Raw genomic sequence first — 72,089 nt, forward strand, 5'->3', positions numbered from 1 at the left:
GTTAAGAGAAAAAATGTATCGGATAATTATTAATAAAATGTTCTGATACAATTACTAAATAAATTTTGGTAAATAGATTGTCAAATTAATCTTTTGAGTCTTGTTCTACATATTTGTTCTAATTAGATAATTATAAATATGAATTAATTAAATTATTAATTTATTTTTAAAAAAACTTACACAAAAATAAAATGGCATTTCGTGATTTTATAATTTGATGGTCCAGACAATAAAAATTATGTGAATTAAGTTCACAATTAAGTGTTATATTAGTTGAAACCTAATAATATTTAGCTTATTATATTAATAATATTAATAAAATATATTGTTATATTATTTCAGGACGGGTCGGGAATCCCGTCGGGATAAGATTTTATTTCCGATCCCGCTTCCGATATTAATCGGGATGGGAAAAATCCCGAAAGTTCGGGTCGGAAAAATTTCGGATTGAGATTTTTTCGGGACAGAAATGGGATGGGATTCGGGAAGGGTCGGGATTTCGGAAATTTTTGTCACCCCTATTTTTTAATAGATAACTCATATAAGAGACTCGTCTCATAAAAATGTCCCTTGAGACTGTCTCATACGAGTGTTTGTCTTAATAAAGTACTTAAATAATCAAGTTTTTAAAAGTGTTTTATTAAAAAAAAACAAAAATGGTTTTAGCATTGGAATAAATGTTGAAAAATTGGTTGTTTTAAATAAAAACAGAAGCAGAAGTCAAAAAGTCAAAATTTCTGATTTCTAAAAAAGCATTTATTTGTACTTAAATAAGTATTTTTAAAAAAATTGTTTTCGTAAACAAACGGCTAAGTTTTTTAAAAAAGTATTTTTTTTAAAAAAAAAATTAAGTGTTTTTCTTTGATTGACTTCTATAAACAAACACACTCAAATTAGTTTATAAGTTTGTATACCCACCCTCACTTTAAGTATAATGAACCATATATTAAAGTATTAATAATTAATTTTCGTATGTAAGAAAACGAAATTATTGACTTGATGTATGAAACAATACGTTCGCTCAAAACCAGCTAATGATCCAACATTAATTGTGTGAGTGTTTATACATTCAAAATTAACATACGTAAGAGATCATGTAATAAAATTTTTTTATTTAATTTTGTAAGTATTTTTGTGATTTTAGGTCATTTGTGTGTCGAATTTCAATATTAGTCTTCTATATTTATTTTTTTTTAGTAATTTTTGTCTTTCCTCAACGTGATGTACTAATATGACATTGACGTGTGTGTCTATATATATATATATATATATATATATATATATATATATATATATATTACGCTCCGTATGAATGTAGATTACCAAAATCATAACAAAACAAACATACATTAATAAAATACAGTTTTTTGATCATGTGTGTCTGTACATATATATATATTGTATTTTCATGAATTTTTTTTTTATCATAATTTGACATTCTGATATATGAATGCCAAAAAAATCATATATTTACATATTATAATTAGTTTGTCTGCGAAAGTCAACTCAATTGCCTGACTTTAGAAATGATCAGCTGTCTAGATTTATAGTTTGACCCTTCAAATTGATTTTATATGTGTATGTATATATGTGTATGTATGTGCTATATGCCTATATATTATATGCATACAGACGCACACAGAGTGACAGATATATGGTACAGCATTATAACACCTCAATCATACATTTAATTTCAAATTCGATTGATATATTTTATGAGTTGTTATATCTGTATGACTCATCCATTACTCTGTATTTTATTTATACTAATTATATATCAAATTAATTAATTATTATAAAAAGTCGATTGTTTTGCGGAATGGGAGAGATAAAATAAAAAGTTGAAAGATGGGGAAAAATTAATAATAATAGATGGACCAGTCATGGATTGAGAACGTGATACACTTTGAGGGCATCGGAATTGTGGTAACAACTTGTTCAAAGTATCATCATTTCTTAGCTAGCTACTTCTTTAAAACGCATAAAATTTTCAGATAATTTTATTTGAATGAAGGTAAAACTGATGAATGAAATGTATATATGTTGGATCTATCGTTAATTGTTTTACCAAAATATAAATGGCACAACTTAAATCTTAGAAATTGTACAGTCGTCAAACTTCATGTTTCTATCGTCTCCTAGTTAAAACAAAATATAAGTACTCTGCAATAATCGCTCTCCCGATAATTGCATTCATTGTGTAATCCATAAGAATCGAATGATTGATCTTGAATATGATATCAATTTTAGGATAGAGTGTCTGATTGTTGTTTTTTCGAAAAATTATTTTTTTTATCCTATATGTTTATCATTTTACGATTTCGATCATCTATATTTTTAAATTTCATTTTTAGTCCGTTATCTTTATTTTTTTGGTAATTTTAGTTTTTTTTCGATGTGGCACTGATGTGACACAAATGCAGTACGTGTACAGTGTCACGTAAGTATTTTCGAAAAAAAAGACTGAAATTGCCAAAAATTAGAACATGCATACATGACTAAAACTGAAATATGAAAATATAAAAGACCGAAATCGCAAAGTGACAAACATACATGGCCAAAATTACATTTTTTTCTCTTTTTTTCCCAAAATTTATAGTTGATTCTAATTATGGAACTCAAATATTTTATAATATAACAGTTCACGTATCACATTTCAATTGTTCTTCGATAAAATGTGTGTGTGTTTGTGCACGCCAAAATAGGAAGGATGTTATTTATACTATTTAATTCCAAAAATGATCATATGATTTGTTAAAAATCTTAAACAATAATTATTTGTGTTAAAAATATATGCACGTGAATTGTCACATACATGGGTCACTAGTACTTATAAGTTATATGGATCAATACACTACATCAAATAGACTTTTAAAAACAGGAAAAATTATAATTTTGACCATGTAAATTTGATTGTGATCGTGATTTAGTCTTTCACATTATCAAATTTTAATATTAATCATTTTTTTGCAATTTTTTTTTCAGAGTACTAATATAACACCACATGCGTCATTTTCATGCCAGAAAAACATGGCTAAAAAATTCTTTTCATAAAAAATAACGGACTAAAGCTAAAATTTGATAACATAAAATACAATAACAGAATAAAAATTATACAATATATACAGTCAGTGACGGATCTACATGATCCAGAAAAAATGCGACCGCTCTCCCTGAATTTTTTTAAAAAATAGTATTATATATAATCTCTCTTTTAAAAGCAAATCTAATTGTGAGATCGCCTCCATGAAATCTTTTTAAAACTAATTTAGTACTATTTATATAATATATCTATAAAATATTAATTTAATTATACATTGATTAAGATGATCTTTGATGAATAAGATAAGAATAAATTTATTTTAGGTTATAATAAATTTGGCATTAATACAGTATGCTTTGTATTGTTTCATATTTTTTTTTAAAAAGAAAACAAAAAGCCTTTTGGCTTGATATATTTGATAAAGGAAAATTATTTCAGTTTGCTCAGTTTTATCCATCTGATTTCTTTCTGATGTAGTTAATAAATCTTAGAACTGATTCGATAACTTTATTTTTGAAATGCAAAATGCCAATCAGTTATAAAGAGATTAGCGAGCTTGCTTATAAAAAAAGATTTAATCAAATAAAAATCAATTATATCCTTAATTTGGTATATAGATTTAATATTAACTTTAGCATTATTAACATCCTTTATAACCGTAAAGATAGGGTTCATTTCAACCTACCTATACAGGCATTACCCCATGATAGATCTAAGGGTCCTTATTTATCAATATACGCGGGGTCCACTAAAAAATAATGGATCCCACATTTATTGATAAATGTCCACCGTTAGATCTACCTCAAGGCAGTATCTGTATAGGTAGGATCTAACTTACCGCAAAGATAGTACGTTTTCACCAATGAAAATCATAAAAAAATATCAATTCGTAATAGGTTGGGTCGTTGGGAGATGATATATTATTAAATGATTGTTTGATATCAAATATTGAACGATGTGTATTTGGGACAGTTGATAATGAGCTATTATTCAGCATTTTCAAATTATGAAATCTCGATAATGTACGTGTTTGTAAAAACATATGATACATGACATTTATTTTACGTTGTGTTTTACTATTTTTTTAAATTTGTTGAATTCGCCTCTCCTGATTGAAAATTTTGGGTGCGCTACTGTATACAGTTTTTCAAAAAATATAGTGATCGAAATTTTTTTACTGCAGTATAAATAATAGGGAAAATTGTAAATTTATTATTCACTCAGTTTTAATAGCAAACTGAAAATGCTGAAAATCCAAGGGATGGAGTCAAGAGGATTCGGTGGTTGCACTCGTTTTCTTAACTTTTTCTAATTTCTAATATATTAATTTCCAAATCTGGAATATATATTTTTTTTTTTCCAAAACGATTTGCACACACTGTGCCCCACATGATCCGATAAAAAATATCATTTTTATCCTGCTTAATTGAATTTTGTAAAAATGATTTTTTTGCTCTGTCCAAGAACATATTCATATATAATTTTCTTCCCTACCACGATAAATTTATTTATTTCCTTTAGATTTTTTTTGGTTGTGTTAATAGATTGAATTGTTTACTAGTAAATCAATCTGATGACACATATTTATTATTTATCTTATCTCAATTAAATCATAAAAATAATATATATATATATATATATATATATCAAATCAAAAAATTACAATTTCATCCTTTTTATCTTACTTTTATTTATGTTCAGTAATTATTGATAGGGGTGAAATTCTAATAAATTCATCATGTTATTTAAAATTTAATCAATTAAATCAAACGTATATTCATGTATTAAACAATATTTTCCGTACAAGCACAATATAATTACCATATAATCTCGTGTATCAACATTGATTCAACTAAACGGACCCTAACTCGATTATATATGGGAAATGTTCTATAGTAGCTAATGAGTGTTATAATATATATATATATATATATATATATATATAAACTAATATTTACCACGATATATATATGAAAAACTGCAATTTTAGTCATTTATTTTTTTCACTTTGCGATTTTGGTCATTTATGTTTTCATATTTCAGTTTTAGTCCTGCATGTTTTGATTTTTGAAAATTTCAGTTATTTTTATTCGAAAATGCTTACGTGGCATTATACACGTCATATCCACATCAGCACTGCATTGGTGACACATCAGTGTCACATCAGAAAAAAGACTAAAATTGCCAAAAAAATAAAGATAGCGGACTAAAACTAAAATCTAAAAATATAAAAGATCAAAATCGCAAAGTGACAAACATATGATATTAAACAAACAATTTTTCCATACATATATATATATATATATATATATATAAACATATATATATATATATATATATATTATAGAGTTATGTGCACCAAATACCCGGGTGAAATTTTAATAGGCATTTTTAACCCCGATCTTTTATAAAATTAGCACACTCGCTTCTTCAGATGAGTGCTTATTGCGCACTCGCCCCTCATGCGACTGTGCAAATATTTTGATATTTTTTTCCACCAAATACCTATGTGAAATATTAAAAATTTATATTTGACCCCCTGAGAATATAATATTTAAATATATTCAACCCATAATACACAATTTTTATTAACATCAAATTATAAAATATTTAGCAAACACTTTTTGTTTTATTAATTTTTATTTTTATTTTTATTTTAAATTTAAATTTAAATTTAAATTTATTATGATTAATTAATTTTTTTAAAAAAATATTATTATTTTATTTAACTCATTTCGTGTTTTCAATTTTTTCATTAAACATGCATTCATAAACAAGATTTAAAAATCTAAAAGTACCAAAATATTAAACCAAAATAATAAGTTCATGCAAATTAATTTTCAATTTAGGACTATATATTTTTGAACCAAAATCTAAATTTTTTAAAATGCATTGCAGAATTTGCATTAAATAATAATACACAATATTTATTAAGATCCAATTATAAAATAATTTTCAAACATTTTTAATTTTATTAATTTTTTATTTTAAATTTATAATTCTTAATTAATTTGTTTCTAAAAAAATATTATTATTTTATCTCGTTATCATTATTTTATCAAATCACTTCGTGTTTTCAACTTCTTCATTAAACATGATTCATAAATAAAGATTTAAATATCTAAAAGTACCAAAATATTGAACCAAAATGATAAGTTCATAAATATTAATTTTTTGATTTAGAATTATATAACCATGTTATTTTGTTTATTATTTATTACAAATTGTGCAATGCATCTTCTCAAAAAATTTAAATTGTGGTTCAATAATATATAGTCCTAAATCGAAAAAGCAATATGTTTGAACTTATCAGTTTAGTTCAATATTTTGGTACTTGAAATTATTTAAATCCTTATTTTTGAATGAATGTTTAATGGAGAAGTTGGAAATACAAAGTGAGTTTGTAAAATAATGATAGCAAGATAAAATAATAATATTTTTTTAAAAAATAATTAATCAATGATAATACATTTAAAATAAAAAATAAAAATTAATAAAACAAAAAATGTTTGCTAAATATTTATAATTGGATTTTAATAAAAATGGTGTATTATGGGTTGAATAGATTTAAAAATTATATTCTAAAGGGTTCAAATATGTATTTTTAATATTTCACATGGGTATTTGGTGAAAAAAACATCAAAATATTTTTCCAGTAGCATGAGGGGCTCGGACGCAACAATCACTCATCTGAAGGGGCGAGTGTACTAATTTTATAAAAAACCAGGGTTAAAGTGTCTATTAAATTTCACATGAAAGAATTGTGCATTTTCAATATTTCACAGGAGTGTTTGATGCAAATAACTCTATATTATAAAGCACTGATTGGTTTGATGTATGATATAAGTAATATATAGATAAGTAGTATAATGTAATAAAAAATAAATAATAAATGATAGTTAAAATAGTGTTGGATTTGATTGATAGATTATGGTTGATTTGATTTGATTGATTAAATTTTATATAAAAATATTAAATGACTACTTTGTACTTTTAAAAATAAATAAAATAAAAATTATATTATTTATTAGGGGTAATATAATAATTTGAATTCAATGATTTGATTGATGTGAGATAAATAATTAATGATTTGATTGGTGTAAAATAAATAGTTAATATATAAATAAATAATATGATGAGAAGAACATGAGATGAGATGAGATGAGTTATACATATATTAGTAATATGGTGAACATAATGGTGCTTAAACTATTGTTTATATTATGTCTAGGCTATATCTCATTTACTCTATGATGTGATATTTGTTAGGTCAATGGAATCCGAATATCTCCAAAATGATATGATATTGTCCACTTTTGGGCACAAGCCCTCATGGTTTTGATTTTGAGAACACACCCAAAAGGCCTCATACCAATGGAGATATCATTCCATATATTAATCCATGATCTTTCTCTTAAATTTCCAATGTGGGACTTTGGTTGATTATTCCTAACAATCCTCCCCTCAAATGAAGTCCCACCAGGCCTCCCCTCAATCCGTCCCTCCAATCGAGCCTACTCACCTTCAATGCGTTGCAGCACACACCTTACATGAATTTTCAGGAGCGTCCCTCGAGAGCTTTTTCACGGATCTTTAATCGGGGCCTCAAACTTCTTCTCCTTGAGTCTCCGAGGATCCCACCCATATTGGTTCAATCAGACCATGGCTTTGACACCACTTGTTAGGTCAATGGAATCCGGATATCTCCACAATGATATAATATTGTCCACTTTGGTTTTGATTTTGGAAACACACCCAAAAAGTCTCATACCAATGGAGATATCATTCCATATATTAATCCATGATCTTAAATTTTCTATGTGGGACTTTGGTTGATTATTTCTAACAATATTTTGTTGGGTCTAGTTTAAAAATTCCTTGCAAATTCAAAATTTTCATTTTAAAAAAAGAAAAAACTAAAACTAAAAGGCAAACAAAATGGGTCCTCGTGTCCAGCTTTTTGTACCCCTCGAGTACACACTATGGTCCATATACAACATATCCCCTGCCAAACAATCTTGGCCGTTGATCTGGGTCCATTCTTTTGCTGGGACTCTCTTTTCTTTAATTTCTCATCTTTTCAATTCTTTTGTCCCCCCCTATAAATTGTATATATTCTTCTCTCCAGTGCCGTTTGTCCAATCTTATACAGTTTCATTTGCACTTACACATTTCCTTTATATAGGTTGTATCAAAATGAGTAAATTATAAAGGTTGGTATGTTTTTTTCAGCAAAGATATATCGAAGCAAAATGTGAAATATATACTTCTATACAGTACTTATATGCTTACTAGAATACCTGAGATGCATGTACGATTACAAAAATATTCGATCTTCATTTATTTAATTAAAAAACAGGATAAAGTCTATTTTAGCAAATGTATAGTTTATCTATAACTACATATTTCATAATATATTTTTATCTGTATTTTGATTTTTATTTATTTTTTTAAAAAAACATATCATCACTAACATAAAAAGTTATTGTAAAAAATATTTAAAATTTTTAACATAATCTCTAAATATTTCATAAAATCGTTATTTTACAGTAAAAAAATATTTAATATGTATTAACACGCATCACATGCGAAAGACGACGGTGTAAATTTTTATGGATTATCCCAAATCACGTGGTAACTGGATCGAACCACAATTTCAGGAAAGTTCCTTGTAAATTGGGGGATAGCGCTTGGGTCTGAGAATTTGATTTAGATTAAGGAATTTATATGAAAAGTGATTTGAATAGTGGATTTGAAGTGACAAAATCTTGATTGTATTTCAAATTCATTATCATAATCACCATTGTATTTATACAAATTAAGAAATATGCGGATTTCAATCAAAGCGAACAAATGAATTCAAAATTCATGGCCTCGAATCCTTCCGCGAAATTTGACATATTAAATGAGATATGGTTTTTAATATCATATTTTAAACTGTCCATTCTTGTCAAAATTTATTAACTTTGATTTTCATTTATTTTTATCTCGGGTGCAAGTAGAGCCGTCAATTTGCGTTAGGCCCGCCGGATCGGCCCGGCCCGCCACACAATTTAAGTGGGTTGGGTTGACATTTTTTCAACCCAACAAAAGGTGGGCCTAGATGGGCCAACCCGCCAAGGCCCGCGACCCGCGCGGGTTGGCCCGTCGAGGGCCTGGGTTGGCCCGCGGGCCTTGAGAATTAATAATTTATTTTTATTTTTATTATGATATATGTATTTTTTTAATAAAAATTATGAATTTTTTTTGTATTAATTACTTTATATAAAATTTACACACATGAAATCAATAATTTAAATTTTTATTAATATATTTCTATTAATATTTATTTATGAAATGATATTTATAATTAATTATAATTTTTTTATTTATTTTTATTTGTCGTGAGCCAACTCGCGGGTTGGCCCGCCTAACCCACAATTCACCTTGAGTTAGGTTGAGTTGAGGATTTTCGGCCCGCCATCGACCCGCCAAAAGGTGGGTTTTTGGTGGGCTGGCCTGCCCCGCCATGGGTTGGCTCGTTTGACAGCTCTAAGTGCAAGCACCTGATATGTGTGTGTGTTTTGTTTTTGGTTTAGTTTTTTGTTTTTGCATTGATATTAGGAAACTATGCCTCGCATTATTAAATAGTAGAGTAACACTTTTGTGAGACGGTTTTACAAATGATACGGGTCAATTCTACCCATATTTATAATAATAAGTAATACTTTTGATATAAAATATAATATTTTTAAATAGATAACCTATATAAGAGACCCGTCTCAAGAAAATAACCCTTGAGATCGTCTCATATGAGTGTTTGCCTAAATAGTAAATACACATGTTTAATGTTTTGCATCAAATTATCTAATTTTCCTTTATAATTTATATGCTTCGATTTCATCTCCTCATATTTTAATAGTATAATTTCCTATCCATACAAATATATATGAGCAACATTTTAACTTTTCAAGATTACGCAACTTGTCCTTTTGTTGAAATACATTATCTATCCAATTTAAATACTATTGATATTGGATATGTACTGTAAAATTGATTCATATAATATATATAATGTAGTTATGCTAACTGATAATAATACATAGTGTACCTAGTTATGCTAACTGATAATAATACATAGTGTACCGTGGCGGAGCCAGGACTTTTGATCTTTTCGGGCTAAAATTTTGAGCTCTCAAATTTTTTAATATTTTCAATTGAGCTACCCGGACTCATACCAAATTAATCCAAAATTTTTCAAAATTTATATATATAAAAATTTGAAAAAATTTCGGGCCATCCGGGCTGTAAGTGTGGCTCCGCCCTTGATAGTGTACCGTTTGGTTTGAGTGATGAGATAAGTAATACATAGATAAGTAATATAATGTAATTAAAAATAAATAAAAAATAATAGTTAATATGTTATTTGATTTGATGGATATATTATTGTTTATTTGATTTGATTCATGTAAAATTAATAATTAATAAATGGATAAATAATATGACGAGAATAACACGAGATTGGATGATATAAATTATACATATATTAATAATACACCAAGCCAAACAAATTATACATATATTAATAATACACCAAACCAAACAATGACACGATTGAACACCCAGATTTTTGACCATTTTAGGGGACTCAATTTATATCCTCTCATCTAGTCATTTTCGATTTTTTTTTTCCAAAAAAATATCCATAACAATAACATTAAATTAAATTTCACTGTTAGTCGGACAAATCCATAAGAATGTGAACACGAGAAACCAAACTTTTGAATTTGAGATATTAAGTTTCTGTTGCATGTACTAGAAAATTAAGATGAATTAAATTAAAGTGGATAAATTTTTTTATAATTGAAAAATATCAAAAAATTCGAATAGTTTGTTAGATGTTTTTTTATGTTCAGTTATAGTTATTGTTTGCAATGAAACAATTGATTAATTTTAAATCTACACATTACTTATTTATATAGTAGTCATACAGTAGAATGAATTTCAAAATATAACACGATCATTGAATAAACTTGAAATACATCATGATTAACATAAAAAAATACTAAATAAATATATAAGAGGTGAATTTAAAGTTAATGATTTTGCTTCTTTAACCAACAAAAATTCATTTGAAATTAATCAATATTTCAACACAATTGTAAATGAAACGATTCGTTTTTTATTCATTTTTAATTAGTTTTATTTAGTAAAAAATAAAATAAAATAACTCGAACTCATGACAAATGTCACAAAAATCCATATATATGTATGTATAAGAATCATAGAAATTTGTTCAGTGTAGGGGCTGTGATTCGGAACTTTCGGGGATCTATTCTTTGTGCCAATGCAGGGATTTTTCAGTAGCAATCAGATTTGAAATGCACTTTTGTTTGAATCAAAATTTCACAAATGTTTGTATTTTCTCTGATTTCCTTAAAGCGGTTCAAGCTGTAACCGAACCGGGAGATGATTTTGATCCAACTGAAGTTTTGGTAGGGGAAATTAAATCGATGCTTCTTGACTTTGCATTCCTCTGTATTCATCATATGAAGAGAAAGGCCAATGGTGCTACTCACCTTCTTGCTCGCAAAGCTCTTTCTTTGCCTTCTAATTTCAAATGGTTTTCGGGAGATTTTCTTTCTTGGTTATTTTCTATTGTAAACAAGAATTTACTGTCGTCTTCGTAATGAAGGTTTCGTTTTCCTTAAAAAAAAATCGAGTTGAAAAAAAAAATCACATTGATTTTAGAATTAATAGAACCCACCTAATTTGATATAAAGGCGGGAAAAACAAAGTCCTCTGTCGTTTTTAATTTTACAGCAAATAACATTCTAATTGAAAATACATTAAATAGATATACATAAAATTTAATCCTAACCTGGTCTATTATTCATACCCAAATGATTTTTCAAAATAATCAGCATCAAATCATTTCCGTTATTTTGATGTAGATTATCCCATGCAGCATACGTATCCACCATTTAGGCATTTACACTTATTTTTTAATTTTTTTTTTTTTTTAGAGATAATGTATTATGTATCAACCACCGTTTTGAAATTGAGAGAACGGAAATAGATAATTTATTTCTTAATCCAACGACTCCAAATCCGCACCTTAACCCTTTTTTAAGCTGCAACCGTACGATCAAAAATTTCAATCTCGTCCGTACGACCAAATCCGATACTCATCTGACCGTCAATTTTCGAAAATTGAATTTCAAAAGAGTTGGGGAGGGAGTATATATATATACACACGACTCTGAATTTTGCGAAAAACTCTCTCTCTAAAACCCCCCAAAGGCTCATCAGCAAAACCTTGACCCATTTTTTGATTTTTGAATCTCTCGAGATTTCAGGGCAATTGAAGTAATTTAAATTTTTTGCGTGGAAGAAGAAAGGAATTTGATTTTTCTTGAGCGCGAGATCATCTCAAACTCTGTAAACCGGAAGATTTTCCATTTTATTTACTCCGGAAACTGCTAACTCGTTTGCATTTTCGCTTTACCGCATGCAATTAAGTACGCAATTCTTTGTTTTGGAGAAAAAATTTTGTGGAAACTTGGGTCATGGAGCAGAGTGAAACGGCGGCAGTGGCCAGGCAGTTGGATTTTGCGGCTACTTGCAAAGCTTCTGCAATTACAAATGCTAATGGCAAGGGGAAGCCGATACTGCCAGAGCATCCGCAGGCTCATTTACAGTCCAAGTTGCTGCCTTTGGCGCATTCGCTGCAATTTCATGCAGGTTCTCGATTGCCGCAGCAAATGGTGGCACAAACAAAAATGCCACATCCGGGACCGATGGGGCAGGCACCGCCTCGCAAACTTGCTACTACCGGGGGACAAAACAAATCGCTGCCGGTTTTGTTACCTCGGGCTCACCCTATGAAGCTATTTTCTTTGCCAAAGTCTGCCCTGCGGCCATTGCAGTGAGTCCTTGTAACTAATTTTGGATGCCAATCGCCAATTGTCTTTACCGTTTATTTATAATTTCGTCCAGGATAAACGACGCATATCATATTTTATTAATTTGGAAGATGGTGAATACACTTGTGAGTTTTTTGACAAAAAAAATATTAAAAATTCGAAATACAGCACAACCAATCGACTACTCTATTTTAAAGCTCAAGAGTTTTCATAATCGAGCTTAGAAAAAAATATTTATGGATATCAGAAACTCACTTATCTTACCATGTCAATCTCTTGGTGTGTTAAAAAGTCAAAAGTAAATCCCAAGTTTCTTTTGTGTGTTGACATTTTTAATCCACCACAACATATCTATCATGGCAGCAAATAATGGATACATGGTTTTGCCAGTTTTGACTTTCCATTTCATCAATGCATTGGCCTTCATTGATGGGATTATATTATTACCCCGACGGTAGCTCATAAATCAGGTTCAAGTGGGTAATGCTTAATTTCTCAGTTCTCTACGACGAGAGTATTATCCACCATACTCTCCTTTCTATGGCACACACCACATTAATTGAGTGATGAAAGAAATCACTGTGATAAACACTGATTTTGGAACTCCTCTACCTTCTCCAAACTTCAAAAAAAGAATCTTTCTCACGTAGAAGATGACTAGATGAGACGGAGCTGCAATCCAAGTGCGTACCTATAGTTTCTAAAGGACCTCAGCTCTGACACGGCTGTTGGTTAATGGTCCAGGATATATGTTGTACCTTGTAAGTTATTTCACTGTTGTAAACGATTGTGAATGCACATTAATAATCAAAATATTCAAATTCTCTAATTCAACACACCGAATTAAGATCCCAAAGCCGTAGTCTTAAACTCACAAGACTTTCTTTTTGATTGAGCTGGTTGCTTTGATGGTTTACAATGAAGAAAGGTTTCTCTATTTATGGTGGAATGATTCCAAAGACATTGTATGTGAACACATGGGCAAGCTTCCACCAGCCATTATTTAATCATTAATTTAGTCCACAAAAGCAACTCAACTGCTGGCCAGTTTATACCTTTAACGGTTTGTGTATACTGTTTTACTTTTGTGTGTGAGCCATACGGTTCAAATCTTCATTAGGTTGAAATATATATGGATAGAGGCGGTGATGTGAAATGGCGGCTTAAAAGTATCGAGTAATGGGTTTAGAGTTCAAATATGGAAAGGGACAGCGACGGTTGATAGCCCACAGACATTTTCACTTCAAATTCGCTTTATCCTGTGTTCCTGATTGTGTTACGTTTTTTGTCACTTCATCGTGCTCGAGAAAGTTATTTAAAGAGACTTAGAAATAACAAGCCTTTATATCTTAGTTGTACAAAATGATGATTACTAACCCTGGGGATCTTCAGGAATGCAGAGTCCCCGAAAACTCTAAAGTTGTGTAATCTAGATATGAAGGATTGCGCTCCGAAGAAGCGGAAACATTGCAATTGTAAGAACTCTCGATGCTTGAAGATGTAAGTGCATTTCTCTAATTGACCGACGTCTCCTTAACAACGGCGACTTGGTAATTTTTTTGCTGTTTGGTACAACCATTTCAATGAATTCCAAATTACGCACCACATGAATCCCTTGTTAGGAAAAGATAAAAACATCGAATATTTGATTGTGATAAACAGATAACGTAACTCTCTCATTTTTGGCATGTTACTGTCTGCAGCTGGGTAATTGGAAGATGAGCTGCAGTTTTTTGCACAAAGTTTTTGGAAAAATTGTTTTTCTGATTTCTTGCATTCTTTTATACAATGTTGAAATTAGAATACCATTCGCTATGGTGTTATACTGTTTGATATCAGTGATGAACCTTCTTCTTGTAAATTTACTAAATTATATATCTTTTGCACCTGGAGAAGTAATCAACTGGTCTAACTAGCTTTTCTTGCTCTGCCTCTTACTCAATGATGTTCTTTTGTGCAAATCCTTTACATGTGCGGTGTATTGATCTTGGTTAAGCTGGTTGTAATGACCACAGGTACTGCGAGTGCTTTACCTCAGGGATCTACTGTGATGGATGTAGCTGTATGAGCTGTCAAAATAAAATAGAATGTGATGCCAATAGGAAGGCATCAATTGAGGCCATACTAGAGCGAAATCCCAATGCCTTCATGCCGAAGATTGCTATCAGTCCGCATGGAGCCTCAGATGTAGGGGCACTTGACATGATTTTTTGATAATTTCTAGCTACTTTTTAGACCACATTTTAATTCTTTGATTTTCCTTATGCTTTGGCATCCATATTACCAAATTTTAGATCCTACTGAAGTAATTATTCTCTTATCCCATTTCCCAAAAGCATGTCAGAAAAAAGAAAGGTGTGTTCTTCTGGGAAGTGAAACTTGTATTTTAATTAAATTTGATGTACAGTGATGTTTTGCACTTGCATACTTTTAACCGACTCAAGGAAAATCCAGGTTGAACACTACAAAGGATGCAATTGTAAGAAAACTGGGTGCCTGAAGAAGTACTGTGAGTGCTTCCAGGCCAATATTCTGTGCTCTGACAAATGCAAATGCATGGACTGCAAAAATTTTGAAGGGAGTGAAGAAAGGAATGCTCTTTTCCATGGAATTCCAGCAAACTCTTTGGCAGTGATCCAACAGGGGACCAATGCAGCCATTAATGGAGCCATTGGAACTCCACCATCCAAGAAAAGTAAAAATCAGAGAATGCTCTTTCGGAGCACACCTAATGATCCGAGTAGTAGGCTTAGACAATTTTCTCAGGTGCCTATGAAATTTTTAATGGAACTTCATATTTCGTTGGAAATTATATAGTTTTTTGGGCAGTTCTATTTCTTCTTTTGTGTTCTTAAATTAAATTGGTGAAGCACTTGTTCTAATTTCCAATGTTGCAGCACCTCAGTTCATTCTGCTAATAATTAAAAAATTGTTCAACACTTGTTTAAAGTTTTCATAAAATCCTGTTTCTTCTGCAAATAGGAAACTCGCTTGGCATCTGATGCATCTTATTACCCGTTATCATCTATTCACCTGTCTAAACCTGACTCTGCAAAACCTTTAGGACCCACCTTTTATAGGTATGCTTTTCGTATTTTGTGTATTTGCTTGCAGTTCTTAATAATTTATGATGTGCAGCTATCCGCATATGTTAGCTTAGCTTAAAAACACTTATCCCTCTTACTGAAGGTCTTCTTTGGCTGGCATGATCCAATCATATCATGTGAAAGACCTCTGCGCACTCTTAATTAAAGATTCAGCAGAAGCAGCAAGGACATTTACAGGTAGATAGCAGGCCATGGACTACATCCATTATTTTTATGAATTCAAGATTAAAAAATAATTGTATTTGCTTATTCAGAAGAAAAGACGATGATTACAAATGATGAGGGTGTGAATGAGGCCAAAATCTCTGTTGTTTCATCGCTGGTCTACCATAAGGATAACGGGAACTCAGGCAGAAATCAAGAAGTTGGAGTTAGAACTTCATTGGGTGAGTCGGCTGGTTCTGCTATTGAAAACCGAAGACCATTTTCTCCGACTACACTTTAATGTGTGATGAACAATATACATCTTTTATGACAGATGACTTTCCACATATCTCCTTAAATCCTAACACGATAATGCCAGTGGAGTCATCATCCACGAAGGGACTCAGCCCATTATACGCGGAACAAGAAAAGCTTGTATTAACCAACCTGAATTGCTTTTTCAAAGAACTCATCTCCAGGCACAGGTTCGAAGGTGACCTCTGTCTTTTTTATTTTCGTAAACCTTTACTTCAAACAAGCGCATGCACATTGATATCTTTGTTTCACCTTAAAAACTGTAAGACTGTGATTCCACTAAAATGCAGTGTTTTGAATATCTCGAGTACTTGTATATCACAGAAACTAAAGAAGAACGCTAAGTGGACAATTGTGCACCAACAAATCTACGGATGGATGACGGTCAGAAACACGGTCGCCAAGTCCGTAAAACCTCTTGTTCCACAAGTCTCTAAGGTTCAAAGATTGCTGCTGTAATGTATGTCTTGGAGATGCACGTTACGTAGTGGAATTTGTAAATGTGTAGCGCTGAATAAGGTCTGCCAAGGGAAAGTCGTTTATTATTATTAACAAAGGGACGGAGAAACTTTTACAACACACTTTCATTGTCAAGTTGTTAAAAAATAAGTTGAGAATAGATCAATTTACTGCAAATTAATTATATTCGTGTTATTTTAGTAAATAGTAAATTCAACGTAATATAATATAATATGTATAATATATAATAAAATGTGTGCAATTGATATTTGTTAAAAAAAATTTATGTGTTGCAAATCTAAATGAATTTATAATTGTTGAAAAAATATTAATAATCAATTTTATAATTTCATATAAAATAGACACTGAAAAAATATAATACATAACTGATATCATGATAATGCTATTAAAATAAATTTAAGAGGAGAAAAAAGTATAATTCATAGTGTCAAATTACTTATTTTACTAGTATTGATTTATGAAAAAATAAACATATAATATAAATAATAAGTTCTAAATCTTAAATTAAATTGTTGCGTCAAATGTTGACTTCATTTATATTTTGAACTTTTATATCTTTCATGATTTTTTATTTTGTCATTCATTTTTTCTTCTTTGTAAAAAAAATAATATTTTTGACATCTTCAATAGCAATTCTCGGTATTTTGTCATTACCAATCATTTGTCTTTTCATATCTTTATTCTCTAATTCTTTTGTTGAATGACATGTTTAAAAATTTTTAATTATGAAAATATTTCTTTGTAATAGTAGCGATAATTTCAGTATATCATCAATTTTTATTCTTGTGTTGTTATCGTTTTTTATTACTTATATGTCTATATCTTAATGATTGATACATTTGTTGGACGTTGTCTTTTTGTCCATCTCAATCTCTCATAAAGATACTCATTCGTTAAATGCTAGATTATCCTCATAAAATAATTGTTATAATTTATATTCTTTACGAAGTAGAAAAAATAGTAAAAAAATATGTATACAATAATATATTATTAAATTTTAATAATAAATTAAGTCGTTGAAAAATAATTTTTGACTTTTTTTTTTAAAAAAACAAAGAAGCATAGATAAAATAAACATTGATGAAGTATTTATAAGAATTGTCTCTTTTCTATATCCGATATTAATGCACGTATCACTTTAGTGAAATATAATTAATTGTTGAACCTTCTTCTTTAACACGATTTAATTATTTTGACTTTGTTATTTTAATTCGTTATTTAAAAGAATTAATCTTAATTTATGTCAAATAAATGATATTAACATCATGTCCTTAAACAAATTAAGTTTTGTGGGAAAATATCCTCACTATATATACAAACAATAAGATAAAAGAATGACGGTATTTCAATCTTATACAAATCAAGTTTTTTGTGAAAAAATAATTTAACTTCATCTACAAGCAAATGAAGTAACGAATTTTGGAATTTCAATAGTCTCAAATTAAGATTTTCGTGGAAAAAACCGTTCAATTAATCTATTTACAAACAAATAAAAATCAAAGAATTTTTAGAATTTCAATCTTCTTGGAAATTGGATCCTTATCTAGTATACATATAGTTATACAATTTTGACCACATCGTAATTTTACAAAAACATCCTCGCAAATTATTACAAGTATATATGAATAAAGGGAAAATTGCTTTTTTGGTCCTGTATGTTTGTCACTTTGCGATTTCAGTCCTTTATATTTTCAGATTTCAGTTTTAGTCCGTTATCTTTATTTTTTTGGCAATTTTAGTCCTTTTTTCCGACGTGGCGTTGATGTGGCACCAATTCAGTGCTGATGTGGAGCTGACGTGTGCAATGTCACGTAAGTATTTTTGAATAAAAATGACCAAAATTGCCAAAAATCAAAACGTGCAGGACTAAAACTGAAATGTGAAAACATAGAGGACCAAAATCGCAAAGTTACAAACATATATGACTAAATTTGCAATTTTTCCTATGAATAAATGATAAAGTTTACAATACACAATATAAAATTTAATCTTGGTTCACACTTTTATAATCGATGTATATATATATATATAATTTTGTATTAAAATGTTTTTGCTTGTGATTGACATGCAGATGGAAATGTGATATTGCGGTAATCACTCTAATATTAGGCGATATTATATGATATATTGCTATATAGGTTGAGATACACATTATTGCTTGGTTACCATGTTAGATTGTAAAATGTATGAAACGATTGTTATTTAATAATGCAAAAGAGTGGTTGGGTGGGTTTGAGCATTGTGGATGGTCACTCTAACCTATCCTTTTAGCGCAAAGAAAGCTTTTGGTGCTGATACATAAACAGCAACACTATGATGGTACTATGGCGCGTGCCAAACGCCCTCACACACGTGCGAGGCAATACACCCTCCATTTCCATTTCCAACTATAAATTCAACTCAAACGCCAACTCCAATCACTCTCAAACAACTCAACGGTACTCAGGTGCTCCGGGAATGGAATACTCCGACGACGCGTCGAAGCTTCGCGCCGAACTTCTGCTAGTGCTCCGCAGCCGTCGAACTCCTCAAGGTATTTTCGCGAGCTCTACACGCACTATCTCTCTCTCTCTCTGTTTGCCGCATTTGGCTTGTTCTGTTTGGAGATTCTTCTGTTGATATATTTTTTTCTGTTACCTGTGGTACGTGATGAATCAGGTTTGAATTTCTGATTCCTGTGGCTAGATTTGTGTTTTTGAGTTGGCGTTGACTCTGCTTAGCAAAGCATCGAGTGCTATATGACGTTGATGGCTGCTGATTGTGATTCGATAATGATACATTGATGTCCGATGATTGTGTTTCAATAATGATGCTAATGTGTTTCATTCTGATATGTTGCTACGCAAATATTCCTTTAGATGTTGTCTTCGTAGATTAGAGAGCAGATCACTGCGAAAGGGGGGTAAATTATGAATGGAAAGCTATTTACTGGCGATAGTTTATTGCATTTTATGAATGGATCTTAAGAATAATTCGTGTGTGTTCTTGGTGAAATATAAAGGCACTTCTGGTTTGTCTGTCAGTGGAAAGATTACCCTGCGATCTGGTTCGTTTATTCCTTTTATTTTGGGAGGCCCGATTTAGAAGCTGATGGTGGATGTTGGAGAATGAAAATTTTAAGAGAAATAAATGACTTTAAAGGCAAAATTTAAAAATTCACTCCCCATTTCTTCCCACATCCTCCCGATAAATATATTTTTCGATTTACTGCAGTTCCTTGGACTGTCGAGCCAACTCAACCTGTACGAGATCCGTTGTATCAGGACACCCCAAAGCCAACCTTCAGTGAGGTTTAAATGTGCTTCAAGATGTTTTTATATCAGGCTTCTGTAAAATACGGTTTCTCTGCATCATCCTTCTGTGGTAAATCAGGCAATGGAATCTTGTCCGAAAAAAGACATTCCCAATTTTAAGGAACTGCTTGAAGAGGAGAATTTTTACCTGATAACGGAGGTTGTTACTAATAGCAGCTCTTGATTTTTTCTCTGTTTTCTCTTCTCGTGTTCCGTATGTGTTGAACATTAGAACTGTTATTGAATCTCTTTGCATTCAAAATGAATTTGCTATTATATTTCCAACCAGGATGGGGACCAAGGAAGACTGCCTGTTCTAATATTGAAACTGAAAGATACTGGTGAGAAGAGAAGGCCAGCAATTGTCTTCTTACATAGTACAAATAAATGCAAAGAGTGGTTGCGACCATTGCTTGAGGTAACCAGAAGTACTTTTTTAGATGCTCAAGGCATTACCAATTTTTTGGGAATGAGAGATTGCTTCATTTGTTCCTTCATTTCAGGCTTATGCCTCAAGAGATTACATAGCTGTGGCAATTGATTCTCGTTATCATGGAGAGCGTGCCAGAAACTTGACAACCTATCGAGATGTATATCCACTTGATCCTTTCTTTTTGTACAAAAATTTTACAATTAAATTTAATTTGCAGAAAAAAGGTAATTACAATGTGAGAACAATTTAAATGGTAAGATCTTGATCCTTGATTTGATAAAGACATTAAGTTTCCTTCATGTTTCCCATGGCTTACCATTCTGTGCAGAGTAGTTTCCCATAATTTATAAAGCACATGTTTTACGTGACTAATGGGGTATAAAAAATGGACCTTTTTCCCCCTTTCGAAGCTTTTTGTGAGATAATGTTTTCAGTTATACTTTCATGCTCAATGAGAACCGATGACTATCCATATTATTGAAAGCTATTCTCTCTTGATGATATCAATCCTGTTTTCTTTGTTTTTGTCCAGGCCTTGGTGTCGTCATGGAAAAACGCCACTACAATGCCATTCATTTTTGATACGGTACTACAGCCAATTGCAGATTTTATTTTTGGCCATTTCTTATTAGTACGCAGGACTTTACTTTTACCATGTGTTTACTTGCTTTGTCTGGCTAAACTTATTTTAAATAATGATTTTTATAAATTAAGAAACTTCGACAAACTTCGCCAAAAATATGCTAACATTGAGTTTTGCAGGCATGGGACTTGATAAAATTGGCAGATTATCTTTCTCAAAGGGATGATGTGGACCATTCTCGGATAGGAATTACTGGTGAATCGCTTGGAGGTCAGATAAATTCACTCCTAGATAAATGCAGTGACGGTGTCAAAGTTTCTTCTCCGAAGAACTACTAACAAATAAAATTTAACTCTTCAGGAATGCATGCATGGTTTGCTGCAGCTGCTGATACTCGGTATGCGGTGGTTGTCCCTATAATTGGTGTTCAGGTTGGTGATATTGGATTTCGGAGTCTTCAATGTGAAGAATTGAGTTTCATCTGAATGTTTACATCATATGTTCTTAGGGATTTCGATGGGCCATTGAACATGATATGTGGAAAGGTCGTGTTGATAGCATCAAGGCTGTATTTGAAGGTGAGGAGATCGTTGGGATGGAAACTACAATTTTTCAACTCATTATATTATCATTCTACAACTTTATATTTGCTTTTAGGAAAAAAAAAGGGATAAATGATATTTACGAATCTCCTGGTTACAGAAGCACGACTTGATTTAGGCAAGACTTCAATTGACAAAGATGTAGTGGAGAAGGTATTAGTGCTTGTTGCATCTCTGCCAGGTGTTTGGAGGTTTATCTTTCTCGTATATGCATTCAAAAAATGATTAACAACATTCCTAATTTCACTTTTTTCAATGCTCTTAATTGTTTTAAAAAAAAACTGTTGATTTATTTAAGCTCCTGATGGATTATACATCTCAACAGGTATGGAACAGGATAGCCCCTGGTTTGGATTCTTGCTTTGATTCTCCTCATACAATTCCGGCCATTGCCCCACGTCCTCTGCTGATCTTGAATGGTGCTGCCATAAACTAAGCTTCAAAATCAACAATTAATGATTAATCTTAGAAGTTGTTAAACTTCAACTGAAACAAGCGTATGGTCGTTTCAGGGGAAAAAGATCCTCGATGTCCTATCGGAGGATTGGAACAACCAGTATCAAAAGCCAGAGAATTTTATAATAAAGTCAATTCCCTTGGAGCTTTCAAGGTTTGAATATGAAGCCCCAAAATTAGATTAATGCTCACTTTTTACGCTCTTCAAATGCAGCTGCTTTCCCTTCAATATCGAAGGATGTATTTGATGGGAGGTTTTTAAATCCAAAATTTAAATATATACCATTTGTTTGGACACTCTTGAATTTGATATCCCTACTTTTAGACTATTAGCTGGTGTAACGAATTTCAAATTCTTATAAGATGAAGTTGTTTACAAATCCTTCTTTCAGATTTATTTTGATTTCTTCGTTCAAATCCAAATCCAAATCCAAATCCTTCCATCGAGATCCAAATCCTTATAATCGAAATGCAAAGGTTTGATGTGTCCAACTAATTGCTTTTGTTCAGCTGGTAGCAGAATCTGGGGTTGGGCATCAGATGACACCCTTGATGGTCAAACTGGCCAGTGATTGGTTCGATCAACACTTCGCTCCATGAAGGTAAAACTTTCCACAACAAATTCAGTCTTCCATACTCTTTTTTTTTTTGATAGGAAGTCTTCCATACTTATTGTAATCAACAAGGAGAGTATTTGGTATCAGTAAATTGTACTGATCTGAAAGTAACATGCCAAAGAAGATTGACAAAATATGAGAACTGTATTTGCATCTTCTTAATTGTCAGATGTTTTATCAATTTTTTTTAAATTTTAATATATCTCAACGCAATATTTCAAATGGCATAATTAACTCGCCTGTTAAAAATAACATTATTCTTCTCATGAAAAGAGAAGCTGGCATTCAGCTAGATATGTACTACAACCGAAATCAGGTCGTCAGAAACATGAGTAAAAATGTTCGGGTGATTACGACCCAAAAAACTTAGAAAATATAAAACTCGGGCAAATGCTGGAAACACTCTTCAGCAGAATCATGTATACCTGATTAGTCCAAACGGACAACTGTACCCTATCTAAAGAGTTCTTTTCTACATGAAATTAAATTAAATAAAAAAAATAAAATAAGCAATCAAATGAAGAAACGCAAACAATGCAATTGATGGAGGTGAAGAATACATGTAAATGTATTCTAAAAAATCAAGGTAGTGAAGTTAGTCAGCAAGAATGATAGAATAGACCCAGGCAAAACGAGTCAATATCACATGCTCCCGGCTCTACCTGGGGTAGATTTTGCTGGTTTGAACTTGGTGATATCAACAAGATCTCCAAATAGTTTATCTTCCGGCTTATTGGGCTTTCCAGGGGGCACATAGGAAGGAGTGGAAACCGGATAAGAACTAGTCCCGAGGGCGTTATCATCTCTCATAGACAATCCAGACATGTTTTGCTCAAGTAATTGAGCATTAGGCTGTGGGCCTTGGACATATCCATAACCATAACCATAGCTGTAGCCATAGGGAACTGTTGGGTCTCCGTACGTCTGTTGAGAATACACATAAGTCATCTGGCCGGATTGCAAAGGCGGAGGATACATCCCCACGGGTAGCTGATTCTGGACAGGCTGAGGCAATATTTGGTTCTGCACTGGAAAACCATTCATCACTGAAAAAGGGCCGCCGGTGATCGGCATAGTTGGTGATCCTGGTATATATATTCCATTATGTAATGGCTGGGGGTGGGTGGCTACATTCGTGAGTTGCATTTGTTGAGGGTGGTTAATGGCTGACTGAGAGTTGTCTAGCTGAGCTTCCCATGGTGGAGGTGGAAATGAACCGCCACTCTGAGCACCTGCTGGACAAAAAGATGCAGCTCAGATGGGTAATATTTATTTATTTTTATTCGGTTGGGATGAGGGGCAGGGCATGACAGGCTAAGGGTGTCTATCCAAATTCAAGATCTTTACATCGACAAACCATAAATATACATAATAATAATAATTAAAATGAAAAATAAATTAGAGATGGACCGTAAGAAGGGGAAGCTGGCTGCTGTTGCTGGGTTATCTGACCATTCCACGCAGAAGAAGAGGCTTGAGAATGCATCGACTGTTCATATTGGGGTAGCATTGGACCAGAAACGGCACCATTGGGATAAACCAAAGGTTGTGAAGATTGGAAATTTGGTTGCTGAAATTGGGGTGACGAAGGATTTACCTGCCCCATGGGATTCGCAGGTTGATTGTTATTACTCTGCGAAAACATATCAACAAGAGCAAGGGCATTCTGCTGCGATGCAACAGGACTCGCTGGATGAGGCTCTCCCACAGGAACAAGTGCCAGTGAATTTGCCGTAGGTGAGTTGAAGTCATCACCACTCAAAAGATCTATCTTAGGACCAGCATTGGTTGGACTTGTGGACTGACTAGTAGTTGCCACAGGAGCAGGGAGTAGTAACTGTGTCCCTAAACTAGTGCTGGACGTAGATCTGCAAATGATATTCACATCTGAGTTCAAAAAATCCAACCTCATTTTAATGGTCAACTTGTACACAAGCAAGAATGAATTGTTTATCTGAATCATAGACGATTAACAAAAATATTTATCTTTAGGCAAGAAATTTCCGTATAAAAATCTATCACGCTTCAATAACAAACAATTAAAAGAAGTACCCTTTATCTGATTGATTGATGTCACCGGTTTCGATAAGGGGAGCATCCATATTGACCAAGGCTTGAGTAGGTTCAGGCTTTGGATTCTCGGATTGAACTGAGGTAGTTCTGGAGGCAATTGACTCGTGCTTAGCCAGTACACGCTGCAAATCATCGTTCAGTGCTAGTCCTTGACATAATAGCGATTCATCCCTATACCAGGAAAATTAACTACATTCAGCAATGGAAAGCATAACTGAGATAGTGAGATTTAACTTGTACAAAATCACATTTTCATCTGTTGCAACACAGATAAGGGCATTTGCTCAAAAACTGCTTGAAGTTCTATAGAGTGCTATATCTTTGCGGATCTAGCCAATAGTTAAGTTTTTTTTAAAAACAAAGAACCTTAGTTTTCAGGAAGTAATTAGGATTATGCTTTGACAATTCGCAAGCCCTAATTTAAAAAAGACTCTCAAATGCATATAACTTGGATGCAGTAAATCCAAAATACCCACCTCTCCAAAAAGTGAAATCCAGCATTCACAAAACATCTCTTTAACTACGTATACATAAATAAATGTCGATGAGGACTTCATAGTTCGTTATTTTTCTAAAAATTCTCCTCTTTGTCCCAGTCCAAGGAAAGAAAACAACAAGAAACATCCAATTATGGGACCTGGAGAACCAAATCCCAACAAAACAAAAACACATGACAAGTAGGAGTAAAAGAAAGACAAGGCCTTACGAAGTCGAGTTAACAAGGTGCACCACTCTTTGCTTGTATGTACGACACTGTTCCACCAAATCAACAAGGACCTCCTGTTTGATTCCCTGCCAAGCACATAAATTGTCAGTATCTCATAGTTTATCAAAATATCCCGGAGCATTATGCATCAGTTTAGCTTCCATATATAGAGCAAAAGAAAGTATTTACCAATTTATTTAATAAATAGAAAAATGCTCAAAGCTTTTCATTGTCACCTCAAATGATGGGAAGCCACAAATTTTCCCAATTGCATTATATTGTCGCTCAAGTACTACCTACTGGCAATGACCGCTACCCAGAAATTTTGTGGTCACATGATGTGAAGAAAGCATACCTCTTTGTTACTAGGATCCAAAGCACTCAGCATTTCTGCAAGCACATCCATGATACCACGCGCATTTTGAATTTCTGTCAAGCTAAAACCAAAGGACAATGGATCAAAGATTACAGACTACAAGAGCAGCGCAGCATTTTTAACAGAGGAGCAGATATGATCACATAATAGCAGAAGAAATAGGATCATAGCCCATAGGGCTTTAACATCAGAGCTCGTCAATGAAATGACACGAACAGTTTCACTAGTTAAGACTTTCCAAATGACGTTACAATGTGCATTTGGATATTAAGACAAATTGTACATGCCAAAACATTGACCTATGAGCTCCATTACATCGTCATCATCCAGGATAAGCTCAAAAGGAAATCCAAATTCACCAAATCCTCTTAACCCATTCGAAAATTGTCTCCAACTACATGTATTCTGAAACTCAAAAAGTTAATTTATCTCAAGAGTGCTATCAAGGAGCCAAAAGATCAATTAATTACTTCCTGTTTATAGTTCAGCATTAATTTTATGAAGTGCCATCTGCAATAGAAACAAAGACATGGGAAATCAATCATCCAGAGTACAACCTGTTTTCTACAGCATGATACCCATATATCAACTTTGCTCACAAGAACACGAGCTTTTTGGCACATTTATGAAAATAGATTGACAATCAAATCATTCTCTGCGAAAAAGAGGGAATCAAATGAGGCCAAATATAATATAATACAATACCTCAATGTCGGAAACTCGGCTTCAGCGGAAGACTCGGTTGCATCAGGTTTAGATTCAGAATTGCGAAAATTTTGTGGGTAAGATGTCAGAGGAACTGTTTGTGGTGGAGTGAAAACAGGTCTTGACCGATCCGATCTCTGAGGGAAAACTGCTCCAAGACGCTGATAAAATTGCCATAGATTGCAGAGATTCAAGAATAAAAGAATGAAAAAGAATATCACCCATCACATATCAGGAATAAAAATTAAATGAAAGGAACAAGATAAAAGGATCCTAGCACGATACCAGTAAATCCTGGTATGCTGTAAAGTATTGGGGATATCTCGATCTAGTTCCTCCAAAGGCTTCTTGCCAAGTATCAATTAGAATTAATATCTTTTCTTTTACATGAGAGTCTGGCTGCAATAGCAAATTTTATGCGATTAAAATACTAGAACCGTAGCAGTAGACCAAGAAAGAGAAAACAAACACTGGGAGTAATGTATAGAATTAGATTACCCTATTTCTCACAATTTTCACCATCTTATGAGGCAAACCTTTCTCGGCAACATGCATATGAACTATGTCACCGCAATTCTTCACAATGGTCTCTAACAGCTAACGAATTAAAAGAAAACAAATGTGTTACTCTTCCATATTTTGTGGTGCTAAGCTTAAATTTTTTAAGTTCAATTCCAGCCAAATGATAGTCACAACAATTTAGACACATTTGAATTATTATCCCAAATGAGAATACAGAACATATATACATGAAACAAAGGGTAAAGAATATAGATTCAGGAATGAAATATCAAGCTTACTGTCAGGGCAAGGAGTTGGACTTTAGGACTTTTGCTACCAAGACGCTTCTTTATACCTCTCACTACGTCTTTGGCTTGTCTGGAGCAAAGAGAAGTTACCGAAACAAACAGAAGTCATCAAAAACTGGCCATCAATGTACCATCAAATAATAACTGTAGAGGCACACACGCACACACGAACAAAGAACAAATCCTCTTTCTCCAATGGGGAAGAATAATTTATCTGTGGCTCATTTGCTAATTGGAATTGTGTAGTAGAGGCAACTTGAACCATTAAAGCTGCTTTCAGTCAGCCAATAAGAGGCACAAAAATAGCAAGGCTTATTCACATAGCTAAAATAAATATTATATTGCATTCCATCATCAGCATTTATTTGTTGGGAAAAAAAAGTAAAGAACTCTGCAAGAAAATTCAAAAATACCAGCAACTTCAAGCACTCAAGAAACAAGACCTTGTTTTCCAAATCGTAACAACAATAAAATGAACTTACTTACAACCGGTAATAAATACATACAGCAAAGAATTCTCGAATAGAAATGCACATGTCTATTCATTTATTAATTAACTTCGTTTCCTGTAAAAGAATTCTTGTCAAATTCAGATTATAGCATGTTAATGATGCCATACAGAATTCTCATGATCGATTGTTTATACTTTATCTCGATAATATATAGAGAGAACGCTTGTAACGTCGAGTATTCAAGAAACAAGACTTTATTTCCCCATGAAAAAAAACATCGATAACAAAAACATTTCCAAACCGCAAGAAATTAAACAACACTATTTATTTCAGTCATTCAAGGAACGAGCCTTTATTTCCAATTATTATCCACGACGTATACCAATCCAAACCAAAATCAACGAACGATAGTAGTTTCAAACATCCACGAACAATAGAATCATTGCCCATTCAATAGCTACGAAACTAATGCAACGCAGATAACCAAATCAAAGAACACGAGTATAGAAAATTACGCAGGATCGTGATTGCATATATCACAGATCTCAATGTTCATAGCCCAATCAGGTCCAATTAGCATGTCAGTAGTCGCTCTTTCCACCATAGAATTCACCATTGTTCTTCCACCCAAATTATGAAAAGCCTCGCCCCAAACGACAATTAATAACAAAAAAATCTGAAATCACAGTTTTCGCCTCAGCGCCTCAAGAAATGCATATGAATTGAGCAAAACACAATAAATAAATCCTGAAAAAAGAGACAAAAATGATAATCTCGGGGGATCCGATCGCTGGTGTTTATCGATTCTGTTGAGAATATCACTGAGAATGGGGGAAAGAAAGGGGGGGAAATGAAAATACACCAATAAAAAAGTGACGCGTGGAGTTTTATATTTTATCACCCCCTATTTATTTTAGCCGACTCTCGAGATCCAACGATGGAGATTGTCTTCGGAACAAAAATTAATAATAATAAACCGATTGCACGCGATGCGTAAATTTTTTATATTAATTGTTCGGTTATTTTTAAAATTCACGTGATGAATTAGATATTCAAAAATTATAAAAGTGATAATTATTTAATTTAAATATTTTAAAATATAAATAAAGATAGGAAGTGTCATTTTGGTAAATAATATAAATGTAATGACTAAAAAAAGAGGTAACCATATAAAATGACTAATTTGTTTAATAATTTTGATTTTATTGGAAATTATTTTATGATATAATCGTAATTTCATATCAAGTTTCATAAATTAATTGAAAATTTGTTAATTAAAGACTCTCTACTATAATAATATAGTAAGGCTCTACTATAATAATATATATTAAGATATTTGCACTAGTATAATCAACTTTTTCCAATTAAAAAACACGTTAAAACTATAATTGCAGAATTTGCAATGGATAGTCCATTTATAAAAATAAAAACTAATATTTTTAATTAATTTTTTTTTTCCCTTGTAACTTCTTCCTTTATCTGACCAGAACTTGAAAATGATTAACTTATTTAAATTTGTCTAATAAAGTAATATTGTCTTCGTATGTTATCCAAACTATTTCAGTTCCCAGGCCTGCTTCGGCTTAAAGTAGGAAGATTTCTTAATCAATTATCTAGCCCCGCCACGGTTTAGTCCACTACATTTGACAAAATGTAAGATCTTACCAAAAGCAATGATGTTATTAAGAATTTCTTTTAATCAAGAACGAAATTATTTGAATATTTTAACCAAATGCACCTTTAGTCCATTTATATATATTTATGTTACAAGTAGATTTTAATTTATGTATTTTTTTTCTTTACATGAATAGCTATGAATCTCTTGCTTCTCAAGCAAAGCAACTACTTTTTGCATGAAATGGCTTTGAGCCTTGTAACATTTATACACAAAGGCAAACAGATGCTTGAATGTTAAAATGTAACAATCTCTAAGGCAGCATATCACAAGAAATTTAAAACTGCTATTCAAATTAAAGATTCACTTTAGCTTCTTGAGTTCATTGTTTGATCCATATACACGTACAGCACTCCAAACCATCGGGTTAATATGTAACCGGAATTCTCACCGTGGCTGGTCCTGATTTCATGTCCTGGAGTATGAGATTCAGCAAAGTTCGGGCTATCGGGCCTTCGTTACCTGCCATGAAAGAAACAAGCATCTCATGTTACACAACCAAGAACTAGACTGGAAGCTTGAAACAAAACTAAAGGCTATCAGAAACAATTTCATCACATCTATTTACAGTTCTCCAACAGAGGGATCATCCAAAGTTGCTCAAAGATCTCACCATCTCCGACGACTTGATCGTCCCATTGTGTTACTGCACGAACGAGAACACCACTTCCAATAAGCATCATTTCATCTGCTTGCTTCCCTTCCTCCACGGTCATGCCTCCCACTCGTATCCCTCGAATTTTTCCCTCTTTCACCAGCCCTTCAGCAAGAACTAGAACTCTCTTTGCAGTGCACCCACTGAGGATCTTGTCGAATCTAGGCATCACAAGCTCCTTTTCTTTTGTAATAAAAGCCACGTTCATATTAGGCCCTTCGGCAATATATCCTTCGTCATCCAGCCAAATAGCTGCATATGCGTCATTTTCTTCCGCCTCCATTTTTGACAGTACATTTGGGAGATAATTCACGCTCTTCATAACAGCAAATTGGGGTGGTTTTATCGGGATTGATGAAGTTACTGCTTTGATGCCTTTGTAATTTGAAGGAGATTCATCTTGGATTACAATGGCATGAAGGGATGATTCATGGCAGCCAGATGGAGATAACTGGAAATCACCAGGTCCCGCTGAGAGCCAGTATCTTAATGATCCATTTCTACATTTCGAAGCGCCCACTGTTTGTATGAGTATCTTTTTAATGCTTTCTCTGTTGAAGGGGATATTTATCTTGGCCATGGCTGCTGAACCAATGATACGGTCTAGATGTTGGTCTAACTCATAAAGATATCTGTGGATGCAAGGAAAGGAAGAATATTTATTGTGAGTTCAGAGAATACTAGAAGATTTGTTTGGATATTCATTCATAATAGAAGTTTGGAACGAGTTTAACAAAAGGTGAAACAACAAAGTTTTTTTCTTTCAGGAAGAGGATCGCCAATGCACAAAGAGATGGGAAGAGGGTCAGCAAGGTATCCTCTTGGTCTCTTCACTTTTTCCTCAATATTTTTGTGATCATCAAGCATAATTAAAGATAATAACATATTTTTGCCCTCTAAACTTGTATCATTTTAGATACAACACCTCCCCCGCAGGCACATAAAAGGAGCTGAAAATACTGACCCGTCCACAATGGCCGCCGTATCAAACACCCCATGCCCTCTATGAACCATATGATCATCCATAGGGATCACCATGGCAGCAGGATCAGTAGTTATTCCACCAAAGAGACTAGAGTACATAGCCAAATATTTCTGCTTGCTTTTGTATGTTTCTCTACTTTTTCTGAATCTTTCAATCACCTTTAAATTATAAAGAAACAAGAAAAAGAAAGAAATCAAAATATAATAATCCCCTTCTATGTTTCACACATATTACCATAGAATAAATAAGCTCAACTGTATCTTTAATGAGTGGTGAAAGAGAGCAAACCTCTGAAGAAGAAAGGAGGGGAACATCAAATAATTGAGGAGTTACTACTGTTTCTGCTGAAAATAACATAAGAATATCATATTCAGAATCTTTATTCGATAAAATAAAATTTTCAGGTTTTATTGGATTCGAACTAAGCCGAAAGGGGCGGGGCGGGGCGGTCGCACCCCTTCATTCTTATATTTCAATAGCTTCTTAAACTTCGCTTAGTATATATATATATTGCACGAGAACATAAATTTTTTCGTCCTTTTCACTTATTTTCAAGATTTAGAGTCCTATTTTCACCTATCCACAAAAATCCTGGCTCCGTTGAGAATAAAATAACTACCAGCATCACACGCTCGAGTTCAAAGATCTTTCATATTTTGTTAAGCTTGAAATGATCTTATTGTGCGTATTTGTTTTGCATGTACTGAATAAATCTTGGGTGAGGCACACAGCAAATTTATGAAAATTCAGCATATATGTAAGACTTTTTTTTTTAGTTAAGCATATATATAAGATTTAAGAATCCGCAATGTTGCAAAGAAAACACCATAACGAAAGTCAAAAAATTTAAGCACTTAAATCAATTATTGTTCGAGAAACTTACCGACAGAAACCTGGGCTTGGCTTGAATCCTTGAAAACATTCGATGGGAAATTTTGAGTCTTGAGTGGTAAATTGAGAGACCCATTTCTCGAAAATGAAAGATTTCTCGAGACAAAAGGTGAAATTGGAGGTTGCGGAGTCAACCCTGATTGAAGGGATGGAGGTGGCGAGATGGAGTTGGCAAGAGTTCTTGAAGAAGCCATTTACGTTGACTGTGTGAAACAGAGTTTCCAATAGTACACCAGAACAAGAAGCTTTAGAATCGATGATCGAATCGTAAAATAAAATATTTATTTAATATTAATTATTAGAATAACAATCTTGTCATAGAATTTTTTGCCTAATTATTATGTCATGATTTTGGACTTTCCAAAGTGGATGAATGGAAAGAATCGAAGAATGAGACAGCATGCATTATACTACTAGCATATCTCATATTCGGGACTCCTCCGGCAAGGAATTGAAACATGATAAAATGTTGTTTTTCTCATATTTCCAATTTCAAAAAAATATTTTTTTCTGCTTAACTAATATTATTGAAATTTCTTTTATATGAGAGTACTGAGTCAACTTTTTTAATATCAAAAATAGTATTTTTTCACTAGTTGGATTTTGGGTCATGAATATAATATTGTGATATCATGTCATAAAAAACCTACAACAAAAAATATGATAATCGAAAGCATAACGTTTTTGTGTGCTAAAAAAGAGCGTTGAAAATGAGGTTATTTGTGTTATTTATAAATATTCGAAAAATTTTATGGGCTTAAAACTCGTTTAGACTTTTGTAGATTTTTTGGCCTCATCAAATAGACTTATAAACAATAATTAAATAAGATTGCACCGAATAAATCATTTATAACTCTGCTAATTAATTGGGGACACAGTCCACAGACTCAAAGAGATCCAATAAAATAATTGGAGCGGATCTTATAATTGGGCTTGGGCCTGGTAAATTTTTGGTTGAAAAAACCTAGGTTATTAGGACAAAGAATTATGTGATTAATCAGAAATGTGACACTAAGAATATATAAATGTTCTAACTTGCTGAAACTGTTTTAGACTTGCATTGTCTGAATCTGTGAATTGACATTCAACCACAATCGTCTCACTTTGTATATATTAAATAGTTTTTTTAGGAATAGTTAATACATACATAATGGATGTAATTTCAGCAAGGCTGAATTAAAGTATTCATGTCATGATTTTGGGCTGAACAAAGTGGATTTTTTTTTTTGAAAGAAGTGGATTATTAATGGAGAGGGTGGAAGAATCACACAAGATCGGGGCAGATTAATGCACATTATGGCCCTGTTTTGGTATCAAAAGTCAGACCAAAAAAACATTTTTAAAAAAAAAATGCTTTTTCAGCTAATATGATGTTTGGATGACCAAATAAGTGCTTAAAAAAGCACTTTTTAAGTAAAAAAAGATCTTTTTTAAAAGCAAAAAATTATAGCTTAAAAAAACACTTATTATAAAAAAATCTCTACAATATCCAAACGAGCTCTATACTAGGTGAGAGCTAAAGTATTTGACATCAGATTCAGGAATAATTTTGATATTTCAATTAAAGTATACCAAATATCACTTTTTTTATGGGCAAAATACCAATTTCCATAACATCTTTCTTATTATTGAAAAAAAAAATGCATAGTATATTATAAAAACTCAAACATGATATTTAATAAGAACATTTTGTTTTAAATTTTTTTTGACAGAAAACTTGTAATTTTTATTAATGAAAATTAAGAGTCACTCATTACAAGATTAACCAGCCAACTAAAAAAATTCTTAAACGCTCAACAAAAAATGTAAGGGAAGAATATGCAAATGTTGCTAGGAAGTGAGCCACAACATTTTGTTTTAAATTAATATGACTAGAGAACTTTTTTTTTTAGGATTTCTCTTTTTAAGAAAAGGTCGGAAAAAAACATAGCATGAAAATTACCTGTAACTAGCCCATCTCATATTTCCAATTTCTAAAAAATACTTCGTGCGTATCTAATATTAATACAAAAAATATATGGTAAATTATTCTTATTTTAATAATAATAATAATAATTCTAAAACTAGTGTAATTAATTTAATTGAAATATGTATGTAGAGGGCGAATAATCAGTTAGCAGGATTTATAATTGCCAGTTGCCAACTATATAACATAATATAAATTTTTTTAACGGTCAACTTTTGAAAGTGAAATAAATGATCATTAGACTTGTATTTTAATTTGGTCATCTCCATCCCAACTCAACACCCTTAGGTAGTTAGGTATCGTTTCTTGCATAAGATGAAAGTGAGATTAGACACAAATTTTTACTCATCCCATGTTTTTTTAATTTTTTGTTAACTCGATGTTATCTCATGACTCGTTATTCTATTGTATGTGGACTAGATGAAGGATCCCTCCTAACACATGTGATTAATTGATGATGAGATATCATCCTTCAAATTTTAAGACTAATCCTTCTGTCAAATTTGTTTTTGCACCCCTCCTATGTCATTCATAAGAAACGACATATTTTATAAGCTCGTAATTGTGTGTAAATGACAAGAGCAATTAAGAGATTGTATAATAATAAACACAATAATTTTACAAAATTAAAAACATACAAAATAATATATTATTCATCTCACATATTATTTATCCATATTTAATCATGTTTTTATACGCATTCCTTAATTCATACATTTCGTCCTTGTTACCAAATGGTATCTTATATAAATATATATACGACTTACCAACAAATAATCTCCATCACTCCATAATTTGCATTTACATAGTTTAGGACGTGCAGCAATCAGCATGACGAATACTAGCAGCCCTGCAGGAATCATAAGATGCAAAGGTAAATTTTCTTAATTCAGACGTCGTCCTATAATTCAACTGATAAATTGTGAATTTTTTTTCATAAAAAAAAATAGTGAAAAAAAACCTGTAATTTAATTATGTGGCAGCTGCGGTGGCATGGAAATCTGGGGAGCCATTGAAAGTGGAAGAGATAGAAGTGGATCCACCAAAATCATATGAAATTAGGATCAAAATGCTCTGTGCTAGCATCTGCCACACTGATATTTTGTGCTGGAATGGCCATCCTTTGGTAAGATATTATATACACATATTCCCTTGCTAGAAGTTAAAATTGTAATAAATTTTGGTTCCTGAAGCTAAGATTATTATTATATACGAGCAATAATCAAGATTCAAGCATATATATATATGTTGATTTGATTTGATTTCATTCCCAGCCTCTGTTCCCACGGATTCCTGGTCATGAAGGAGTTGGGTGAGTGTTTTTGCTTCACTTTAATTAATTAATTTCTAAGTACTAAAAATAAATTTATATAGTTGATGGAATTGTATTAATAATCATTACATTACAGAATGATTGAAAGTGTGGGGGATAAGGTGACAGACTTGAACAAAGGAGATATGGTGATGCCACTTTATATCGGAGAGTGTGGGGAATGCCTCAACTGCAGTTCAGGCAAGACAAACTTATGCCACAAATATCCCATTGGTTTCACGGGGCTAATGCTGGATGGCACTTCAAGAATGTCGTCTATCAACGGGGAAACAATCTACCACCTTTTTAGCTGCTCCACGTGGTCCGAATACGCCGTCGTGGAGGCCCGTTATGCCTACAAGTTCGATCCCAGAGTCTCCCTTCCACATGCCAGTTTCCTTTGTTGTGGCTTTACTACAGGCTTTGGTGCATCATTTAGAGAAATCAGCCTTCACAAAGGCTCAACTGTTGCTGTCATCGGCCTCGGCGCCGTCGGACTCGGGGTGCGTAATTCAGCTACCTACTTAATTTCTAGTTACTATAATATAACATGTATTAGGTAGTAGAAATTCAGCTACCTACTTTCTAGTTATAATAATATAACATGTATTAGGTAGTATCGGGAAGAGTCTCTGTTCGACTCTGTATCTAATCTAAAAACACAATGCGCAGGCTGCCAAGGGAGCACAAATGCAAGGGGCGGGGAAGATAATAGGGATCGATATAAATGACTCCAAGAAGGAGAAAGGAAAAGTTTTCGGGATCACAGACTTCATCAACCCCAGAAGTTCCGGTAAATCTGTCTCCGAATCGATCAAAGATGCTACCGGGGGCCTTGGAGTCGATTACTGTTTCGAGTGCACCGGAGTCGCCAACTTGCTCAATGAAGCCATCGAGGGCTCAAAAGTGGTATGCATGAGTATGACCACCCTCTGTATATATGTGATCAGGGTTTAGTCTATGCTAGCACATGGGTACTGTCTATGTACTGCATCCAAGACATGAACATCTCATATGCAAAAAAATGTGGGTCGTTGGATCTGTCCGAATGGGGTAGCATAGACTAAACCGTGAATCAGATGTCGAACAATAACAAAAAGGGGTGATTTGTTATGAATCAACAGGGGCTTGGGACTACGGTGTTCATCGGCGCAGGACTCGAGACGAGTGTCGAGCTCAAATACCTTCATCTCCTGTGTGGTAGGACATTGAAGGGTTCCATCTACGGAGGAGTAAGGCCTCGATCGGACCTCCCCAAAATAGTGGAAAATTGTGTCAACAAGGTCAAGTCTTCTTCATTTTTTTTAACCCTTTGGTGTTACTTATTCGAGACTGATGTGGGAACAAATTACTTTGAATTTTTTGTGACATGTTATGTAAATCGAGGGGGCATAAATTGTACATTTTGTGTGCAGGACTTTGATCTTGATGAGCTGATGACTCATGAGGTCTCACTTGATGAGATTAACAAAGGGCTCGAGTACATGAAGCATCCCAAAAGTGTCAAAGTTGTGATTAAATTTTAGATGCATTTGATAAAATGAGCTTTGGGAGTGTTTTAGGTGTTCTTAATCACTTCCTGGGATGCAAGTAGAAGGATGGAATAAGTGATGCATAAAGTTTGGCGCTAATTTCCCTGTCAATATCTTGATATGGTTCGATCAAATTGTACCGATGACTTTTAATGTATCTAATTTCAATATCTCAAATTTAAGATAGATTATGTGAGGACCGAATTTTTCCGATTTAAGGTGAAGATTTTATTAAATTAATATATTTTATGTATCATGATAATTAGGTTACGAAATATTATAAGATCTACATTTAGATGAAATCAAATCTTCGAGTGATGAAAATTTTATACAAACCCGCAATATCAAGATTTTTTCAATCTTAAACTTATTTTTTTATGAGAGGAGCAAACCATTGAGAAAAATCACACACCCAAAAATTTATCGGCTTACCACTCCATATTTTCGAAAAAATACCTAGGCTGTCGATTGTAGAAGAAGTCAGCCACTTTTCCCATATAATTTTCGATAAAAACCTAGCTATTTGAGCCAAGAATTTCTTCCATCTTCTGCCTTAGTCACGAAAATAAAGGCAGCTACCTTGAGTCAAAAATCTCCAACTTTATTTGAAAGTCAAGGCTACCATTAGAGTCAAAGGAAAGTTGTCAGCTTTTGCCCTCAAATTCACGTGGAGAATGGCCCAGGTTCCAGGAACGGATAAAATAGTGCTCAAGGAAAAGTCCAAGGAATCATCATAATTGTGAGTGGTTTTAAAAATATTTATTGTATGAGTCGTGATATTTGATTTTCGAAATTCGTTTGAGTATGTGTTTTTTGTTTGTTGGTTCATGTTGTGTCATGCATGTTGTTGAACAACATTATGATTCGAATGGATATGATAATGATATGATTATTATACACTGGGATTGTAATCGTTGTATGGCCTCACTCCATTAACATATAGGATGTGTCAAAAAGTTTATGTATCATGATGATGTTTCGGCCTGATGACTGGCCCAAGTAATGAGTTGTATTATGATTCGAGCAGGTGCTTCATGTCTTATGTTGATGTTCATGTTCACAATGTGTTATGATTCTATGTTTACGCATAGTGTGAATTTTAAACAACGTCGCGTGACAGATTATCGATGTATTATATTTTGTGTTATATCCATAATCCATATTCAATCTAAGAGATTATGGTAAATGATTTTGACTAGTGATAGAATGACTACATAATATGAACATTTTAGTGTTACTTAGATTACATGCATATTTGAAGCAACTTCATCGTAACTTGTCCTACAACATTAATTAACAACGGTGATCCTGTAAAGCAAGATAATGTAATAATATTTTTTTAGAAACAAATTAATTAAAAATAATAAATTTAAAATAAAAATAAAAATTAATAAAATAAAAAATATTTGATAAATATTTTATAATTGGATCCTACTAAAATTGTGTATTATGAGTTGAAAACTATTAAAAAGTATACTCTCAATGGGCCAAATATGTATTTTTAATATTTTACATGGGTATTTGGTGAAAAAAAAATTTCGCTCCGCCTTACAGCCTTGCTTCCCATTGTAATTGCCATTGTAGCACGTGTGTGGCCCAGCCCATAAGGGCCATGCGGACTTGACGTCATCCCCACCTTCCTCCAGTATATCACTGACAGTCCTTCGTGAGTGCGGCACGCACCTTTTTCTTTCTTTTGGAGCTGTTTTGTCGGGGCGTACTAAACCCACTACGTACCACACCACCGGGCAGATCGCCTGAAAGCCGAGTCTTTCTCTGCCGTCAACTCGACGTAATGTTTGTCAGTGGCTTATAAAATATAGTTTATATATGGATAATTATTTGCATTCACCTCTCCTAAACTTTTTTGTTTTTGGCATTGTCATTCACTTTCTTACATGCTATAATTTTTACACTTGATAAGAAAGATGAATGTCAAATACATAAAGTATAAATGATCTGAATACAAATGACTCGTTTATTTATTGTATAGCGGCCTACCCAAAATCTTGGGTTCGGCTTGGCTATAAGCCACTTGCTAGTTACCTTGATTTATGATATAAAAGGGGACAAATAAAATCAATTTTAACTTGATAATTTTAAGATGGATTTTAACTATTTTATGCTTTAAAAGATAAATAATTAGGATATATTATTAGTAAATATATAGTTATATAATAATTTTTATAATAAAATCATCACGCACCATAACGTAAGGATTAATTAAAACAAATATTTTGTCAAATATTTTATATTAACAAGGTTGAATAGCAGCAAAAGTGGACTCCATTTATATACGAATTAAGGCGGCTCATAATTTCAGTTTGTAGCTAGCACTAGCAGAACTAGGAAAGTAATTGCAGGAAAAGAAAATTAATAGTTTACGGTTTATTAGCACGCATAAATAGGACATTGATTACGTCAATAAAAAAAACCAAATATTATGAAATTAATGGCATGCAGGACCCCATGTTATTTATTTTTAATTAACTACTCGTGTTTCAATTATAATTATATAGGTTGTTTTTTATACACATATTTAAAAAATAATAATAATAATTGAAAAGACAAGTTTACATACAAACCTCTTATTTTATTCATATTTAAATTATTCAAAAAATAGTTATACGATTTTTAAAACTTATTAGTTTTTTTTTTTCAAATAAAATGCAGAAAGAAAGTTTAAAAAAATAAAAACACTCTCATATATTTTATTCATATTTAAATTATACAAAAAATAGTTATACGATTTTTAAAACTTATTAGTTTTTTTTTTCAAATAAAATGCAAAAAGAAAGTTTAAAAAAATAAAAACACTCTCACAAAATAAAACAACCAAAGAAAAGAGAATGTTGTTTTGAGCAACTTAAATAAAAGAAGGTTTAGAGAATAATTCTCAATTTAGAGTCTAGAGCTCAATGTTCACCTCCCCAAACTAGTCTTGATCAGTGAATGTGATGGTGATTGGAGTTGAGTCGACGTCACCCCCCAGATAGTGTTTCAATCGACGTCACCCCCCACATAGTGTTTTAATCTCTGAGCGTTGACTGTGAATGATTCATTTCTCGCATCTTTTAGCTCAACAGCAACCAATGGATACACCTTGGTGATTTGTATGGGCCAGACCACCTAGACCTCAATTTCTAGGCAGTCTCCGATCGCCGATCTTCTGCCGCACGCCGCTATTTCATCTTCCAAGAATAGGGAATTTTGTGCCCACAGGGGCATAGGCGAGTTGGTAAGGTCTGAGGTGATGTGGGAAGAAATTTCCCAGCGTTGCGGGTTCGATCCTCGTGTGGAGCATATTCCCTACTGAAATATTGTGGTGGGTATGCTCTGGGGATTGGGCCATGTGCTCCCTCCTTCAGGTCCCTGTCGCTCATGCACATCTCTCGATTTACCCTCCGCATGAGCCAATGGGCCTCTGACTCATGTGGAATGGGGTCCCCTTCGGGGTCAACCCTTTAAAAAAAAAAAAGAATAGGGAATTTGTTATGCACATATTTGCTTCTTATTCAAAGTTTACAAATCGTTCCTTCATATTTGTTTTTATTCCTCCAAATTTGATAGATTTTATTTATCATTCGATTTTTGTATACGGGGTTGTTAATCATTCAGTTTTTGAATACGAGGTGTTAATACAACTTCCATTGATGGATTATCGAGCCTTTGCGCATATTAGAACGTTGCAAGAAAAAGATAACGGGAATCTCTTCGGTTACGAGAATGGGGATATTGTTTAGGTTCTGTTTTTATTATTCGTTTTCATGGATGCTAAGAATTAGGGGAAAACACCTAAAAGAGAACTCACCAGAGAGATTTTAACAAAAAACGTAAGAGAAACGATTGAAGCAAATATTCATAAACATTGAATATGAAAGCAAATATATGTATAAGAAAATTCATAGAAGAGAACTCACAAGATAATTTGGGCAGAAAATGGGAGAGAAACGTACAAACCTTGCCAAATAGATTTTTTTATTTTGTTTTATAAAAATTAAATATGATGTGTCTGTCACATGGCACGCCATGTGGCAGGTGCGCACAATATGCTGCCCAACAATCAGGCAGCATAGAAAATTTATATAATATATATATATATATATATATATATATATATATATATATATATATAACAACATTACAATTAGAGTTGTAAACCCCAACTCGCCACGTCGCGAGTTGCGGGCTAGGCGGGCCAACCCACCAAATTTTTTAAAAAAATCAAAAAACAAAATTAGTATTTGAGATTGAAAACAATATATCAACAATGTTATACAATAATAAATAATAAATGTCATAATCAAACAAATCATATAAAATTTTGATGTTAACAATTATATTTTGGATAAAAAATCACATTTCAAAATAATATGAATAATTTAAATAGATATTTAACCATAAAAAATAATAATGTTGGATATTAAAAATATATTAAATACTAGTTTTAACATTTTAAAATCACATTATTTAAAAATAATCATTTTTATGTCCATAATTCAATAAAAAAATTTGATTTTTTGAAAGAACAGGCGGGCCACCTCGCCCAGCCCCGCCTCAACCCGCGGCCCGTTTAGGCCCGCCTCCAAACGAGACAGTAAAATCCTAACCCGACCCGCCATTTTTTCATGGCGAGGCGGGCTGGCCCGACCCGTTTTGACGGCTCTAATTACAATCTACGGATTTGATTTGTTTACCAAAAGCCAATTCAAATGTCCTAAAAATATTTGTGTTAATAAAGTGAAGAAAAAATAATAGCCCTATATATAATGACAATAGACCAATTTACGCTATTTTCTTAATGATGTCGAGATATATAATTTTTTTATTATAGATTTTTATTTGTAAGTATACGAGTATATTTTTTATTTTTTTTATTTTTTAAGATTTACATATACATGTAACAATTAAAGATACCGTTCTTGACGTAGTGAAACTATTTCTCAAAGGTAATTATTATAAAAAATAGACAGAAATATAAAACAAAAACTAATAAATACAAAATCAATTTTATAGACAAAACAATGGATACGAGATTTTCGATGACACTTTTTCGTCAAATTTTTTGAATTTAATATTTTTCAAGATTTGTAAAGTGCGGTCACCGATGAAACATAAATTTTTGATATGTTTTTCGTATTTATAGATAGCTTATATTTTATATCATTTTTTGTTCACTTACAAGTTTTTTAATAAATAAAATTTGTTGTTTACTGAATTTGTCTGTTTTGTAATTGTGCGTTTTATAATTCATTTAGTTCATTGTATTTTAATTAGTTGTATAAAATAACATCCCGATTCCTGCGCAACGCACGGGTGAGATACTAATACAATTAGGCTGTGTTTGGTTTAGAGGATGTGATTATTAAGAGATTGATAATTTGGTGGATAATGGATGGATAATTTAAAAATGATATTAATAGTGTGTTGTTTGATATGAATGATTCATATACATAAATAATATTTATCCATTGTTTGGTTCTAATGATAAATGATTGGACAAATAATCGAATATGTTTATTGACCATAATACCCTCAACTAAATATTAACCATTGCACACGCAGGTCGGTGGCCCATTATTTTCTTCGTGAATGCTTCCTTATCTTCTCTTCCACCTCATATGACCACAGCTCCTGCGATTCAAGGATCAATATGTGATCGACACTCTCTATATGGTAACCACATCATTTTTTCACATGTTGGCTGGGCAAAAAATGATTTTAATATTACTTTTGCTGCAATCTATCGGAAACGATGTTCCCACGGTATATATATTTTTCTCTAGTCCAGTACAATCAGACCTTTATATGCAATCCATGGTAAATAATTTAACATATCTACTTCAGCTCATGTTAATTAAAGGTGGACATGCGATTCGGATGAATTATTGGGTTATATTCGTTCCCATTCAGAGTTTTTATGACCTAATTCCCAATAAATGAGGTTGAGGTTATTTGCAAAAATTCCCAATTTTGATGGTGATGTGATAATGTGTCGTAATGCTCCTTTGTATTATTGTTTTTATAGTAAATTGGATATAATATGTCATGCCCCATTTAACGGCTGAGCTTCATCAAACTTTTGAAGAAAATTATGGTGATTGGGGATAAAAAAAATATGTATAAAGGCAGGGGCGGACCCATATAGGGTCGGGGGGGGCACAGGCCCCCCCTCAATTTTTCATAAAATTTTTTATTATATATTTGTATTTATTGAAAATTATATATTAAAATTAGATTGAAAATTATTGTGATGGTGATGTGATGATATTTTAATTTTTGATTATGTAATGGATGACATATTTATTTTTGGACATTTCTCAATTGATGATCTATAAATAGACCTCAACATTTGTGAAGAAATAACACAAGTTTAGAGAGAAGATTTTATAAGTGTTTGGTTTGATATATATTTTGAGTTTTAGAGTTTTTAGTTTTTACCATAAATTTTTACTTTTCACAACACGTTATCAGCACGATCGCTCGAAGGTTCTCTATAATTTTCGACGCTCCAAAACACAAAGAGAAGACAAAAATATTTAACAAGTAAGTATATTTATTTTATTGTTTATTTATTTGTTGTGTATATATTTAATATATAATATCATGTTATTATCAGAAATGACAAAAAAAAAAAATTAGTTTTTAAAAACTTGTTATAAATCTTGGGAGGATGTTAAGACGATATCCCACACTCCCAGTAAGGGATACGACAAGTATAAAAGTCTCTAAGGTTTTTAAATAATAACGTGATATGATTATACATTACTGCTTATATAATTTTATTGTGTAATTATATTTGTATAATTTCATGTTATTATATAAGAGGTTGTCTATGACACCGACCTTATAATAACATGATATGATTATACATTACTGCTTATATAATTTTATTGTCTAATTATATTTGTATAATTTCATGTTATTATATAAGAGGCTGTTTATGACACCGACTTTATAATAACGTGATATGATTATACATTACTGCTTATATAATTTTATTGTCTAATTATATTTGTATAATTTCATGTTATTATATAAGAGGCTGTCTATGACACTGACCTTATAATAACGTGATATGATATATATTTATTATGTATATATACTAACTATATCAATATATAATTTCATGTTATTATATAAGAGGTTGTCTAGGACACTGACCTTATAATAACGTGATATGATATATATTTTATTGCGTATATTTAATTATGATTATCATTATATGCATCACATGATTATCACAAATTTTTATTCAACACATACTTGATTTTTTCTTACCCCCAACGGTAACAAACGGCTAGTTTTTGCCCTATAAATATGTTCACTCAAACTCATTTTAAATCACACCAAATTCACTCTTTCTCTCAAAATAGTTTCTCCTCGATTTTTCGAAGATGAATATGATGGCATTTATAAGGCTATTTTTCATAACGACTATGATCATCATGCTCACGAGTCTTGTACTCACCAGCGATTTTTCACCACATATTTTTTCTCTATTTGTACACGCACTTGTAATCTTCGTTATTCCATTATTTTGTATTGTCGTACTAATAGAAATTAACTAATAAAATGCATTGTTATTTTTCTAGTATCACAATGTCAAATTTGGCAAAGATTGAATTTTTTGCGCTCGATATCACTGGAAAGAATTATATGCCATGGACTCTCGATGTAGAGATGCATCTTGAGTCATTGGGTCTAAATGATACCATCAAATAAAATAATATATCATACTCACAAGAAAAGGCAAAGTCTATGATTTTCTTACGTAGACATCTTGATGAAGGATTGAAATGTGAGTATCTCACAGAAAAAGACCCAATGATTTTATGAAAAGGGCTGAAAGAAAGATTTGAGCATATAAGGGAAGTTATACTCCCGACCGCCTGTGATGAATGGAATACGTTGAGATTCCAAGACTTTAAAAAAGTCAGTGATTACAATTATGCGATGTATCGAATAGTCTCGCAATTGAAATTTTGTGGGCATGTTGTTACTGAGATGGAAATGCTTGAAAAAACATTTTCCACATTTCACGCATCAAATATAACTCTACAACAACAGTATAGAGTGCGTGGATTTTTGAGATATTCTGAACTCATCGCATGTCTTCTTGTGGCGAAAAAGAACAACGAATTGTTAGTAAGAAATCATCAATCCCGACCCACTGGTTCAACGGCATTTCTAGAAGCAAACGTCGTAATTAAAAATAAAAACCAAAATCAAAGGCATAGACAATATTTTGGTCGTGGACAAGGTCGAGGAAGTGGGCGTGGACGTGGACGTGGACGTAAAAATTATCGCGGTCGTGGTCGTGGCCGTGGATATGAAAATAATCGAGATAGTTATTTCAATAACTCATCTCAAAAGAACGTCACGAACCACCCACCAAAAAGACAACATGAAAATACGAGTGAAAATGAAAATCACTCAGAAAGATCTGAGAGTGTTTGTTATAGATGTGGCACTCCAGGATATTGGTCACATATTTGTCGAACTCCTGAGCACCTATGTAAGCTCTATAAAGAATCGACAAAGGGGAAAGGAAAATAGACCAATTTTATTGAAAATAGTGACCATTTAATTGGTTCAACTAGTTTTAATGCTGCAGATTTTTTGAATGATTTCGAAGACATTGATTAAAAGATTGGTGGGACTAGATTGTAACAAATTTGTATTTTTCATGCATTTTTGTATTATAAATCATGTTATATTTTGCATTTGTATAGTACTTAATTTTTCTTTATTGCATTTTTGTGAAGTTTGATATGAAAAATGCTATGAGCAAACATGGAAATAATATCATGGAAATTTGCATATCGGATAGTGGTACAACGCACACTATTCTGCAAGATAAAAAATATTTCATGGAAATAAAACCAACAAAAATAATGGTGAATACCATATCAGGTCCTGTAGACTTGATTGAAGGTTGTGGTAAAGCACAATTTTTGTTACCAAATGGTACAAAATTTCGGATAAATGATGTTTTATATTCACCACAATCGAAAAGAAATTTGTTGAGTTTTAATGACATATATTCTCATGGATATGATACTGAGACGATAACTGATGGAAATCAGAAATATATGTGTCTTACCACATATAAATCAGGAAAGAAATATGTGGTTGAAAAATTATCAATGCTCCCTACTGGATTGCATTATACACATATAAGGTCAATCGAATCAAATATGGTGGTTAATAATTCTTCAATATTAACCAATTGACATGATCAATTGGGACATCCTGGTTAAATAATGATGCGAAGAATTATTGAAAATATACATGGTCATCCATTGAAAGACCAGAAGATCTTTCAGAATAATAAGTTTCAATGTAAAACATGTTCTCTTGGAAAACTTATTATAAGACTATCACCAGCTAAAATCCAAACAAAATCACTCATATTTCTTGAACGTATTCAGGGTGATATTTGTGGGCCAATTCATCCACCATATGGACCATTTCAATATTTTATGGTATTGATCGATGCCTCCAGCAGATGGTCACATGTATGCTTATTGTCAACTCGGAATGTGACATTTGCAAGATTAATGACTCAAATAATAAAATTGCAGAATCAATTTTCCGATTATACAATCAAGAAAATAAGACTTGATAATGCTGGAGAATTTACTTCACAAACTTTCAATGACTATTGTATGTCAATGGGAATTACTGTTGAACATCATGTTGCTCATGTTCATACACAGAATGGATTAGCTGAATCATTGATTAAACGTCTACAACTGATTGATAGACCAATGATTATGAGAACAAAACTCCCTATTTCTATATGGGGACATGCTATTTTACATGCTGCGGCATTAATTCGCATCAGACCAAGTGCATATCATAAATTCTCCCCATTGCAACTTGTATTTGGTAAAGAACCAAATATTTCTCATCTAAAAATTTTTAGATGTATGGTGTATGTGCCTATTGCACCACCTCAACGATAAAAAAATGGGTCCTCATAAAAAAATCGGTATTTATATCGGTTATGATAGTCCATCAATCATTCGATATCTTGAGCCTCAGACAGGCGATGTGTTTACAGCACGTTTTGTTGATTGTCATTTTAATGAAGAAATCTTCCCAATGTTAGGGGGAGAAAAGAAACACATTGAAAAGGAAATCACATGGTATGTACCATCATTGTTACATTTGGATCCAAGGACCAAACAATGTGAAAAAGATGTACAACAAATTGTGCATTTGCAAAGAATTGCAAATCAAATGCCAGATGCATTTGCAGACACAAAAGGGGTAACAAAATCATATATGCATGTTGTAAATGCCCCTGCTCGAATTGAAATTCCAAAGAAACAAATTGAAGGCACTCATGATGTCATAAAACGCTTGAAGCGTGGAAGGCTAGTCGGTTCCAAGGATAAAAATCCTCGAAAAAGAAAAGGCATAAAGAAACACGATGATCATAAAATAGAAAATGGTGTTCCAAAAGAAACACCTAATGATGAAAATATTCTATCAGAACCACAAACTGACGAGAATCGTGAAATCTCTATCAATTATATTAATACTAAAAAAATATGGAACCGAAAAGATATAGAAGATATTGATGAGATATTTGCTTATAATGTGGCATGTGACATCATAAATGAAAATGAGGATCATGAACCAAAATCTTTTGGTGAACGTAAAACTCATCATGATTGGGCCAAATGAAAAGATGTCATCCAGGTTGAATTGGATTCGCTAAATAAACGTAATGTTTTTGGACCTATAGTCCTCACACCTAAAGGTGTAAAACCTGTTGGATACAGATGGGTTTTTATTCGAAAGCGGAATGAGAAAAATGAAATAGCAATATATAAAACTAGACTTGTTGCACAAGGTTTTTCTCAAAGGCCTGGAATTGATTATGAAGAAACGTATTCTCCTGTTATGGATGCAATTACGTTTCGATATTTGATTAGTTTGGTCGTGTCTGAAAATTTGGAAATGTGTCTTATGGATGTTGTTACAGCTTACTTATACGAATCACTTGATAGTGATATATACATGAAAATCCCTGAAGGATTTAAGATGTCTGGAGCACAAAGTTCAAAACCCAAAGAATTTTATTCTGTAAAATTGCAAAGATCATTATATGGGTTGAAGCAATCCGGCCGAATGTGGTATAATCGGCTAAGTGAGCACTTGATGAAAAAGGGATATGTAAATGATCCAATATGCCCTTGTGTTTTCATCAAGAAAACAACATCCGGATGTGTAATTATTGTTGTATATGTTGATGATTTAAATATCATTGGAACGAATAAAGAAATTCAAGAAGTTATGATGTACTTGAAAGAAGAATTCGAAATGAAGGATCTTGGGAAAATCAAGTATTGCTTGGGTTTGCAAATTGAACAAAAAGAATGTGGAATTTCTGTTCACCAGACAAATTATACAGAAAAGATCCTTAAACGTTTTAATATGGATAAATCAAATCCATTAAGTACTCCAATGGTTGTAAGATCATTAAACATAGAAAATGATCCATTTCGTCCATGTGAAGATGATGAAGTTATTCTTGGTCCAGAAGTACCATATCTAAGTGTCATTGGTGCCCTTATGTATCTTGCAAATTGCACTAGACCTGATATATCTTTTGTTGTAAATTTATTAGCAAGATTCAGTTCATATCCAACAAAGAGGCACTGGAATGGAATTAAACATGTATTCTGTTATCTACGAGGAACGACAGATTTGGGACTTTTGTACTCAAAAGACACCAATCAAAGTATCATTGGTTATGCTGATGCTGGATATTTATCTGATTCACATAAGGCACGTTCCCAAACCGGATATGTATTTACTCGTGGAGGCACAACAATTTCTTGGCGTTCACAAAAACAAACACTAGTAACAACTTCATCAAATCATGCCGAGATTATTGCGCTACATGAAGCAAGTCGTGAATGTGTTTGGCTAAAATCAATGACACAACATATCCAAACTTCTTGTGGATTATCAGTAAACAAGAATCCTGTGACGCTGTATGAAGATAATGCTACATGTATTGCTCAAATGAAAGAAGGATACATCAAAAGTGACAGAACCAAACATATCCCCCCAAAGTTCTTTGCCTACACTCAAGAGCTTGAGAAGAATAAAAATATTGATATCTGTTACATTCAATCAAGTGAGAACTCATCAGATCTCTTCACAAAGACGCTTCCTACGACAATATTCAGAAAAAATATATATAATATTGGGATGCAAAATCTACAGCGTATGTGAAGAATCAATCGTATTAACATGAGGGGGAGTTTACGTGGCTGCACTCTTTTTTTCTTGCTATGGTTTTTATCTCACTGGGTTTTTCCTAGTAAGGTTTTTAACGAGGAAGTATACAAACACGTAATATCACGATCATCATCACAAGGGGGAGTATTGAAAATTGTATATTAAAATTAGATTGAAAATTATTGTGATGGTGATGTGATGATATTTTAATTTTTGATTATGTAATGGATGACATATTTATTTTTGGACATTTCTCAATTGAGAATCTATAAATAGACCTCAACATTTGTGAAGAAATAACACAAGTTTAGAGAGAAGATTTTATAAGTATTTGGTTTGATATATATTTAGAGTTTTAGAGTTTTTAGTTTTTACCATAAAATTTTACTTTTCACAACAGTATTATTTATTTAATAAAATATAATATAATACATATCAATTTTAATTCATATTTTTGTAATATATTGAAAAATAAAATTATTTAGGAACTTATCAAATAATATAATAAATTATTACGTATTGATGACACTATTTTAAATTTTCTGTTTGTCATTTAATGATATAAATTATGCAATCGTGATTTTTTTATGAATTGTATCGTTTAACGTAGTTAGATTTTTATTTTTGCCTGAATTGCATTTTTTTGATATTTCAATTTTTTTAATGTGTTTAGTTTGTATCTTTTATTTTTAAAATTGTTAACACATATATTGACAAAATGAAATAAATTTAATGTATACAAAATAGAGAAAACAAAGTGGTCACCTAAACTACCACCTGACGGAGCAACACGTGGCTCCGTTCTTAATTGCGCCCCCCTGAAAAAATTTCTGGGTGTATAAAGGAAACATTATTGGTTCTGCACAGAAGCAAAACAATGATTTGAAAAGTGATATTTTCTTCGTACATTGAAACTAAATTTTTGGATGCAGGATTGTTGTCAAAGGTTTGTAAATCTTCTGTCTTCCGGATAACAAAAAAAATATCTAGAGCAGCTGTTATTTGAAATGGTATTGTTTCAACATCCATTTTCTTGCAGTTTTACTAGAAAGTTAGATTTAATATATTATGTAAAATTGACTTATTTTCTTACTTCCTTGACAGGGAAAAACATATGTTGTGTTCAAAGGACAAAATCCTGGAATCTATAATACATTGGAGAAGACAGATGCACAAGTGACCGGATTTAGTTTCGCGGTGCACAAGTCTTATCGGACTAGAGATGAAGCTGTGAAGGCTTATAACAAGTATATGGAGAAGATGCACTCAACACAAGCCCCTTGTGCACCAAAAAACGAGGTCTGGTTTTGAATAACCATCTGCGTGCATTTACCACAACGCTATGACTTTATTGCCTAATTTTCTTACCACCTTGACAGGGCAAGACATATGTCGTTTTCAAATGATTGAACCCTGGAATCTATGGTACTTGGGAGGAGACTGCTGCACAGTGACCGGATTTAGGTGCACGGTGCATAAGTCTTATCAGACTAGAGATGAAGCTATTAAGGCTTATACCACGTACATGGACAAGAGAAAGTCAACACAAAGCAGCCCCAAGTGCACTGAAAAACAAGGTATCATTTGAAATACCCATATGTGTGCACTTTCCCCTACGCTATGACTTCTTATTAATTTATTTACTCCCTTCACAGGAAAAGACATATGTTGTTTTCAAGGGATTGAACCCTGGAATCTATAGTACTTGGGAGGAGGCAGCCTTACTAGTTAACGGATTTAGAGGCGCTGTGTTTAAGTCATATCAGACTAGAGATGAAGCATATAAAGCTTATACCAATTACATGGAGAAGAGGCACCCCACAGAAGCCCCTTGTGCACCTAATAATGTGGGTTCGGGTTCAACGGCAAGCTCAAGTTCAGTTGAAATGAATGGGTCTATAAATTTGAGCCAACTTATAGATGCCCAGTTTCAGTTGGCACACGAGCAACACCAACATTCATTAAGGGTTGCAAGGATATATGAGGAATTCGAGAAAAAGTTACGGCCATTTAATTTGAAAGACGATGTTAATTAGATTTCAATTCTCATATCGTGGCTACGTCGATTTTAGCAAATGTACTTTTTGGCTTTTGGTTTTTGGCAACAGTACTTGTGTAGTACCTGTTGGAAAGTTTGTATGGCCAAGACAATGTTATAAATTTGGCATCGTTCGTGAATAAAGTGTTTCACTGTTTTGTGTTGTATGAAACTGAGATCTTGATGTTTAATTTCCAAAAACCGTGTTTTCTATTGATTTACATATTCAAAACTAAAGCTGCGGTTTAAAAGCAGAAGCATTGAAGGATTTTATTATTGTTTTCAACCACAATCTGTGAAACGAACCAAACTCGAAGGAATTTTTTTTAAAAAAAATATACATATATACCCATACATATATGCATCTACACTTAAAATAGATTTTCATAAAATTTAATTCATAATAAAAATCGACTGCATCTTAAAAGTTTAAAAACTCGAACAGGTTAAAATCCATGCAAACGACTATAATCTCAAAAGTATGCAAACTAATGAAAAATAGTAAACATGTGCGGAAAATATGTCAATACATAAAATATCTCATCATAAACTAAATCAACTGAAACATGAGCTGGCGAAGGTCACGGGTGTGCTAGCTCACCATGGATGCACAGAGATTTTCACCACCAGTCGGGACCACAACCTCCTGAATAACATAAAACTCACATGCACAACATTTAGATCTAGTGAGCCTAAAGGCCCAACATGCTCTACCTTTAATAATGAGTACTACTAAATAAAACCACATGCAAGCATATAACGTATATAAAAATAACCTGAGGATTCTAATGTTGGAAAACGTGTTCAGATCAATTAAGAATTGATACCTGGTGCAGCGAAAGTTTAAAAATTTTATTTTATTATATGGAACGATTCCATATATGGGTATCAAAACTTTTACGATTAAATTTGTTCAAGTAAAAATAAAACACAGTTAAATTTTTACCTCGTCAAGCAAAGGCTTGATTGTGGACTCCAACAGAATTTAATCTGCTCTTCTTGTAAATCCCGAAAATCGATGACAGTCACGATCTAACTCCGGAATTAGGTCCACGAATGAAAAACAGAAACCCTCTGATTGACTGCACTAGAAATCAATCAGAAGTTTTACGTAGAGAATAAACAGATATGATCTGTTAATTCGATTTGTAATTTTTCACAAAAATCACAAGCCGAATTTTCTCCAAAGGAAAAGAGGATTTCGAAAATCCCCTTGAAAATTCTAGAGTGTATTTTTGAAAATTGCAATATACAATGTCTCTAATTTTCGAACCCAACACCTCTATTTATAAATAATTTCTAGTTATAATTGTATCAGGACTCTAACTCCTTAAAGCCCACAATCCATAACTTAAGCCCAACAAGCCAAGCCTGTTGTTATAGAAATTAATATAAAATTCATCGTGACTCCGATTGATAAACTGATTTCACCAATGTGCACAGAAACCATTTCTGCATCTTTTAGAGTCAAGATAATTTTTCTGAATTCGAATTCAGTGATTTCCAAAAATGCCCATCCCTATGTCATTTTAGGAAATCCCACTCCCTTTAGTTAAGAAGTCCAACTTCTCTTTCATTAAATTTAACTCTTTAAATTTAACTATCTCTACGGGGTTTTAGTAATCCATTACTTGTGTAACCCTCAATGGTTCAGGAATACAGCTAGCCGTGGGCTCACAACTCCTTGTGACTCGGAACAACAATTTCCGACTTATCCATCGAATCATGGTAAGAGCGCCTAGCAACATCGCCCCACGATTCCCTAGGTATTACTGATAATGCCTGCAAGAACCAGTAGATTTTGGTTAGCGTACAGTACGGTCCCTTTATCCATATATCCCGATCGAATCAACAACCATTGGTATATCGAGAGTCGTTCGAGATTCGATAACTATGCATAACATCTTGGAGATCTATTAGTGACATCGCATGTGTTACTAGGAACACCAAGTAACCTAAAACACATCATGTACTCTGGCCAGAGATTCGTCACACTAATATCTCCTCAGATCGCATAGGATATCCACACTCGCGAGTATGTGGTGAATCCTTGACAACAAAGCATTGACTCCTATATGTGCCGTAACTGTACCCAATCCCGAAACCTGATGACCCCAATAGAGTCGGTAAACGAGTCAAAGTACAGTACTAGCATATAGAGTCTCAATAATGTTTCAAGTAATAAGGACTAATGGTGTACAACCAAAACCGCGGACTTTATCCACTCGATAAGTGATAACCACTTGAAAAGTCCGAATAGGGTAGTTTGATCATTCATCATATGAATATCCATTTGCATGCTTTGAACATCTCTATGTTCCATACCAATAAAACGTGGTACTCGGCATCGCAAATGCTAGTCTCAATCTCGAGCGATCCTTATCCTTATTTGCGGACGGCTCAATTGACTAGGAACTGTTTAGAATATACAGTGACTATAAGATGTGTTTCATGATAGTCATCCCCATGTGCTACCACATCTTACATACACTATAGTATATTCAAGATCTTTATCAAAACAACAATAGTATATCATAATATAACAATATGAAGAAAGATAAAGTCAATGCCATTATAAAAGTGTAAATTATATTAAACAAAAGATTGTTTTACATAGAGTCATAAAAGCCCTTAGCCACAAGTTGGCTAACCGGGCACCCACTCTTTCAATCTCCCACTTGCCCTAAAGCCAACTAGTCATACTACGTAATCCCATTGCTTCGCGATATTTGTCAAACAATGGTCCTGGCAAGGGCTTAGTAAGCGGATCAGCGATATTGTCTGTAGAGGCCACTCTCTCGACACTGATGTCTCCTCTTTCCACGATCTCCCGGATAATGTGGTATTTCCTCAGTACGTGTTTGGACTTCTGATAAGACCTTGGTTCCTTTGCCTGAGCAACGGCACCCGTGTTGTCACAGTACACCGGGACTGGACCAACAGCTTCAGGAATTACACCCAACTCTTGGATGAATTTCTTTATCCAAACCGCCTCTTTAGCAGCAGCTGATGCTGCAATGTATTCTGCCTCAGTGGTGGAATCCGCTGTGGTGTCCTGCTTGGAACTCTTCCAAGAGACAGCACCGCCATTGAGCACGAATACAAATCCAGAGGTTGATTTCGAGTCATCCACGTCACATTGGAAGCTAGAGTCGGTATAGCCTTTCAACTTCAATTCTCTCCCTCCATAAACCATGAACAAATTCTTAGTCCTTCGCAAGTACTTAAGAATATCCTTTACGGCTTTCCAATGCATTTGACCGGGATTGGCTTGGTATCTGCTCATGACGCTCAGAGCATAGGCCACATCCGGTCTGGTAGATATCATCCCATACATGATACTACCTATGGCTGACGCATATGGCACGTGTATCATCTTCTCTATCTCTTCGTCAGTCTTGGGACACATAGACTTGGATAGAGAAACTCCATGACACATAGGTAGATGTCCTCTCTTGGGCTCATCCATAGAAAACCTTTTCAATATGGTGTCGATGTAGGTTTATTGAGTGAGTCCTATCATTCTTTTAGATCTATCTCTATAGATCTGAATTTCTAGAATATAGGATGCCTCACCTAAATCCTTCATCGACAATCTACCTGATAACCATATCTTTGTTGACTGCAACATCCCTACATCATTCCCCATGAGTAGGATGTCATCAACATAAAGTACTAAGAATGTTACCGCATTCTTAACTACTTTCTTGTACACGCATGGTTCCTCCAGGTTCTTGATAAAACCAAAATCCTTTATCGTTTCATCAAATTTCTGGTTCCAACTTCTTGATGCTTGTTTGAGACCATAGATTGATCTCTGAAGCTTGCATACCTTATGCTCGCTTCCCATGGATGTGTATCCCTCAGACTGCATCATATAGATCTCTTCCTTAATGTTTCCATTAAGAAATGCAGTCTTTACATCCATTTGCCATATCTCATAGTCATACCATGCTGCTATGGCAATAAGGATTCTTATGGACTTGAACATTGCGACTGGTGAAAAGGTTTTACAATAGTCAACTCCTTTTCTTTGAGCATAACCTTTTGCCACCAATCGTGCCTTGTAGGTCAATACCTTTCCATCAGGCCCAAGCTTTCTCTTGTAGATCTATTTGCACCCAATTGGAACAATTCCATCGGGAGGATCTACTAAAGACAAAACTTGGTTAGAATGCATCGAGTCTATTTCCGATTGCATAGCTTCAAGCCATAAATTCGAATCCGCATCAGAAATTGCTTCCTTGAAGTTTCTTGGATCACATCCAATGTCGGGTTCACTTTGATCCCCTTCAAGAAGAAGACCATATCTAATAGGAGGCCTATAAGTCCTCTCGGATCTCCTAGTAATAGGCGTGTCTTGTGATGATTTTTGAGGTGTAAGATCGCTATTTGTATCTCGGGTTATTCTCGAATTTCTTCGAGTTCCATCATCTTGCCTTTCTTATCCAATAAGAACTCCTTCTCCAAGAAGGTGACATTCCTTGAAACAAACACTTTTGTTTCAGCAGGATGATAGAAATAATATCCGATTGAATTCTTCGGATACCCTACAAAATAACATAAGGTGGATCGACTATCCAACTTATCTCCCACTATCTGTTTCACGTAAGCAGGACATCCCCAAATCCTCAAGTACGAATACTTAGGAGCTTTTCCATTCCATAACTCGTATGGTGTTTTATTTACTGCTTTAGTGTGGACGTTGTTTAACAACAATACCGTCGTTTCAAGCGCGTAGCCCCAAAACGAAGGTAGGAGCTCAGTGAAGCTCATCATGGATCGAACCATGTCCAACAAAGTTCGATTGCGACGCTCCGAAACACCATTAAGCTGAGGTGTCATAGGAGGAGTCCACTGAGAGAGAATCCCATTCTCTTTTAGATAGTCCAAAAACTCGGTACTTAAGTATTCTCCACCTCAATCCGATCGAAGTGCCTTAATACTTTTACCTAGTTTGTTTTCTACTTCAGCCTTGAATTCTTTGAACCTTTCAAATGCTTCAGACTTATATTTCATTAAATATAAATACCCATACCTAGAATGATCATCAGTAAAGGTAATGAAGTAGGTGTTGCCACATTTAGTACCAATCCTAAATGGACCGCAAACATCTGTATGGATCAAATCCAACAGATTTTGACTACGCTCACGTTTCCCTTTGAAAGGAGATTTAGTCATTTTTCCCTTTAGGCAGGACTCACAAGTAGGTAGAGAGTTAATATCAGACATATCAAATATGCCCTCTTCCACTACCTTGTTCATCCTCCTTGAGGAAATATGACCTAGCCTAGCATGCCAAAGGTTTGCCGGGTTTTGACTATCGTCCTTCCGTTTAATTGTTGTTACCGGTTTATCAACATAATTAATTGGAACGTCTTTTAATTTTAAGCTATATAGATCATTTTCAAGTTGTCCATTTCCAATCAAACATTCATTCTTGTAAATATTGCAAATCACATTCACAAAATTGCAAGAAAACCATCTCTATCAAGCATAGAAATAGATATAATGTTTTTGACCAAATCCGGAACATATAAAACATCTCTCAAAAATAACTTAAAATTGTTCTGCAAAACTAAATAAATGTCTCCTATAGCTTTGGCTTCGACTCTAGAACCATTCCCGAGCCTTAGCTGGGTTTCACCCATCCTTAGCTTACGACTTCTTGTCATCACCTGCAAATCATTGCAAATGTGAGATCCACATCCGGTATCCAATATCCAAGAAGAAGTATTAAGCGAAACATTTATTTCAATGTAAAGCATACCCTTTGCAGTTCGCAACTGTTCGAGGTATTCCTTGCAGTTACGTTTCCAATGACCGGGTTTCTTGCAGTAATGGCAAACGTTTTCATCTTTTATCCCAATTGAAGCCTTGGCCTTTCCCTTCTTATTTGGTACAATCTTCTTGGGCGGGGCAGAACGTTTCTTACCCATTCCATTTGGTCCTTTCTTAGAGTTAGAAGAGGAGCCAACCAAGAGTACCAATTTATCCTTCTTTAGTGTGGCTTCATATGTGACAAGCATATTGACCATCTCTTCAAGGGTGGCCTCTATCTTGTTCATATTGAAGTTCATCACAAAACCGTCAAACGATGAAGGAAGTGATAGAAGCAACAAGTCCGCGCTAAGTTCATGCTCCAAATTCAAGTCGAGTGTTACCAACTTTTCAATGAGCCCAATCATGCGCACCCCATGCTCACGGACCAAAGTCCCATCTCGCATGCGGCTCGTCATGAGCTCTCTGACGGTGGCATACCTCTCCGACCTTGACTGAGCTCCAAAGAGTTCCTTGAGGTTTTTGTGAATGTTAGCAGCATTCACGGTATCCTCGAATCTCCTTTGAAGCTCATCAGACATCGAAGACTGCATGTAGCATTTGGCCTTGATATCATGGTCCCACCATAAATCAAGTTTGGCCAACTCTTCCGGACTTGTATTAGCCGGGGCTTCCTTCGGAGGCGGCTTCTCTAACACGTAGAAAGCTTTTTCCGAAGTAAGAATAATTTTCAACTTACGGAACCATTCCGTATAGTTTGCGCCAGTCAATTTGTTTTGTTCGAGAATTGAAAACAGTGGATTGCGAGAAGTCATTGTAATAGTATACTGAAAAGGAAACAGACAATAATCAATGATTGTTTAATTAATTTACTAAGACATAAAATATGGCGAATTTTAATTTTATGAATTACACTCCCACTATTTTAACGATTTCACTACCCTCTAGTGAAAACGGAAAACTGTTTTCCTTAGTGAGAATATGGAGTCCAATTGACAAATCATGATCCCGAATAATATCAGCCAACCATAATTTTCAAAAGGTAGAGCCCAATTACTTCCAAAGTAACCCCCATGTTTTTACCTCATGTCCAATAAGGGCCCAATAATATGACGCCGTTTATTGTGACATGTCAAGATAACCCATCAATATTAAGTTGTGATGGACGGTCGCCATGTGGATCCCCAATAATATGAGCCAATCCCATGGGAGTTCCACCCAACTTACAACATGTCTCGATCCAATGTACAGCTTTTCGACGAACGGGCCCCCCCAATAATATGAGCCGGACCGTATCCGCGGGTAGCATCTCATACATTGATCGTTGATGGAAGGTAGGAATATTTAAACAATATTTAAATTCCCTTTTTATTAATCTTGATATCAATTTTAAATCATATTTAAAATGAGGGATTTTTAATTTTGAAAATTTGTCTCATCATGCAATTTATGTATGCTTGCGGGATTCATACAATTTAGTCTAAACATGCATACATCAATAATATCATATATTATTTAAGGATGATCGATCCCATTAACTAATCGACCCGTGGTTGCCAATCACGAGTCTAAGTCCAATCCTAGGTGATATGCAAGTATGCAATGCAATCCTATTACATTGTGCTTCCAATTTACAATTCTTCGGTCTTCATTGTCTGCTTGGCCCACCATTTCTTCAAATCTTTGTCTCCCACTAAGTCTAATAAATTTACAATAAATTTCGATGACAAATATGGGATACATTTTTAGGGGTGGAAACGGGCCATAAACCAGACCCATTTTTATTACATATGACAATCATGTTTGGGCTATAAACCAAGCCCATAAATAAACACCAACAACAATAAGACAAATGCAAATCACCTAACATACACCTAAAACATTGGTCATGGCAATCGATCATCCTTTATCCATTAATTAATTCAATAATTAAATAATTAGATAAACATGCAAAGGCATCATAATTTAAAAGATAAAATCATATTTTATCTTATCCATCCATAAGATCATATCTTATCATCAATTGTACCAAAATAATTAATTTTATAAAATTTAATTTAACGGATAAAATTTATAAATTTTCCAAAAATTCAAATTTATCCAAAAATCAATTTTAAAATTTTCGGACTCGAACAATTCGATCCGATGCCTCATGAACCAATCAAAAACAATTTTTGATCGGATCAAAAACTAGAATTTCAAAAATTAAAATTTTAATTAAAAATTAAAATAATTTTTCCGGGCTGCCCGGGACAATCCCGGGCAGCCCGCGCCCCAAAAAGGAGCCCGGGCTGGGCAGCCCGTCGCTTCCCATTGGGCAGCGATCCAATCGATGCCCCGGGCAGCGATAATCGCTGCCCGATTTGCCCATTAAAATTCAATTTTAAATTTTCATTTTGTTTTAAAAACCGAGGCCTAAAAATTTTGTACAATCGATTAATTTAATCGTTTGATCTGAGCAACCTGGCTCTGATACCACTGTTGGAAAACGTGTTCAGATCAATTAAGAATTGATACCCGGTGCAGCGGAAGTTTAAATATTTTATTTTATTATATGGAACGATTCCATATATGGGTATCAAAACTTTTACGATTAAATTTTTTCAAGTAAAAATAAAACACAGTTAAATTTTTACCTCGTCAAGCAAAGACTTGATTGTGGACTCCAACAGAATTTAATCTGCTCTTCTTGTAAATCCCGGGAACCGATGACAGTCACGATCTAACTCCGAAATTAGGTCCACGAATGAAAAACAGAAACCCTCTGATTGACTGCACTAGAAATCAATCAGAAGTTTTACGTAGAGAATAAACAGATATGATCTGTTAATTCGATTTGTAATTTTTCACAAAAATCACAAGCCGAATTTTCTCCAAAGGGATAGAGGATTTCGAAAATTCCCTTGAAAATTCTAGAGTGTATTTTCGAAAATTGCAATATACAATGTCTCTAATTTTTGAACCCAACACCTCTATTTATAAATAATTTCTAGTTATAATTGTATCAGGACTCTAACTCCTTAAAGCCCACAATCCATAACTTAAGCCCAACAAGCCAAGCCTGTTGTTATAGAAATTAATATAAAATTCATCGTGACTCAGATTGATAAACTGATTTCACCAATGTGCACATAAACCATTTCTGCATCTTTTAGAGTCAAGATAATTTTTCTGAATTCGAATTCAGTGATTTCCAAAAATGTCCATCCCTATGTCATTTTAGGAAATCTCACTCCCTTTAGTTAAGAAGTTCAACTTCTCTTTCATTAAATTTAAATTTTTAAATGTAACTATCTCTACGGGGTTTTAGTAATCCATTACTTGTGTAACCCTCAATGGTTCAGGAATACAGCTAGTCGTGGGCTCACAACTCCTTGTGACTCGGAACAACAATTTTCGACTTACCCATCGAATCATGATAAGAGCGCCTAGCAACATCACCCCATGATTCCCTAGGTATTACTGATAGTGCCTGCAAGAACCATTAGATTTTGGTTAGCGTACAGTACGGTCCCTTCATCCATATATCCCGACCGAATCAACAATCATTGGTATATCGAGAGTCGTTCGAGATTCGATAACTATGCATAACATCTTGGAGATCTATTAGTGACATCGCATGTGTTACTAGGAACACCAAGTAACCTAAAACACATCATGTACTTTGGCCAGAGATTCGTCACACTAATATCTCCTCAAATCGCATAGGATATCCACACTCGCGAGTATGTGGTGAATCTTTGAAAACAAAGCATCGACTCCTATATGTGTCGTAACTGTACCCAATCCCGACACCTGATGACCCCAATAGAGTCGGTAAACGAGTCAAAGTACAGTACTAGCATATAGAGTCTCAATGATGTTTCAAGTAATAAGGACTAATGGTGTACAACCAAAAACGCCGATTTTATCCACTCGATAAGTGATAACCACTTGGAAAGTCCGAATAGGGTAGTTCGATCATTCATAATATGAATATCCATTTGCATGCTTTGAACATCTCTATATTCCATACCAATGAAACGTGGTACTCGGCATCGCAAATTCTAGTCTCAATCTCGAGCGATCCTTATCCTTATTTGCGGACGGCTCAATTGACTAGGAACTGTTTAAAATATACAGTGACTATAAGATGTGTTTCATGATAGTCATCCCCATGTGCTACCATATCTTACATACACTATAGTATATTCAAGGTCTTTATCAAAACAACAATAGTATATCATAATATAACAATATGAAGAAAGATAAAGTCAATGCCATTATAAAAGTGTAAATTATATTAAACAAAAGATTGTTTTACATAGAGTCATAAAAGCCCTTAGCCACAAGTTGGCTAATCGGGCACCCACTCTTTCATCTAATGCATGCATGATCGTAAAATCATATGCATAAACTGCGTCGTAATCTATATCATAACATAATACGTAACATAATACATAACATAAGCATTGACATGTCATAAACATAAAAATCATTTTCCTGTGGGTCATATCAGTAAAGTGTAACCTAATTCGATTGATCAATCTAAATCCATCGTACGTGGTGGCGACCTGTGGGGTGTACCCTGAAAGAGTGGGTGCCCGGTGAGCCAACTTGTGGCTAAGGGCTTTGATGACTCTTTGTATAAACAATCTTTTGTTTAATATAATTTACACTTTTATTAATGGCAATGACTTTATCTTTCTTCATATTGTTATATTGTGATATATATTGTTGTTTTGATAAAGACCTTGAATATACTATAGTGTATGTAAGATGTGGTAGTACATGGGGATGACTATCATGAAACACATCTTATAGTCACTGTATATTCTAAACAGTTCCTAGTCGATTGAGCCGTCCGTTAATAGGGATAAGGATCGCTCGAGATTGAGACTAGCATTTGCGATGCCGAGTACCACGTTTCATTGGTATGGAACATAGAGATGTTCAAAGCATGCAAATGGATATTCATACGATGAATGATCGAACTACCCTATCCGGACTTTCCAAGTGGTTATCACTTATCGAGTGGATGAAGTCCGCGGTTTTGGTTGTACACCATTAGTCCTTACTACTTGAAACATCATTGAGACTATATATGCTAGTACTGTACTTTGACTCGTTTACCGACTCTATTAGGGTCATCAGGTGTCGGGATTGGGTACAGTTACGACACATATAGGAGTCGATGCTTTGTTGTCAAGGATTCACCACATACTTGCTAGTGTGGATATCCTATGCAATCTGAGGAGATATTAGTGTGACGAATCTCTGGCCAGAGTAAATGATGTGTTTTAAGAAATGGTTTCTTAGTAGCACATGCGATGTCACTATTTGATCTTCAAGATGCATTGCATAGTTATCGAATCTCGAACGACTCTCGATTTACCAATGGTTGTTGATTCGATCGGGATATATGGATGAAGGGACCGTACTGTACGCTAACCAAAATCTATTGGTTCTTGCAGGCACTATCAGTGATACCTAGGGAATCATGGGGCGATGTTGCTAGGCGCTCTTACCATGATTCGATGGGCAAGTCGGAAATTGTTGTTCCGAGTCACAAGGAGTTGTGAGCCCACGGCTAGCTGTATCCCTGAACCATTGAGGGTCACACAAGTAATGGATTTTTAATCCCCGTTGAGATAGTTAAATTTAAAGAGTTAAATTTAATGAACAAAGAAGTGGGACTTCTTATTTAAGAGTAGAGGAGTAAGATTTCCTAAAATGACATAGGGATGGGCATTTTTGGAAACCACTGAATTCGGATTCAGAAAATTTATCTTGACTCTAAAAGATGCAGAAATGACTTCTGTGAACATTGGTGAAATTGGTTTATCAATCTGAGTCACGATGAATTTTATATTAATTTCTGAACATGCGGGCTTTGCTTGTCAGGCTTGAACTTATGACTAATGGGCCCTAAGCTGTTAGCAGCCCACATTATAAATAAGTTATTGCAGTACAGAAATTAGACAACAGAGGTCACAATTTTCGAAAACCCTAGCTGTTTTTCTCTCTAAGTGGCCGCCCCCCTCCCTCTCTGCTCGGGAAAATCCAGCCTGTGAATTTTGAATTTACAGTCGCGTTTAACGGATCAAATTCGTTAATTCTCTTCGTAGAAACTTCTGATAGATTTTCTAGTGCAATCTATCAGAGGGATTAAATCTCTGTTCGTGGACCTGATTGAAGAATTGTTCGTCCATCAGTTCCTGGGTTATACAACAAGAGCAGAGTAATCTGTTGGTATCCATAATCTCGATTCGAGATTGGAGGTAAAAATTTATAATTGTTATTTAATTTTTACACACACAATTTAATCGTAAAGTTTTGATACCCATTATGGAATCGTTTCATATAAAAATTTTAAACTTCCGCTGCACCGGGTATCAATTCTGATTGATCTGATCACCGTTCTCCAACAGTGGTATCAGAGCCAGGTTGCTCAGATCAAGCGATTAAATTAATCGATTATAAAAAAATTTTTTAAGCCTCGGTTTTTGAAACAAAATAAATTTTTTTTTTTAAAAAAAAAATTCCCGGGCAAAACACGGGCAGCGATTGGATCGCTGCCCGGGGGGCAGCGATGGTCGCTGCCCAAGGGGCAGCGACGGGCTGCCCGGCCCGAGCCCCTTTGGGCCGCGGGCCGCCCGGGATCGTCCCGGGCGGCCCGGGAAAAATTAATTTTTTATTTTAAATTAAAATTTTAATGTGTTAAAATTCTATTTTTGGTCCGATCGAAAATTGTTTTTGATTGGTCCACGAAGCGTCGGATCGAATTGTTCGAGTCCGAAAATTTTAAAATTGATTTTTGGATAAATTTGAATTTTTGGAAAATTTATAGATTTTATCCGTTAAATCAGATTTTATGAAATTAATTATTTTTGGTACAATTGATGATAAGATATGATCTTATGGAAATATTGAGTAAAATATGATTTTATGTATAAAATTGGATTTTATATGTAAAATATGATTTTATTTGATAAAAAGATAAAATATGATTTTGTATGTAAAATAAGATTTTATATGGAATATGATTTTATCCTTTTAATTTAAATTGCCATTGCATGTTATCCAATAAATTAATTTTGAATTAAATATTATTGGATAAGGATGATCGATTGCCATGACCAATTTTGTAGGTGTATGTTAGGAATTTACATTTGTTTTTATTGTTGTTGGATTTATTAATGGGCCTGATTTATGGCCCAATATGAATTGTCATATGTAATAAAAGTGGGCCTGGTTTATGGCCCGTTCCCACCCCTTAAAATGTATCCCCTACTTGTCATGGTTATTTATTGTAAATACATTAGACTTAGTGGGAGATGAAGATTTGAAGACGGAGGTGGGCCCAGCAGACAATAAAGACTGAAAAAATGTAAATTGGAAGCTCAATGTAATAGGATTGCATTGCATACCTGCATATTACCTAGGATTGGACTTAGACTCGTGATTGGCAACCACGGGTCGATTAGAAATGGAATCGATCATCCTATATAATATATGATATTATCGTTGTATGCATGTTTTAGACTAAATTGTATGAATCCCGTAAGCATACAAATTTTAAAATGATGAGACAAATTTTCAAAATTAAAATCCCTCATTTTAAATATGATTTAAAATTGATATCAAGATAAATAAAGGAAATTTAAATATTGTTTAAATGTTCCTACCTTCCATCAATGATCAATGTATGAGATGCTACCAGCGGATATGGTCCGGCTCATATTATTGGGGGGGCCCGTTCGTCGGAAAGTTGTACATTGGATCGACACATGTTGTAAGTTGGGTGGAACTCCCATGGGATCGGCTCATATTATTGGGGGATCCACATGGCGACCGTCCATCACAACTTAATATTGATGGGTCATCTTGACATGTCACAATAAACGGCGTCATATTATTGGGCCCTTATTGGACATGAGGTAAAAATGTGGAGGTTGCTTTGGAAGCAATTGGGCTCTACCTTTTGAAAATTATGGTTGGCTGATATTATTCAGGACCATAGTTTGTCAATTGGACTCCATGTTCCCACTAAGGAAAACAGTTTCCCGTTTTCACTAGAGGGTAGTGAAATCGTTAAAATAGTGGGAGTGAGATTCATAAAATAAATTTTGCCTATTTTATGTCTTAGTAAATTAATTAAACAACCACTAATAATTTTCTGTTTCTTTTCAGTATTTCATTAAGATGAATTCGCGCAATCCACTATTCTCTATCCTCGAACAAAATAAACTGACTGGCGCAAACTATACGGAATGGTTTCGTAAGTTGAAGATTGTCTTAACCTCGGAGAAGATGCTCTACATGTTAGAAAAATCTCCTCCGAAGGAAGCACCAGCTGATATAAGTCCGGAAGAGTTGGCCAAACTTGATACATGGTAGGACCATGATATCAAGGCCAAATGCTATATGCAAGCCTCGATGTCTGATGAACTCCAGAGGCGATTTGAGGATACCGTGAATGCTGCTGACATTCACGTACAACTCAAGGAACTTTTTGGGGCTCAATCGAGAGCTGAAAGGTTCGCTACTGTAAAAGAGCTAATGACGTGTCGCATGCGTGAAGGGACTTCGGTCCGTGATCATGGGGTACGAGTGATTTGGCTCATACAGAAGTTGGTAACGCTTGATTTGGTGTTGGAGCATAAACTCAACGTGGACTTATTACTTCTCTCTCTTCCTTCTTCGTTTGACGGATTTGTGGTGAATTTCAATATGAACAAGATAAAGGCCTCCCTTGAAGATATGGTCAATATGCTTGTAACATATGAAGCCACCTTAAAGAAGGATAAACCGGTTCTCTTGGTGGGCTCCTCTTCCTCTGCTAAGAAGGGGCCAAGTACAAAGGGTAAGAAACGTTCTGCCCCACCCAAGAAAACCGGACCCGAGAAGAAGAACAAGACAAAGGCTTCAAACATGGAAAAGTCCAAGGATGTTTGCCATTTCTGCAAGAAACCCGGTCATTGGAAACATAACTGCAAGGAATATCTAGAGTAGTTGCAAACTGCGAAGGGTATGTTCTATATTGAAATAAATGTTTCACTTAATACTACTTTTTGGGTATTGGATACCGGATGTGGATCTCACATTTGCAATGATTTGCAGGTGATGACAAGAAGTCGCAAGCTTAGAATGGGTGAGACCCAGCTGAGGCTCGGAAATGGTTCTAGAGTTGAAGCCAAAGCTGTAGGAGACGTTTATTTAATATTGCAGAACGATTTTAAGTTACTTTTGAGAGATGTTTTATTTGTTCCAGATTTGATTAAAAACATTATTTCTGTTTCTATGCTTGATAGAGATGGTTTTTCTTGCAATTTTGTGAATGGGATTTGCAATATTTACAAGAATGAATGTTTGATTGGAAATGGACAACTTGAAAACGATCTATATAACTTAAAATTAATAGACGTTCCAATAAATTATGTTGATAAACCGGTAACAACGAACAAAAGGAAAATCGATAGTCAAAACCCGGCAAACCTTTGGCATGCTAGGCTAGGTCATATTTCCTCAAGGAGGATGAACAAGCTAGTGGGAGAGGGCATGTTTGATATGTCTGATATTAACTCTCTATCTACTTGTGAGTCCTGCCTGAAAGGAAAAATGACTAAATCTCCTTTTAAGGGGAAACCTGAGCGTAGTCAAAATCTGTTGGATTTGATCCATACAGATGTTTGTGGTTCATTTAGAATTGGTACTCAATTTGGCCACACCTACTTCATTACCTTTACTGATGATTATTCAAGGTATGGGTATTTATATTTAATGAAATATAAGTCTGAAGCATTAGAAAAGTTCAAAGAATTTAAGGTTGAAGTAGAAAACAAGCTAGGTAAAAGTATTAAAGCACTTCGATCGGATCGAGGTGGAGAATACTTAAGTACCGAGTTTTTGGACTATTTGAAAGAGAATGGGATTCTCTCTCAGTGGACTCCTCCTATGACACCTCAGCTGAATGGTGTATCGGAGCGTCGTAATCGAACTTTGTTGGACATGGTTCGATCCATGATGAGCTTCACTGAGCTTCCACCTTCGTTTTGGGGCTATGCGCTTGAAACGACGGTATTGTTGTTGAACAACGTCCACACCAAAGCAGTGGACAAAACACCATACGAGTTATGGAATGGCAAAGCTCCTAAGTATTCGTACTTGAGGATTTGGGGATGTCCTGCTTACGTGAAGCAGACAGTGGGAGATAAGTTGGATAGTCGATCCACCTTATGTTATTTTGTAGGGTATCCGAAGAATTCAATCGGATATTATTTCTATCATCCTGCTGAAATAAAGGTGTTTGTTTCAAGGAATGCCACCTTCTTGGAGAAGGAGTTCTTATTGGATAAGAAAGGCGAGATGATGGAACTCGAAGAAATTCGAGAAGAACCCGAAATACAAAATAATGATCCTACACCTCAGGAACCAATGATGGACACGCCTATACCTAGAAGATCCGAGAGGACTTCTAGACCTCCTATTCGATATGGTCTTTTTCTTGAAGGGGATCAAGATGAACCCGACGTTGGATGTGATCCAAGAAACTTCAAGGAAGCAATTTCTGATGCGGATTCAAATTTATGGCTTGAAGCTATGCAGTCGGAAATAGATTCGATGCATACAAACCAAGTTTGGTCTTTAGTAGATCCTCCCGATAGAATTGTTCCAATAGGGTGTAAATGGATCTACAAGAGAAAGCTTGGGCCTGATGGTAAGGTATTGACATATAAGGCACGATTGGTGGCGAAAGGTTATACTCAAAGACAAGGAGTTGACTATGATGAAACCTTTTCACCAGTTGCAATGTTCAAGTCCATAAGAATCCTTATTGCCATAGCTGCTTGGTATGACTATGAGATAAGGCAAATGGATGTGAAGACTGCATTTCTTAATGGAAACATTAAGGAAGAGATCTATATGACGCAGCCTGAGGGATACACATTCATGGGAAGCGAGCATAAGGTATGCAAGCTTCAGAGATCAATATATGGTCTCAAACAAGCATCAAGAAGTTGGAACCAGAAATTTGATGAAACAATAAAGGATTTTGGTTTCATCAAGAACCCGGAGGAACCATGCATGTACAAGAAAGTAGTTAAGGATGCTGTGACATTCTTAGTACTTTATGTTGATGACATCCTACTCATTGGGAATGACGTAGGGATGTTGCAGTCAACAAAGATATGGTTATCAGGTAGATTCTCGATGAAGGATTTGGGTGAGGCATCCTATATTCTAGGGATACAGATCTATAAAGATAGATCTAAGAGAATGATAGGACTCACTCAAGCAACCTACATCGACACCATATTGAAACGATTTTCAATGAATGGGTCCAAGAGAGGACATCTATCTATGTGTCATGGAGTTTCTCTATCCAAGTCTATGTGTCCCAAGACTGATGAAGAGATAGAGAAAATGACACATGTACCATATGCGTCAGCCATAGGTAGTATCATGTATGGGATGATATCTACCAGACCGGATGTAGCATTTGCTCTGAGTGTCACGAGCAGATATCAAGCTAATCCCAGTCAAATGCATTGGAAAGCCGTGAAGGACATTCTTAAGTAATTACGAAGGACTAAGAATATGTTCATGGTATATGGAGGAAGAGAACTGAAATTGGAAGGCTATACCGACTCTAGCTTCCAAAGTGACGTGGATGACTCGAAGTCAACCTCTGGATTTGTGTTCATGCTCAATGGCGGTGCTGTCTCTTGGAAGAGTTCCAAGCAGGACACCACAGCGGATTCCACCACTGAGGCAGAATAATTGCAGCATCAGCTGCTGCTAAAGAGGCCGTTTGGATGAGGAATTTCGTCCAAGAGTTGGGCGTCATTCCTGAAGTTGTTGGTCCAGTCCCGGTGTACTGTGACAACACGGGTGCCGTTGCTCAGGCAAAGGAACCAAGGTCTCATCAAAGATCCAAACACGTACTGAGGAAATACCACATCATCCGGGAGATCGTGGAAAGAGGAGACATCACTGTCGAGAGAGTGGCCTCTGCAGACAATATCGCTGATCCACTTACTAAGCCCTTGCCAAGACCATTATTTGACAAACATCGCGAAGCAATGAGACTGCGTAGTATGACTAGTTGGCTATAGGGCAAGTGGGAGATTGAAAGAGTGGGTGCCCGGTGAGCCAACTTGTGGCTAAGGGCTTTGATGAATCTTTGTATAAACAATCTTTTGTTTAATATAATTTACACTTTTATTAATGGCAATGACTTTATCTTTCTTCATATTGTTATATTGTGATATATATTGTTGTTTTGATAAAGACCTTGAATATACTATAGTGTATGTAAGATATGGTAGTACATGGGGATGACTATCATGAAACACATCTTATAGTCACTGTATATTCTAAACAGTTCCTAGTCGATTGAGCCGTCCGTTAATAGGGATAAGGATCGCTCGAGATTGAGACTAGCATTTGCGATGCCGAGTACCACGTTTCATTGGTATGGAACATAGAGATGTTCAAAGCATGCAAATGGATATTCATACGATGAATGATCGAACTACCCTATCCGGACTTTCCAAGTGGTTATCACTTATCGAGTGGATGAAGTCCACGGTTTTGGTTGTACACCATTAGTCCTTACTACTTGAAACATCATTGAGACTCTATATGCTAGTACTGTACTTTGACTCGTTTACCGACTCTATTAGGGTCATCAGGTGTTGGGATTGGGTACAGTTACGACACATATAGGAGTCGATGCTTTGTTGTCAAGGATTCACCACATACTTGCTAGTGTGGATATCCTATGCAATCTGAGGAGATATTAGTGTGACGAATCTCTGGCCAGAGTACATGATGTGTTTTAAGAAATGGTTTCTTAGTAGCACATGCGATGTCACTATTTGATCTTCAAGATGCATTGCATAGTTATCGAATCTCGAACGACTCTTGATTTACCAATGGTTGTTGATTCGATCGGGATATATGGATGAAGGGACCGTACTGTACGCTAACCAAAATCTATTGGTTCTTGCAGGCACTATCAGTGATACCTAGGGAATCATGGGGCGATGTTGCTAGGCGCTCTTACCATGATTCGATGGGCAAGTCGGAAATTGTTGTTCCGAGTCACAAGGAGTTGTGAGCCCACGGCTAGCTGTATCCCTGAACCATTGAGGGTCACACAAGTAATGGATTTTTAATCCCCGTTGAGATAGTTAAATTTAAAGAGTTAAATTTAATGAACAAAGAAGTGGGACTTCTTATTTAAGAGTAGAGGAGTAAGATTTTCTAAAATGACATAGGGATGGGCATTTTTGGAAACCACTGAATTCGGATTCAGAAAATTTATCTTGACTCTAAAAGATGCAGAAATGGTTTCTGTGAACATTGGTGAAATTGGTTTATCAATCTGAGTCACGATGAATTTTATATTAATTTTTGAACATGCGAGCTTTGCTTGTCAGGCTTGAACTTATGACTAATGGGCCCTAAGCTGTTAGAAGCCCACATTATAAATAAGTTATTGCAGTACAGAAATTAGACAACAGAGGTCACAATTTTCGAAAACCCTAGCTGTTTTTCTCTCTAAGTGGCCGCCCCCCTCCCTCTCTGCTCGGGAAAATCCAGCCTGTGAATTTTGAATTTACAGTCGCGTTTAACGGATCAAATTCGTTAATTCTCTTCGTAGAAACTTCTGATAGATTTTCTAGTGCAATCTATCAGAGGGATTAAATCTCTGTTCGTGGACCTGATTGAAGAATTGTTCGTCCATCAGTTCCTGGGTTATACAACAAGAGCAGAGTAATCTGTTGGTATCCATAATCTCGATTCGAGATTGGAGGTAAAAATTTATAATTGTTATTTAATTTTTACACACACAATTTAATCGTAAAGTTTTGATACCCATTATGGAATCGTTCCATATAAAAATTTTAAACTTTCGCTGCACCGGGTATCAATTCTGATTGATCTGATCATCGTTCTCCAACATACCCCTAACGCCCTATGCCTCTTCACCCAACCTTTGGGGATCCATAGGCTCATAATCGTAAGTGGAAAGGTCATCGGGCCCGGTATCCCGACCTCCAGTCCCGTGTTTGTCACAAATCACTTCACCTTTCCAAAAATATTTTTCTTTACATACCCGTTATCTCATCATAAAATACATTCATGAATCATAAACTTAGAAATATCATTTTCTTAAAATTTTGCCTGTAAATATATATTTAATTCATTTTTCATAATAAAAATCATACTTATATCAAAATATACATATAAATCTATTAAATATATATTTACGGACTATTTTGTTTGTCACTGGCTAGTTCGAGTTGATGCCCCTTAACTAAAGATCATAAACTTAGACTGGCTCATTAACATTTATACTGGCCCAAAAATACTTAGAATAGTTCAATCACACTTAAAATGACTCAATCAGACTAAGATTGTCCCAATAGTACTTAGTACAACTTAGAACTTAGCCCAACCAAATAACTAAACAACTTAGAACTTAGCCCATTATTAAATTTAGCTTAATTATTAAATTAAACATCTAATAACTATCTTAAACCCAATAAGCTTGGCTCAATAACTAAATCAATTCATTCAAACCCAAATAACACTTTATCCCAAATAAACAACTAAGCCCAATAAATAAATTAAACCCAATAAACATTTTAGACTCAATAACTAAATTAAGCCCAATGAACATCTTAGGCCCAATAACAAAATTGGCCCAAAGAATAAACTAAACACTTAGACTCTTAAATAAATTATCCGGCCCAAAATAAAATAATCCGGACTAAAACCATAACATATACCCTAATACGCTTGACCCGACCCGGACAACCCACTCGCCCGAGCCTTGCCTGAGCTGCCCGCAAGATAGACCACCCTTACAACCATCCAACTGTTCACCTAGCCGAAAC

General features: G+C 34.1%; 5 protein-coding genes and 1 long non-coding RNA gene across 11 annotated transcripts; 4 read left to right on the forward strand and 2 right to left on the reverse strand.

Moving 5' to 3' along the window:
• Positions 1 to 12,315: 12,315 nt before the first annotated feature.
• On the forward strand, positions 12,316 to 17,123 carry LOC140871006 (protein tesmin/TSO1-like CXC 5). 2 transcript variants are annotated; one of them, XM_073273451.1, is made up of 9 exons: positions 12,316 to 12,950; positions 14,341 to 14,448; positions 14,964 to 15,135; positions 15,403 to 15,714; positions 15,931 to 16,028; positions 16,138 to 16,232; positions 16,310 to 16,441; positions 16,534 to 16,692; positions 16,839 to 17,123. In XM_073273451.1, the coding sequence occupies exons 1-9, from the start codon at positions 12,592 to 12,594 to the stop codon at positions 16,856 to 16,858; spliced, it is 1,455 nt and encodes a 484-aa protein (XP_073129552.1). In that variant the 5' UTR covers positions 12,316 to 12,591; the 3' UTR covers positions 16,859 to 17,123. The 2 variants fall into 2 exon arrangements, with proteins under 2 accessions (XP_073129552.1, XP_073129553.1); XM_073273452.1 differs by having other exon boundaries at positions 16,534 to 16,684.
• Positions 17,124 to 19,258: 2,135 nt separating this feature from the next.
• Positions 19,259 to 23,114, forward strand: LOC140870998 (uncharacterized). Of its 2 annotated transcripts, XM_073273440.1 has the most exons (13): positions 19,260 to 19,527; positions 20,208 to 20,284; positions 20,367 to 20,447; positions 20,577 to 20,705; positions 20,791 to 20,877; positions 21,253 to 21,306; positions 21,483 to 21,573; positions 21,664 to 21,734; positions 21,812 to 21,881; positions 22,006 to 22,058; positions 22,231 to 22,324; positions 22,418 to 22,515; positions 22,872 to 23,114. In XM_073273440.1, exons 1-13 carry the CDS (start codon positions 19,308 to 19,310, stop codon positions 22,959 to 22,961), a joined length of 1,215 nt encoding a protein of 404 aa, XP_073129541.1. In that variant the 5' UTR covers positions 19,260 to 19,307; the 3' UTR covers positions 22,962 to 23,114. The 2 variants fall into 2 exon arrangements, 1 of the variants encoding a protein (XP_073129541.1); XR_012147580.1 differs by lacking the exon at positions 22,872 to 23,114 and having other exon boundaries at positions 19,259 to 19,527; positions 22,006 to 22,086.
• Positions 23,115 to 23,239: 125 nt separating this feature from the next.
• On the reverse strand, positions 23,240 to 28,934 carry LOC140870934 (TOM1-like protein 9). 2 transcript variants are annotated; one of them, XM_073273350.1, is made up of 10 exons: positions 28,615 to 28,934; positions 27,639 to 27,717; positions 27,337 to 27,435; positions 27,124 to 27,237; positions 26,839 to 26,999; positions 26,113 to 26,194; positions 25,758 to 25,843; positions 25,031 to 25,222; positions 24,389 to 24,846; positions 23,240 to 24,213 (listed from the first exon to the last, which is right to left on the reverse strand). In XM_073273350.1, the coding sequence occupies exons 1-10, from the start codon at positions 28,713 to 28,715 to the stop codon at positions 23,621 to 23,623; spliced, it is 1,965 nt and encodes a 654-aa protein (XP_073129451.1). In that variant the 5' UTR covers positions 28,716 to 28,934; the 3' UTR covers positions 23,240 to 23,620. The 2 variants fall into 2 exon arrangements, with proteins under 2 accessions (XP_073129451.1, XP_073129452.1); XM_073273351.1 differs by having other exon boundaries at positions 23,241 to 24,210.
• A 979-nt stretch (positions 28,935 to 29,913) lies between these two features.
• Positions 29,914 to 32,613, reverse strand: LOC140870991 (D-amino-acid transaminase, chloroplastic). 2 transcript variants are annotated; one of them, XM_073273430.1, is made up of 5 exons: positions 32,298 to 32,613; positions 31,703 to 31,755; positions 31,394 to 31,572; positions 30,388 to 31,061; positions 29,914 to 30,236 (listed from the first exon to the last, which is right to left on the reverse strand). In XM_073273430.1, the coding sequence occupies exons 1-5, from the start codon at positions 32,497 to 32,499 to the stop codon at positions 30,142 to 30,144; spliced, it is 1,203 nt and encodes a 400-aa protein (XP_073129531.1). In that variant the 5' UTR covers positions 32,500 to 32,613; the 3' UTR covers positions 29,914 to 30,141. The 2 variants fall into 2 exon arrangements, with proteins under 2 accessions (XP_073129531.1, XP_073129530.1); XM_073273429.1 differs by having other exon boundaries at positions 31,703 to 31,758.
• A 2,392-nt stretch (positions 32,614 to 35,005) lies between these two features.
• LOC140871011 (8-hydroxygeraniol oxidoreductase-like) lies at positions 35,006 to 37,345 on the forward strand. Of its 2 annotated transcripts, XM_073273458.1 has the most exons (7): positions 35,006 to 35,145; positions 35,255 to 35,397; positions 35,546 to 35,583; positions 35,681 to 36,086; positions 36,256 to 36,492; positions 36,708 to 36,866; positions 36,999 to 37,345. In XM_073273458.1, exons 1-7 carry the CDS (start codon positions 35,103 to 35,105, stop codon positions 37,107 to 37,109), a joined length of 1,137 nt encoding a protein of 378 aa, XP_073129559.1. In that variant the 5' UTR covers positions 35,006 to 35,102; the 3' UTR covers positions 37,110 to 37,345. The 2 variants fall into 2 exon arrangements, with proteins under 2 accessions (XP_073129559.1, XP_073129557.1); XM_073273456.1 differs by having other exon boundaries at positions 36,708 to 37,345.
• A 5,396-nt stretch (positions 37,346 to 42,741) lies between these two features.
• Positions 42,742 to 51,520, forward strand: LOC140871027 (uncharacterized). The gene is made up of 6 exons (XR_012147587.1): positions 42,742 to 42,791; positions 43,590 to 43,661; positions 50,312 to 50,389; positions 50,484 to 50,678; positions 50,759 to 50,956; positions 51,035 to 51,520. It is a non-coding gene; the product is annotated as an uncharacterized lncRNA (long non-coding RNA).
• The last annotated feature ends 20,569 nt before the right edge of the window (positions 51,521 to 72,089 follow it).

This window comes from Henckelia pumila, unplaced genomic scaffold (assembly GCF_033568475.1).
Source record: "Henckelia pumila isolate YLH828 unplaced genomic scaffold, ASM3356847v2 CTG_298:::fragment_3, whole genome shotgun sequence".
NCBI classification, from domain to species: Eukaryota; Viridiplantae; Streptophyta; class Magnoliopsida; order Lamiales; family Gesneriaceae; genus Henckelia; species Henckelia pumila.

What these genes read in the sequence shown, in the direction of transcription:
- LOC140871006 (XM_073273451.1), top strand. Translation starts at nt 12,592, where the DNA reads ATGGAGCAGAGTGAAACGGCGGCAGTGGCCAGGCAGTTGGATTTTGCG. An exon ending in TTAGGACCCACCTTTTATAG is followed by an intron (nt 16,029 to 16,137) that starts GTATGCTTTTCG and finishes CTCTTACTGAAG; the next exon opens with GTCTTCTTTGGCTGGCATGA. An exon ending in CTCCAGGCACAGGTTCGAAG is followed by an intron (nt 16,693 to 16,838) that starts GTGACCTCTGTC and finishes TGTATATCACAG; the next exon opens with AAACTAAAGAAGAACGCTAA.
- LOC140870998 (XM_073273440.1), top strand. Translation starts at nt 19,308, where the DNA reads ATGATGGTACTATGGCGCGTGCCAAACGCCCTCACACACGTGCGAGGC. An exon ending in ATTTTTACCTGATAACGGAG is followed by an intron (nt 20,448 to 20,576) that starts GTTGTTACTAAT and finishes ATTTCCAACCAG; the next exon opens with GATGGGGACCAAGGAAGACT. An exon ending in TCCCTATAATTGGTGTTCAG is followed by an intron (nt 21,735 to 21,811) that starts GTTGGTGATATT and finishes ATATGTTCTTAG; the next exon opens with GGATTTCGATGGGCCATTGA.
- LOC140870934 (XM_073273350.1), bottom strand. Translation starts at nt 28,715, where the DNA reads ATGGTGAATTCTATGGTGGAAAGAGCGACTACTGACATGCTAATTGGA. An exon ending in CAGCATACCAGGATTTACTG is followed by an intron (nt 27,000 to 27,123) that starts GTATCGTGCTAG and finishes CAATTTTATCAG; the next exon opens with CGTCTTGGAGCAGTTTTCCC. An exon ending in TGGATCCTAGTAACAAAGAG is followed by an intron (nt 25,844 to 26,112) that starts GTATGCTTTCTT and finishes TGTGCTTGGCAG; the next exon opens with GGAATCAAACAGGAGGTCCT.
- LOC140870991 (XM_073273429.1), bottom strand. Translation starts at nt 32,499, where the DNA reads ATGGCTTCTTCAAGAACTCTTGCCAACTCCATCTCGCCACCTCCATCC. An exon ending in CCAAGCCCAGGTTTCTGTCG is followed by an intron (nt 31,759 to 32,297) that starts GTAAGTTTCTCG and finishes TGTTATTTTCAG; the next exon opens with CAGAAACAGTAGTAACTCCT. An exon ending in CGATCAAGTCGTCGGAGATG is followed by an intron (nt 30,237 to 30,387) that starts GTGAGATCTTTG and finishes CTTTCATGGCAG; the next exon opens with GTAACGAAGGCCCGATAGCC.
- LOC140871011 (XM_073273456.1), top strand. Translation starts at nt 35,103, where the DNA reads ATGACGAATACTAGCAGCCCTGCAGGAATCATAAGATGCAAAG. An exon ending in AGGAATCATAAGATGCAAAG is followed by an intron (nt 35,146 to 35,254) that starts GTAAATTTTCTT and finishes ATTATGTGGCAG; the next exon opens with CTGCGGTGGCATGGAAATCT. An exon ending in GCTGGAATGGCCATCCTTTG is followed by an intron (nt 35,398 to 35,545) that starts GTAAGATATTAT and finishes TTTCATTCCCAG; the next exon opens with CCTCTGTTCCCACGGATTCC.